Source organism: Notothenia rossii (assembly GCF_949606895.1).
Source record: "Notothenia rossii genome assembly, chromosome: 7".
NCBI lineage: Eukaryota > Metazoa > Chordata > Actinopteri > Perciformes > Nototheniidae > Notothenia > Notothenia rossii.
The window spans coordinates 43,231,923-43,304,011 of NC_136905.1; the positions used below are offsets into that span (position 1 = coordinate 43,231,923).

The following is a 72,089-nucleotide window of genomic DNA, read 5'->3' on the forward strand; positions in this document are numbered from 1 at the left end:
GAGATAAACATTAATTCTACAAGACTTTAACTACATTATCTGAAAATGTATCTGGGACTTCCCCTGTTAATTGCAAGGACTATTGATAATTAACAGAGAGACCCTAGGGGCCTCTTCTTGGTATCTGCTAGGCAGAAGTCACTCAATGCAGAAATCACAAGTTTAACACAAATTCTATATAAGGTGACATTAAAATGAATATACCAGATTGAACTTTCCTGCCATAACACGTTACTTTAATACTTCAAATAACTCAAATAATACTTCAATATATAACTTATACCACCTCTGTTTATAGCCTATGAAAAAAACGATTAGAAAACTAAGGCTAAAGCTAACGTTAGCAGATAGTATGTATGCTAGTTAGCTAGCTCAACGATAATATTGCGACGAATACAAAAATGTTCAGTGCACATCACGCTCTGCCGCTCCGACAGGGAGCTCTTGTTCTTGTGAACACTAATGTTATCCACAGCATACACAGACACCACAAAGTTCTTAAGGAGAAAACTAGTTGCTAAAACAAAACACGTTAGTGTACCTTGTTAGCTAATGTTAGCTAGCTGACATTAACCTTAAACATTGCACTCATATTACTCACTGAAACCTTGTAAAGCCGGTCCCGAATGCTGGCTCTTACATAACCGCTCCTTTCGTGTATGTACAGCTCTCAACATGCCCAGACTTGTAGTGATTTTAACCTCGTTTTATATTTTTTCGCCTCATTCTGAAAGAAACAGGTGAAATTTGCTAACGTGACCGCCATCTTTGTGATGTTGACGCGTATTGTGCGAGACCAGAGACCTGTAGTTCACTGAGCGGTTTCACACAAAAAAAAGTGTAACTTCACAGTTTTAAGACACATTTTTGTTTTTTGACTTGCAAAATGTTCTTTTAATTTGACAAACATCATATGTGTCATTCGTGGCACAATTCAAACGGGATCGAAAGATGACTTTTCTCTCTCCATTGACGTCAATGTATAATTTTCCGCTTCCGGGGTCCCATGGGTCGGAAGTAGATGGGCGGGACTTCGCCTCTCTATTCTCATTGAGTATTTTACAAAGAGTGAAACAGCGCCCCTCTAGATGTTATGGTGAAACAGTAGATTGCACTCTCTTTGGGGGAGGAGGCCAGCCGAAATTTGCTTCCCTTGGTGAAAAAAAATTGAGGGATTGACCAATCAGATGAGGCTCACGTCGTGCCCCTGCCAACCTGTGATTGGTCAGGGCCATGCCAAGGGAAGCCAGAGGCGGCTGGCTTCCCTTGCCTCACAATCCAATCAAATCGCATCAACTTAGTGTTGCAGTGACGCGACCCAAAAAGCGGAAGTAAGCTGCGCTCGGTTTCCCTCGACAAAATAGCAATGGGATTTCTCCATAGGATTTTGGAAAATAACTCGAAAAAAAGTCAGTGGACAAAGAACCTGTTAGGTAAATGCACGTTTTGTGCAGTCGGATAATATCCACATGTCTACCCTACTTTTATAATTTTCGAATCATAAATCTAATCGATAGAAGATAGATAGCGTCACTGCACCACTCTCACCGCCGTTAGAAAGTAGCAAGCAACTGAAGCAAGTGCAATTATGGAGGGTGGAGATTTTGAGTATTTAATCAAAAATAATTGTACTAAACTTCCGCTGCAGCAGCAACAACAAATACAATCTGATGACAGGCCAATGCCCAAACTGGAGCTGTGTACAGCGAGGAACAAAGGAGCGAACCGGACGTAAAACGTTAAAGGTCTCCTGATTTAGTTTGTGAATGAATGCTTATTAGAGTTTCGGCTGGAGAGTCCGTGCGGACCTGTCGGTCAGATAACAGGCGCGTGTAAGTCCTGCATCTGTATGATACAAATGTGTGTAAAATGATTCCGGGCGCTGTAATCACTCATCTGATTACGTTATTACATTGACCACCACACCCCCCCCCCCCAAAAAAAAGAAAGGACGTATTATTGGCTTCCCCTAATTTTTTCCCTACACCACGCTACTGACACGACTTTAAACATTGGAAAATGCGTGCAATAGATACGCTAAAGTCCGATTTTGCGTGCCTATCATACGCGAACTATTCCCATTGAGTTCTGAGTCCGAGTTTTGCGTGCATATGTGACGGATGGATACGGTCGTGTCTGAGAAGACTGGAAGCTGTGTGGTCCATAAAAACATGTTATTACTCAATATCAAGCCACGATTATTGATTTTATTTGTAATCGTATAATGTCTGACTTTTTTTGCCGTCCGTGAGGAAAATAAATGGGGCTCAGAGCCTCAAAATACTGAAATCTGTATTGTTTTTAATCTTTTTTTCCTTCGAATTTGTTATCCTTTTCTAAATAACACACTGTTATTTACTCAACAATAACACACTTTTATCCTTGTTTTTATTTATTCGTTTAATTCTATAATATTGGGCTTTTTAGCCGTCCTTCAGGAACTGATTTTCAAAATAAAGTCACCGGAAACAGACGTAGGCCCGGTTCAAGCTCGATGATTTGGATGTTGTAGCCGCAATGCACGCTGGGATATGGTGTTTCCCACATAGCACGTTTCGTTAAAGGTCTACTGGACGCAGCCAGCGCCGTATAGATAGAAGAGTTACGACAGCGGAAGTCCAAAAACGGTTATCGTCACGTGGTTAATGTAGACGAGAATCGTTCCCCGGAAGTTCATGGCGGGCAATATGAATGCATTGATAACAGGAGATAGAACTACGACTTTTGGTAATTATTAGTGAATAAAGGTTTTGATTTGCAATATTTATAAAACAAATCGATATGTGTATGTATTTACATCAATATGTTTTAAAAAATCAAATAGAATTTGCTAATATTAAGTGATAATATTAGGATTAGTGTGAACAACTAGTTTACATGTTAGGCTAACAGTGCCTTGGTTAAAGAGCCTGTTGCTGTTTATTTATAGCTTTGAATTCTTTCAAACCAATATTATCTTCTTAAACTTGTATGGTAGTCAGGAGCATCACTTTCTAATGTTTATTGATATATTTAGAGGGAGGGTATCTAAAGGAATGCTTCAAAATTCAGATTAGATTAATTTCTACCATTTTCTTAAATTCATGGTAGTTTCAGTAATCCCATGGTAATTGAGGACACAAGTTATCTAAATGACTAATGTCATCTTTATGGCTTTCAGAAAGGACAGGAGACCGACAGGTGACTATCAAAGGACTAGCAGCAGCAGCAGCAGCATGATGATGATGTTAAATGTTTTGTTTTAGGAACATCCATTGCAAATACATGGAATTCAATAAACATTGAATAGCATATCATGCAGTTTGTCTGTGCCTTTTCCTCCGTGTTGTCCTGGTTTGCTGTGCTGCCTCCTAGTCGCCACCATGGTTTGCTGTGCTGCCTGGGGATGCTCAAATCGCTCCGAGAAAGGAGTACGAATGTACGGCTTCCCAACTGACACAGAGCGGAGGAAAAAATGGCTGGCTCAAGTCAGCAGGAGCAATTTCACGACCAATAGCAACAAAATATGTGAGGTAATTATATACAAACACTGCATTTGCACTTTTTCACAAAACGAAAACCACACCATTGGGAAATCTTAATGTTTTGTTTAATGCAAAAAAACAGGGAAAGGCTTGAAAAACACAGAGTTGAGACTCAGGGTGCAGGGTGAGGGTCTCAGTGCAGGTATTCAGGCTCCATTGAATCCCCCTCTGGTTCTTGTGCTGAAAGAGGGAGTAACAGACAGGAGAAAGGGTTATACACACCTATATCGCACACCTATTGGATGGGAAATTGCCTTGGGGAGATAAGGTGTGGTCTTTGTTCCCAACTGAAGTTATGGAACTTTATTATTTGTGACTTTAACCAAGTATGACAAATGGCATCAGTAACAGATGTGATATGAATTTCTATAAAGTTGTCTCACATTCTTGGTCATATTTTATATACAGTATGTAATGAGTATAACATGTCCAGTAAGTATAAAGTGTTTCCTAATACTGTGTATTCAACCACTATGGAATATGTATGTGGGCAGACAAAACTGATTTGTTCTGTGTGTGAAGTAACCTCAAGTCACTCCGCAGGCACATTTAGATGCAGACCAGTTTGTCAAGACAAAAAAGGGCAAGACTAGGCTGAGAGCAGAGGCTATACCCACCATCTTCGTGCATCGCCCTGTGGTCAAAAAGAGAAGGGCCCCTGCACCACGATTCACCCCGGGACCTGTATCTACAAAGCCCATAGCTCATGATCACAGCTATAGTGTGAAAGGTGACACAGGTATAATAAGTATGAACTCTTAGTAACAAAAATAATATTTCTTATTTTTAAGTGGTATAATATTTTAAATGTTCGAAAATGTACAGTGCCATGTCTTCTACTTACATTAGTCTCAAAGATTGAGGGAAGAAGGGATGAGGAGACTGAGAGAAAGGAAAGTGAGGGTGAAGAAAGAGAGGACATGGCTAGTGAGGAGAGACAGGGAGGGCGGACACCACCCACTCAGCCAGCAGCCAGTCAGCATACGAGGGAACCAGCAGCCAGTAAGCATACGAGGGAACCAGCAGCCAGCCAGCATACGAGGGAACCAGCAGCCAGTCAAACAGATCTATTAAAAAAATTAAAGAGAAAATTAAAGAGCCAAGAAGGAATCACCAAAAAAGCAAAGGCTGCACTAAGAAAAATCAGGAAGGAAAATGCAGCTCTCAAGAAAACAATGAAAATTAGGGACAACAAACATAAGAAAACGTTTTCAAAAGACCAACTTAAGGCATTAGGCCTACTCACCAAAAAGGGGATGAAATGGAGCAATGAGACAATTAAGAAGGCTTTAAAAATTCGCTTTGCGTGCGGACCAACGGGTTAAAAAACTCTGCAGGAATTGCAGATTCCCCTTCCAGGAATAAGGACACTGCAAAGAAGGATGCAATGTGTTACGTTTGAGCCTGGTGTGTTGACAGAGGTCTTTGATTTCCTAAAATTGAAGGCAGATAGATTGACAGACCTTGAAAGGGAGTGTTGACCTTGGATGAAATGGCAATCACACCAAGTGTGGAGTTGGACATGATTACAGGCAAACTGTATGGTGATGTGACTTTACCAGGTCACACTGGAGTGGCAACACATGCTTGTGTGTTTATGTTGGCTGGAAACACAACACGGTGGAAGCAAGTAGTGGCATATCATTACACTGGCAATTCTACCAATGGAGCAGAGTACAGGCCAATAATTATTGATATAATACAGAGGGCAGCATCAATAGGGCTACAGGTGCTTGATGTCACCACCGACATGGGTAGCCCTAACCGAGCCATGTGGAAATCCTTTGGGGTGGACCAAAATAAAACATCGGTGCCACATCCAGCAAAACCAGACAGGCAGCTTTATTTCATGCCCGATGTCCCACATCTGGTAAAAAATCTAAAAAGTGCCCTTGTCCGTGGGCAGGTCTTCATAATTCCTGAGGATGTTGTTAACAGAGAGAACCTCCCCTCTAACGAGGTTTCTGTGGTCCCAATTAAGGACTTATTGACCTTTCAGGAAGGGATGGCATTAAAAATAGCTGCCCATCTTTCAGCTGCAGCCATCGAGCCAAGTCACTTTATTAAGATGAAGGTTGGTCTTGCTCTAAATGTGTTCAGTAAGGCTACAAGTGCTGGGCTGAAATACATAGTGCAGCAAGAAAACCGCCCTCTGTCCTACCTGACGACAGCGTGGTTCCTGGAGCAGGTTGATCGTTGGTTTGATCTCATGTCATCTCGCCATCCAATTACAGCCCTGAGCAGGCTCAAGATGGAGGAGTACCAAAAGGCCATCACCGTCCTCCAGAACATCGTCCATCTGTTTCGTGGGATAAAGATAGGTCAAAAGGGAGGTTGGAAGCCTGTTCAAACAGGGGTGATAATGGCAACAACATCAATTTTGGCCATACAAGAGGAGATGCTTACACAAGGACACAGGTTTGTGTTAACGTCAAGGTTCACACAAGACTGCCTTGAAAATACATTCAGCTGTGTGAGGTCTAAAAATCCTGTCCCAACTCCAGTGGAATTCCATCATGCACTGAGAATCATATCTGTGGGGCAGTTCCTCACCATCATCATCTCTGGGAGCTATCAGGAAGACCACAGTAGCTTTTTGGCAGACTTCCTGGACACAGGGGAGCCAAAAATCACTCCATCAGTCAGAGTGGAACAGCTGATGGCGGTGAACAGAGCAGCTGCACCTGACCTCACAAAAACTGAGAAATGTATTCTCTTCCATCTTGCAGGCTACATCGTCCACAAAATCATCAAGTTTGCCAGCATCTGGGAAAAATGCAAAATTGCAACAGAGCACCATGATGAGAGTCCTTCTGGTGACAACAGCTTGTTAGTGGACTTAAAAGACTTCAAGGCAGGTGCTCTTTGTCGTCCCTCCCAATAAGCCTTTGACTTCATTCACCAGATTGAGGAACTATTTAGGACCAAGACTGGTTCCTCCCTTATGCAGCTCCCCAACGCAGTGGGTGTCTTGGAGAAAGAAGCTCAGGCCCTCTCTAGCAGGCTGCCGTCATGCTGTGGAGTACAACAAAAACTCGTAAAAAGATTCATACGGCTGAGGCTGAGAATTGAGCCCAAACAAATCAGAAATGACAGAAAAAATAAATAATTAAAAGATGGCCATTTTGGAAGCAAGAGCCAATCCAAAAAGGTGAAAAGGAACAACAGCAGCCAAGCTACCACATCCAGCAACCCCCAAACAGATCCACAGCTGCAATCATTTCCATTAGTCGTTGCAATGGAAATATTTGGACTAAACATTGCTCTTCCACCTGCCAGCACCCAGCTAACATCACTGCCCCTCCACCCGTAACATCACTGCCCCTCCACCCGTAACATCACTGCCCCTCCACCTGCCAACATCACTGCCCTCCACCTGCCAGCACCCAGCCAGAGGAGCGCAAACAACACAAACAAGCAAGGTGTCCCGTCATGTACCTGGAAGTTTGGGTTGGCAAAATGGAGTGAGAGAGGGACTTGAAAAACCTTGGTGGCTCTCTACTCATGTTGTTACAGTTGTCTTGGTTACACCTCTCAAGTTTTTTTTGTGCGATTTCCACAACTTTAGAAAATGTGAAATAAAAGATTGAAGTGAAATCAACCTCTTCTCTGGAGAACAAACTTTGATTTCTCTGTCTTGTGAGTTTGCAGTCTTGCAGTTTTGCTCCTCCACCTGTAACATCACTGCCCCTCCACCTGCCATACAGTTGGTTACTAACAAGATTACTTATATAATACAGTGATAGAATACATGTTTAGTATGCTTACTTATATAAAACAGTGGTATTAAACTTACCTTGTGTTTTCACTCTCACTTAAGTCCCTCTCCCTTTGCCATCAATCCAAAATCAGCTGAGCTGCAACATTATACAGACAGGTAAGAATCAACATAATCACAAGGACACAATATGGCTCTGCTAAAAACACTCACTCTTACACGCACCAAACTTTATATTCATCTAATATTTAACTCCCTCCACCCCCGCATACAATCCCGTTTAGAAGCCCCTCTTCTCTAATTCAACAACGTTGGACGAAATGACATTAAGAGAACGGAATTTACAATTAAAAGTAGTGATGGGATTTATGGCTCTTTGAAGGGAGCCGGATCTTATGGCTCCGTTCCTTTCAAAGAGCTGTTCAAAAGAGCCGTTCTAAAGAGACGTTTTGTTAAAGGGGGCGGGGTTACTAAATGTATCTGCGAAATAATCACCATAATGATTGACTGTATTGCCAGACCTAATGTCAATAATCTGCATTGTAAACATGACACAAGGTGGCGCCATATCCATGTCAGTGAATGTACTACTTTGAATTTACCCTCTGTATGTGTTAAGTAAAAAAAGTTGCCTTGCCTTGAATGAAATTCACGCAACTCTTAATATTAGAACACTTTTTATTGGCAATATAACAAAACAAGTACAATAAACTTTTGTGCAAAACAGATTTTAGTGCAAATGGAACAACAACACCAAAAACATTTAGGAATAAATAGGAAAACTACTTCTGAACAATATTTAAAGTATTATAAAAACAGAGTAAAATAAAATAGAGAAAAATCTGTGAGCTGCTTTGTCAAAAACAGGAGATGAGCTGCTCCTGGCCTATGGCCTTCTAGCAGCTTGAGCATGCGTTATGCCATAATCTATGGCAAATTTGCATTAAGGAAAGCAAGTTCCCTCACTTTTGAGGGCTTAAGGCGATTTCTCCTCTCTGATACTATTTGTCCAGTCTTGGAGAAAATTCTCTCTGACGGAACTGACGTTGCCACAATGCAAAGCCTTTCAGCCATGAGCTTGGTGAGCCTGGGGTATAGGGTGGCCCGACTTTCCCACCACTTGAGAGGATCTGAGGATTTTGGAAGAAGGGGCTCCTCTAGGTAAGACCGCACCTCCATGATGGCATCTGCTGTGGGATTCCTTGTTGACACTGCACCAGCGACACGGTCATGGAAATACCTCCAAACAACTGATCCTTCTGCAGCACTGCCCGCTCCTTCCTGTTGATCTGGTTGCTGGCCGGGTTCGCTGCTGCTGAGAGTGACTCTTCCTGCTGCAGTTGCTATTCTCTGGAAAGCCTCATCTGCAGCTCTGGCATCCCCGAATGCTACCTTTTTGAATCTTGGGTCAAGTGCCGTAGCATCTCCAAGGGTGTGGTTATATTCCATTCTGAGGAATCTACTTGCCATGTTTGCACATAGTGAGTTCCCCAAATCTGATGCTTGTTGTGTTGTTGCACTTCTCTGATAGCTGACTGTGACTTTCTGCAGTCCCTTTGCCAGCAATATTACCATTGAGGCAGTCACGTAGCTAGTGAGAAAAAAACAGGGAATATTGAGACAATTATTATAAAGTGTTAACAACAATGACACACTATACTATATACACTGGTATCTACATCATTTATATAATACAAATAAAATGGTCTCAAACATTCATAATTCGTTATCTGGTATTTTTGCATGCATGCTATAGAAAGCTACAGCTGACCAACTAATAACACACCTTTCTGCACTGATCTCAACAGTGACTTCTTGAAAGGGCTCCAGGATAGTGCACACCTCCTGCAGTATGCTCCATTCTTCTTGGGACAGAGGGCTGACTGATGCATTTGTGATGGCCAGGGTGGAGATAATGGCATCCTTGGATTTCAGAAAACTCTTCAACATGTCATATGTAGAGTTCCATCTTGTGATGCAGTCCTGTTTGAGTCGTAGCTCTGCCATCCCCATTTGGTTTTGAGTGGCCTTCAGTTCTCATTCATAACACTCCGTTCGATGTCTCACTATGGGATGCGCCTCAACGCATATGCACCAGAAGCATCAATCTCATTACGCCAATCCTGATTGGCTGGTGATCTTGACGCCAACGTCAGGGAATCCACCAACCCTATAAGTAGCTTGCGCCACGACGCAGGCGTCATTCAAACACCTCTTCTCGCTTCGGAGCACATCTCGAGAAAGATCAGTAGCTAGCTAGCTTAACGGTCCACAGACTGATATACGAAGCTAACCTTCGGTCGACGGGCGCTCGCCAGCTACTTTTGCTTCGCACGGGAATTTACTGTATTAACACTCCAGTTAATATCAGAATCTACCCTGCCGTTTTTTTCCAACGGATAACGGTAAGGTTTTTGGATTTTTTCCCGCAAACGGTAACACGCCTGTTGCTCGTTTGTCCTTTCTACGCCGCACCAAGGCTAGCTAAGATGGACTCTTCCCTCCCTCACACCAGAGGAGACGGAGTGTCGGAGGCTCGGCTCTGCGGCTGCGGGCTAAAGATATCGAGTACTGACTCACACCAGGTCTGCTCGTCTTGCCTCGGGCTGCAACATGCCCAGGAGGCTATCGACACCCCCGGCGCGTGCGGGCATTGTTCCCGTTTTACCGCCAAAAGCCGCCGCCGGCGGCTAGCGCGCCAAGCTAGCATGCCGGTCCGAGACCTCCCCATGCCTGTAGACTCGCCGGCCGGCGAGCAGGGCATGGTGGCGACCGCCACGGGTGCCGGGTCCCGCGCTGTGTCAAGCTGGGACTCGGTGGCGGCGACAGCCGCGGGAAGGGGGCCCCGTGCTGTGTCAAGCTGGGGCTCCCAACTGGACCTCACCATGGCCTCACCCGCGGAGGATGTCCTGGAGCTGGACTATGAGGAGGAGGAAGAAGAATACGCCTCGGAGTTTCTTCTTTCCGACTCAGACGAAGGCGAAGATGACATCTTCGTCTCGTCTGCCCAGGCTGCCAAGCCTGAGGCCATGTCTACCTCCCCGGGCGAGGACGAGCCACCGCTCCCCCGCCTCAGCATGGACCTGCAGGCCGTGTGTCAACGCGCTGCATCTAAGCTGGACATCCCCTGGCCTGAAGCGGCCAGAGAGCCCTCCAGGTCTAGATACGAGGGAAAGAACTTGCCCCAAGCCGCAAGGCTGACCAGGCAACTTCTCCCCGTATTTCCGGAGCTGCTGGATGAGGTGTCGGTCTCCTGGAGAGACCGCCCCTTCAGCAGCAAGGCCCCAATCCAGGGAGCCTCCTCTCTGGACTGTGAGGGCATGGAGAAGCTCGGGTTACTCCGCATGCCTCCTATGGAGCCGCTTGTGGCAGCCCACCTCCAACCGCGGGTGTCGGCGGCCCCGAGCAGGAACCCCACACTGCCGACAAAGGCGGACCGGTTCCAGTCCGCAATGACTGAACGGGCCTACAAAGCGGCTGCTTTGTCCGCCAGGGCGCTAAATGTCTCCTCCATGCTAACCGCGTACCAAGCGGAGCTGTGCGCGGACATGACGGTGAAGCCTGAACCGGCCGTGTGGGAGGAGATCATGGCGATCACGGATATTTGCCTCCGCGTGCAGCGCTGTGCAGTACAGGCCACAGGAAAATCGCTGGGGATGATGGTGGTGCAGGAGAGAGCCAGATGGCTGAACCTGACAAACCTCCCCGACCGGGAAAAGGAGGACGTATTGGACATGCCAATCGTCCCTGAGGGCATATTCGGCTCAGCTCTTGCCTCCATGCAACAGCGGTGTGAGGCCAAGAAGAAGGAGGATGAAGCTCTCCAGCTTTGCCTCCCTCGGAAAGCCCAGCCGCCGCCCCCAACGGTCCTGCGACGGACCTTCCCCCAGGCTACCCCGCACTCGGCCCTGTTCAAGGTCCCGAGATGGCAGAAGCCACAGCCCGCCCCCGGTCTCCCACCGAGACGCGAGGCGCGGACGAATTGGCCGAGAAAGTCCCCGGTCCCGGCAGCAGCCACACAGGCACCGCCGACCCAGACTTTCAGTCACCAGGCGAGGAAGAAGAAGAGGGCAGCCTGACAGCCTTCCCTCCCCCCCTCGGGGAAAGGGCTGGAGGTTTCCTGTTCTCTTTCAGCCCTGGATCGTGTTCCACACGTATCCAGCACCCATGTGTTTCCGGGGGACAACCACGCTCCCGCCTTCCCGCCGCCTCGGGTGATGACTGCACGTCATCCTCCAGTTCGCGCCATGAGGGAAGCAGACTTCACAGCACTGGCAGCAGTTCCTGCCAGTCGTTCAAGTCACACAAACACACACAAGGGTCTAAAAATAAAATGTTTGCCACTGTTGCTTCCAGGCTTAAAGCCAAGGGCACAGTCGAAAATATTAAAAAGACAAATAATAATGTCAATAAACAGTCAGGCGACTGCTCCGCTTCTGAGAGTGGCTATGAACGCCTCTCTCGGAATGCGGACGGTGGCCGGGCCTGTGAACGCACCATCACCGCGCGCATGCGCAGTGTCAACCGAGGTTGTCACCCTAGAGCGCCACCGTGTTCAGACACTAGAGGGCGCCATAACACAACCAATGCGGTCACAGGGTGCAGACAACAGAGATATGGTGACATCCCCGCTCGCTCTGAGGAGCGAAAGGTGGAAAATGCTCACATGCTCTGCTTGGGTTTTCAAAACGATATCACGGGGCTACAGACTCCAATTCGCTGTCACCCCCCCTCGCTTCTCGGGCATTGTGCAATCACATGCCCGGGGAGCGTCGGCTCACATTCTAGAGCAGGAGATTCTCTCGCTACTAGAAAAGAAAGCCATATCCATCGTACCCTCCAAACGGAGTCAGAGCGGCTTCTATTCCAAATATTTCCTCGTTCCCAAACGGGGAGGGAATGGAATTCGCCCCATCCTAGATTTAAGGGCTCTGAACGGGTATCTCAGAAAATACAAATTCCGGATGCTCACTCACACATCCCTACTGCGTCTCGTGCGTCAGGACGATTGGTTCACATCAATCGACCTGAAAGACGCGTATTTTCACATCCCAGTATATTATCCACACAGGAAATATCTGAGGTTCGCTTTTCAGGGTGTCTGTTACGAGTACAGAGTGCTTCCCTTCGGTCTGTCTCTCAGCCCACGGGTGTTTGTGCGATGTACGGAGGCAGCGATAGCCCCGTTAAGACAACAGGGGATTCGCCTGGCAACCTATTTAGACGACTGGCTCCTTCTGGCACAGTCGGAGCAGGAGGCTAGTATGCAGACGAATATCCTCATGAAACACCTGCTCGACCTGGGTTTTGTAATAAACACAGAAAAGAGCATGTTGTCCCCAGCCCAGTCGGTGCTCTTCCTGGGCTTACGCCTGAGCTCGGTGCCCTTCACAGCCCGCCTGTCAGCGGAGAGAGTGAGAGCCTTCAGGGCTTGCCTCGCTCGTTTCCAGCCACGCAAATATGTTCTCTTCAGATCGTGTCTGCGGTTACTGGGGCTCATGGCGTCAGCCATCCTAGTAGTACGTCTGGGCCGCTTACACATGAGGGAATTTCAGCGCTGGGTAGCTGCCCTCAGACTAAACCCCACGCGTCATGGCGCGCGGAGAGTGATGGTCACTGTGCACTGCGTAACGGCGCTACGCCACTGGCTGCACCCGACTTTCCTGGTGCGAGGCGTGCCTATGGGTGCTGTCTTATCGCGGAAGGTGGTCACCACGGACGCATGTCTGACGGGCTGGGGGGGCATATACGAAGGTCGACCTGTGAGGGGTCTCTGGAGCAGAGACCTCCAACGGTCACACATAAATTATCTGGAGCTCTTAGCGGTGTTTCTCACCCTAAGACGCTTTCTGCCTTTTCTCAGGGGACATCATGTCCTCGTGAGGACAGACAACACGACCACGATATCGTATATAAACCGCCAAGGGGGTTTGCGTTCTCTACAGTTACACAGGCTGGCACGCAAACTGATCTTATGGAGCTGCGGACGTCTCCTCTCTCTGAGAGCGACACACGTACCGGGAGTGATGAACCTCGGGGCAGATCTGCTGTCCAGAGGTGCACCACTGTACGCAGACTGGACTCTACATCCAACGATTGTGAGTCAGCTGTGGGTGCGTTACGGCCGGGCCGCGGTAGATCTGTTCGCATCAAAAGAAAATGCTCAATGTCAGCTGTTCTTTTCAATGCGCGATCTAAATGCACCGTTAGGCGTGGACGCGCTCGCGCACGTTTGGCCCCCGGTCCTTCTATACGCGTTCCCACCCCTGGCTCTAATTCCTCCAACTCTGGCCAGAGTGAGAGAACAACGCCACACACTGATCCTGATAGCTCCACACTGGCCTGCAATGTACTGGCTGGCGGAGATATATCAGCTGCTGTGCGGGCAGCCATGGCAGCTCCCGCTACACAGGGACATTCTATCTCAGGCGGGGGGAATGATTTTTCACCCTCACCCGGAGCACCTGGCGCTATGGGCCTGGCCCGTGAGTGGTATAACCTGAGTACAGTGGGGCTCCCTCAGAAAGTGATAAACACTATTCAGAGTGCAAGGGCTTCCTCCACCAGGTCTCTCTATGACTGTAAGTGGAGGGTGTTTGAGGAGTGGTGTCTTCAAAAGAAACACATCTCTTTTCAATGCCCTGTCGGTGTGATTCTATCATTTCTACAGGATCTGATTGATAAACACAGAGCTTTCTCCACGATCAAAGTGTACCTGGCTGCTATTGCCGCATGCCATGTGGGCTTTGGGGGAAAGACGGCTAGTCAACATCCCTTGGTCTGCCGTTTTATGAAAGGGGCTCGCCGGCTCCTCCCCGTTTCCAGGTCATTGGTGCCCTTGTGGGACTTGACGGTGGTTTTAGATGGGCTTGCTCGAGCTCCATTTGAACCCCTGGAAGACGCTGACATGAAGCATTTGTCACTGAAGACAGTGTTGTTACTGGCTCTGGCATCTGCCAAACGAGTCAGTGATATTCACGCGCTCTCTGTGCATCCTTCGTGTACTCAGTTTGCCCCGGGGCAAACGAGAGTATTGCTGAAGCCCAACCCGGCCTTTGTGCCTAAGGTGGTTGGCTCATGCACTCCCATTGACCTTGAGGCATTTCCTTCACCGCTAGGTTCCTCTGGGGAACAGCGGCCGAATTTGCTTTGCCCGGTTCGTGCTTTGCGCACTTATATGGACAGGTCGAAAGAGTTTCGGTGCAATGACCAACTCTTTGTATCTTGGGCTAACCCTCATAAGGGCAAGCCCGTTACCAGGCAACGGCTCTCCCACTGGATTGTGGAGACGATTGCTCTGGCTTATACGAGTCAGGGTTTGCAGGCACCAACGGGCCTGCGCGCTCATTCTACTCGTGGATTGGCTACATCCTGGGCTTTGTTCAAGGGTGTTTCCATTCAAGACATTTGTGCAGCAGCGAGCTGGTCCTCGCCGCTCACTTTTGTCCGCTTTTACAGGCTAGATGTTTCTGCTCCAAGTGTGGCCCGCGCAGTGCTGGGCCCCGTATTGGGACAGGGTTCTACCTGTTAAGTTCTGTTTTTGTGTTGGTGATTTTCGAGATAAGCATGTCTGGCAATGCGGGAGTCTCAATATCCCATAGTGAGACATCGAACGGAGTGTTATGAATGAGAACTATAGGTTACTTACGTAACCCCAGTTCTCAGAGTAACATGAAGTGAGATGTCTCACCTGACGGCCCTTCTTGCTGAGGCGAAGCGAGAAGAGGTGCTTATTTTGAATGACGCCTGCGTCGTGGCGCAAGCTACTTATAGGGTTGGTGGATTCCCTGACGTTGGCGTCAAGATCACCAGCCAATCAGGATTGGCGTAATGAGATTGATGCTTCTGGTGCATATGCGTTGAGGCGCATCCCATAGTGAGACATCTCACTTCATGTTACTCTGAGAACTGGGGTTACGTAAGTAACCTATAGTTTTTCTGCACCCACTGTGCTCCTGTGAAAGTATTCCACTGCCTCTTTCACTTTATCCAGAATGGGTTTTAGGCCTTTGAGGGAATCTCTGGCAATCAAATTGATAGTATGTGCCAGGCATGGAAGGTGGGTCCATTTTGCTATTTGTATAGCCTTTGTAATGTTAGCAGCATTGTCAGTTACGCAGCAAACCACTTTACCTTCCACTTTCCAATCTTTTGCAACATTGAGAAGCTTTTTGGCCAGATTGTCTGCTGTGTGCCGTTCACTAAATTCAAAACAGTCCAATAGGCAGGAGGACATCTTGAAATCTGCAATGAAGTGGCATGTTACTGCCATAAATGAGGTTGTAGCCCTTGATGTCCAACAGTCTACGGTTAAGCAAACTGCTGACAGTTTAGACACCTTTTCCTTCAGTGATGCTGCTTCTCTCTGATACATGTTTGCAATTGTCTGGGATACTGTCTTCCTTGATGGAAGACTGTAGGAAGGGTTGAGAGCATTGCTGTATCGCTTGAATCCTTTGTCTTCCACAATACTGAATGGCTGGAAGTCAGTTGCAATCATTTTAACAAGCTCTTCATCTATCTTCCCCTGTCTCATTGGGGTTATGACTGGTGCTACATAACTGTGGAGATGAGTCTGTTTTGTTTTAGGTATTGTGCCAGTGGTTCTATGAGAGCTTGGTGCCTGGCCAGGCACTAATGTAGGCCTAGTGGTAGTTTCAGATGATGACTGACTTGATGTGGTCGGGGTTTCAGCAGAAGCACTGGCGCCGTCTCCGTCATTATTATTGGAACCTTGTTGTCTCAACTCGGCCACTTGCACCGTCGGATGCTGTGTTTTTAAGTGGCGATGAAGATTATTGGTTGACCCTGCTTTAAATGATATTTTTCCTTTACAAATGGTGCACTCCGCTTTATCACTGCCTGGATTTTGTTTGAAGTGCATCCAAATGCTGCTGCGTTTTCGCGTTTGGCTCGTCATTATCCATCCGCAAAACACGTGGGACGTCTATCTGTCCTGTACCACTTGTTATTTCTCTCTCGCGTAATCCTTTAAGACCCACCCCATCTCACTCCTCGTGCTGAAACCTACCAATCAGAGTAGGGGCGGGTCTTCACAGAATACGTTTGGGGAACAAAATCAAGCTTTTTAAAAGGCGAGTGGATTTTGGCAGGCAGTGAGTGCGGACCAACGATTGAACGATAAAAAGAACGGCTCTCACCAAGTACGATTCGGTTCCCCTCGTTCGTACCAAAGAGCCGTTCAAAAGAATCGGCTCGTTCGCGACCGACAAATCACTAATTAAAAGGCTGTTCAACGTGTGTTGCTAACTTGATCCGGTAGCTTTATCTGTTATCTGTAAACGTTCCCTAAATCTACTAATTTAGGGATAACCCACTGACATCCTTTAATACACATGTTAATTTGAATCAGATGTACTGATAATATCCGCAATATAAATCTTTAAACTTCTTCTTACCTTTAAAAGTCCGCCACGAACGGTCTATTATGCTGCAACTCTACTGCGCTGCTAGCCTTGGCGCTAACTTCCGGGGAACGATTGAGAGGCTCCACGATCCGCCATTGCTGTAAAAAAGTGGTCCATTGGAGTGAACGGAGATGACGTAACTCTCAGTCTATACGGCGCTGGACGCAGCGCATTCCAATTGGAGAAGGCGATTCGCCATTAAAAGAAGATGAAGAAGAAGAAGACATTGAACCCTCCTTGACACGAAGTTCCTCGAGGTAAACCCGTTTTCTGTAATGTAATAAAGACATTTACAGTGTTCTTTAAATGATTTCAGCTTTTGCATCACTTTACACAGCACCATGTGTCGACATACAAGCTTACGCGTGCGAATTATTTGCTAGTTAAACCGTGAACTGCTCAGTTAGCATCATTGAGTTAGCCTTAGCTAACATCTGTCGTTTTACGGAGCTGTTGCAGTTTAAAATCAATCGATAGTAACATAGTTGATCATGTTGTAAATATAATGGGGCTTCTTCAGTTTTTTGACAGTATCTTGGGTTTTAAAGCTTAAACTCACTCTTCGAGCCGATCTGAGATCTGCTCAGATATTTGTCCCGTTGATATTTAAACAGACATTACAAGCCGCTAGCCAATACATGATCCAGTATATTCTGTGTATTAACCAAAATTAAAAAACGCATTAGCAGGTACAGGTTACCAAAAAACATATGTTACACATTAGGAATTCATAATAACTGAATTATTGTTAAAACCAGCGGTGGGGTTTCAAAGGAGATCTACATACTCTTGTTCCTCCATTGCTAATAGAATAACATCAATGCCCTATACCAAAACATTTTAATCATACCTTTCCCTCATAATGCTGATGTTGGTCTAAACTTTAATTCACCTAATATTAGGCTAGTTTAAATTACAGCTACATCTATGATCTAACTAACACCTTCTTTTTTTGTTTCAGCACAATGTCGAAAGAAACTGAAAAAACCAACAAACTAGAAGCTCTTCTTCTGCTTGGGGATGCATGTTGAGGACACACAGGCAAGTTTCTTTTTTTTTTATACCCAAAGTTTCATTATTTAAATCCAGTTAGTTAATGCCCATTTTTTCTCCCTCTGTGTTTCATTACATTCCATGTCCATAAAGAAACTCAACAAGGAAACTCAACAAGGAGACTCAACAAGGAGACGCAAAAAGAAGACGCAAAAAGAAGACGAACCACGTCCAAAAGTGACCTGGTGGAAGAGAGACCAAGATGGGCAACGTGTGGCCAGCAGCAAACGAAGGAAAAAAAGTTATTCTAATGGTTAGTCTACATTTTATGAATTTAATCAAAGTCAGTATATGTGATTTAAAGTAGCCACTGGTTTAATAATGCTGTTGATACTTCATATTTCTATATATTTGCACATCGATTTTGTCAGAGGACTTACGGCCCGTCTACACTACAGGCATCGAAAAATGCTTTCAACGCTTTGCCCATTCACTTGAATGGTGTGACGTAGAAGATTTGTAATCTTCGCCGAACTGCATTGTCGGGAGCATGGCATGGCTTTGCAAGCATCACAAGCATCTATCGGCATCAGGCTCGAGGCTTGGCATCAGCCAATCAAATCCCGTTTATGCAAATCCCGCCAGTGCAAGCGCTAGCCAATCAAACCGCGTGCAAGCTGGGAGAGACAGACCGCAGTTCATTTCCTCATATTCCAAACGAGATATTACGGTAGCAAATCACCCGGTTCTTTACGAACATAACTATTTACCGGGATACAAACCGGAGGAACCAGGCATGGAGGGAGGTGGCAGAGACAGTGGGTGAAACTGATAGGTTTTTCGCCTGTTTGGAGAGTTTATATCCAGTTTACTTCGTTTTAACATTGCTATCGCTTTGTGTGTCGGGGGCGGGAGATTAATGTGATTGGTTGTTGGTCGCGTTGCTCGCAAAAAATCGCCAAGCTTCAGAAACGCCCAGCTTCAAGATTTGTTTATGCCTGTAGTGTCGACGGGCCGTAAGGACTAAAACCAATAAGCGGATGTAAATGACATGATAATGCAAAAAAAAATACATTCAGCTTTGATATTTTTCATGTTTGCTGAATGTTGGTGTTTTTGTAAAATTTCTTTAAATCTGTCAATTAGCTAAAATAATCTGTTTAATGGGTTTGAATAATGTCCCCCCCAAACAGATGGTACTCCTCCATGCAGTAGTTCCACCATAACAACATCATGTCTAAGGTACCAAGATCCTGGTGAGAAAAAAGCTACTTTTGAAGACTTTTTTTAGATAAGGTATGTTTCATATGAAATGTTTTCCTCATGGTATGTGTGGCAGCGGGGTGTGGTTTGGGCGCTGGCTGCTGGAGTGAAGGGAGTGGCTCGGCCGGAGGCCAGACAGCTGATCGGAATCAGGTAATCAGTGCAGGAAGAAAAGCATGTCGTAACCTGGTTCTGTTCTGTTATGCAGTAGGCGGGATCCTTGAAGGTCGCCAAAGGACCTGTGAAGTTTCCCACCCGGGCAACGTTTGAGACCCGCGCATATTATTGTTTGGAGTTAATAAACGCCTGTGTTTCACCAACCTGCTCTTTCCGTCCTGATTTGAACCCTGTGTGAGCGGAGAGGCTCACAGTATGTATTTATATTTCTTTATTTAAAGATTTTAATATGCAGAGACTAGAAGACCTTCTAGGGGACTCTGAGACCATTAAGGAGCAAGATCGTGGCGATGTGCCACCATTGTCATCTTGGACTCAAAGGCAAAAAGAGTTTCAACAGTGTTGGCAACAGGCGAGGCCACAGAACGTTGACAACTTATTAATAACTAAGAATATCGTCAAGATGACCTGCAATCACTGTCTCCTGGAAGAAACTGTCATCCGTTGTGAGGAATGTATGCCATCAGAGTGGTTTTGTGCAGAGTGTGATATCTTGGTTCATACAAAACACACTCTGCACAGTAGGCAAACCACCTGTAATGGATTTTACAAGTACATTCCTCCAACAGAGTCTGTGAAACTCCAGGATGGCAAATACATCATTTCTAAACAAGGTTAGTGTCCCATCTTTTTTAATTGATCAGCCTTTTTTCCCCCTCACAAAAAAAATAATTTTTATCTCAAATTGCATTCTGTTATCATAGTGCTTGCTTACAACATTGTTAAATCTCATCCTGATTGTACTTTGACCTTGCAGACCGTTTGCTTCCAACATCCTTTCCTTCAAGGATATGTTCTTGTGAAGTTTTCGATGTTGCAGTCTCTGTGTTGGTAGACCTATCATATTGGTGTGCATAAATGGTAGGTTTTGGTGAAATTGTTTTTTTTAAAGTATTTTTTAACTAATACATTACTCTAATTCATTGTTATTTTTTTTTTCTTTATGTGTTCTTAGGCCGTTACGATCTTAATGTTCCAGAGCTAACATGCACATTGAACTAAGAAATGGGGTCCAGAATTCAATGACTTGGTTAGGAGTGGATACTGGCCAGTTACCATGCAAGCACAGACCCTGTTCCACCAAGATCTGTTCCATTCCTTTGAGGCTATGAAGACGGCAGCTCCAGGAATGTCTAGACAAGCCTTTACTGCAATGTTGGACCAGAAAACAAAGCAGTTTGGAAGAGTAAATACAAATGTGAAGCTGAAAGACAAATACATGTATTATCATAATAAATATATTTATTGCCAAATATGGATGAGCGAGATATGATACAAAATATGATAACATATATAATGTATTTTTATTTCAGACTGGCAAGGTGAATGCAGATGCTTTTCAGAGAAGCTTTCTGCAGTATGTGTACTGCACATTTGAAGAGAATAAACTTCTGGGTAAAGAGCCATTTGTCTGTCCAGCCTGTAGCCCTGAAATGGTGGCTGTTTCAGTAGATGGCAATAGGAAACTTTACAGGTTCCAGAAAACAAACCACTAAGTTTTTTACATTGACACAGCAATTGTCCTTAGTCCTTGTATTTTAATTTGACATTGGGATTGCTATTTTTATTTATTTTTTACATTACATGTCATTTGTTAGACGCTTTTATCCAAAGCGATTTACATACATTCAGTACAGTGGACAATCCCCACAGGAGCAATTAGTAGCTATAGTTCTTTCCTGTTATATAGCTGTTAAAACTACAGCTGTTGAATCTAAAATATTTCTGTTAGACTTTATAACCTTGTTTTGAAATATGTGCTTTAAATATAATTATTATTATTATTATTACTATGTTCAATTTGTAACTAGAGTGGTTATCTATAATTCCTTTTCTTATAGGAGTTAAGAGCCAGGCTTCTTTGACGGAGTGTTTTTAGCCCAAGACTCTGAGATTTCCACTTTTGTGGAGGATGTTCGAGGGGCTGTCAAAAGTGTGAGTTTTGAATTAAGCAGAGAAAAATGTATCTCACCTTTCTTAATAACTAATAGAAGTTAAAATAGTAGTAACACAGTTGCCTTCATATTTTTTTGGAGATGGGATAGAAGTGTTGAGACCAGATGACAGGGTGATGAGGTTAGCAATGCGGTCAAACTGTCACAAACATTATTGCTGTAAAACTGGATTGAAAAAACAGCAAAATTCTAATCCAGAATATATTACACATTTGGAGCCTTCCAATTATCCAAAAACAGGTTTGTTATTATCCAGGGAGTTGCATATCCAGGTGAATCTGGCAGTTGAGCACAAAACACTTGTGTGTAATAGTTTACATGTTTGATAATACCGTCAGTTGGTCCCACTATCCAGTGTTTTGAAATAACTTCTGATAATGATCCTCTAAAAACGATTTACTTTGGTAGACTGCAGGAAAAGCAATGTGTGGGGAATCTCACTGGACAGCAGCAAGGGAGACCTCTAAGCGAGCCAACAAGTTGGATGAAGAAGGTGTTGAAATTGCTGTGTGTAGGCATGGATTTCTTCTCTAAGGTTGGTAGTTGTCTTGATCATTATCAATTCAAATATTTGTAGATAATCTGAAGCCTTACCTTCAATCTGCTTTGTACTCACTATTTTTTTTTTTTTAAAAAGCTTTAAATATGTATAGAGGAGAAATCTTTGCCTATCCGATGTTTCTCCAAAAAGAGTTCCAGAGTGCCTCACTTTTGGCAATGGACGTGACGTGTCGGTATGTACCATATCTTGACAAAGTGTCAGAAGCCTTGCCTCATCTTCAGCCCCTAAAGGAAATGAGACATTGCTTGTCTGTGATGCATGCCAAAGCCCACAACACCAAATGTGAGGTGAGGATTTGAATTACTTAAACAACAATTAATGGTAAATCTGACCAATACACATGAGTCTGAACTTATCCAAGAGAATGTTTTAAGTTATGAGTTGTTGACCTCGAGATTTGCATCAACATTGATCACCTCATGCTTTAGATTATTTGGAATGCACGGAACCAGGAGGGTGCCGGCACCACTCTTGGTGAAGAAGTGGAACAAGTAAACAGCTTCTTATCCAGATGTGGCCTAACAACTAAATAAATGGACAAGTCAGGTTTGTGAACTTGTTTGGGCCCTGCCTTCCTGTAAATGTACACATTTATATTTTATAACATTGTAATGAGATGTATTCTTCTTCACAGCAAGAACTGACATGCTCACAGTCCATGCTATGGGCTGGAATCATCGCAAAGAGAATGGCCTCCACATTGCCATGTCCTCTAGATTCAAAAAAGTATGTGTATTGAAATGGAGATAACTATTTTAAGCTGTAAAATTTGACATTTAAGTCCACCCAATATATATAAAAATTACACCCCCATATAGACATTGCAGTGGTGCAGGAATAGAGCTACGAAATTCATTAAATATGTTATTGTGTTAATTTCCTCCTTAAAATGCATACTTTTGGTTTATTTCATTGAGTTATTTTATAAAATGGCATGATTCTGTTTTGCTATTTTGCAGACAGCAGAAAAGACAAAGGCTGTAACTGAGAGCCTGAAGAAAATGCAGGACCAGTTGAATTGCTCTGATGACATGCTAGAACTGTGGGTTGATGATGTCAAACAGTGGGCCAGTAAAGGTAAGAACAATGCTGTTTTGACGTATACATAGATGGAGTCGGTTCATAAAAACTAAATAATGCTGTCCAAATTAAACTTTGTCCTTTAATGTGCCTGTTAGTGTGCCTGTTAGTGTGCGATGTGCAAATAACAGACCTTGATTGGGTTTTAAACTTGTTTTCTTCTTTTTATCTTATTCATTTAGGAAGTGCATCAGCCAGTCCTGCAGATGCTGGTTGTTTGCAGATCTCAATAGAAGCACTCTTTGTGAGCATTTGCCAGAAAAAGCACTACCTTTACAGACAAAATGGTAAGCATTTTGGGACATTTATTGGTTGTGTTGATTAAATCCCGTCAGCTCTTTTGTAATCTATGTTTTACTCTCATTACAGATCGTAAAAAAAGGCGTCAAAAGATCGTCCAAAAGGTTGCCCAAGAAAAGAAAAGGTTGCTAGAGGACATCCACAAGTACAACCAGCAACCTGATGATGACCCTATTGACACCAACTCGGTTGTGGAGAAACTCTCAACCAAATCTGCAGAGAGCATGATCTGGCCTTGGCAGGAACCCAACAGAGGTGCTGTATAAAGATTTTACTTCTAATCTACAAAACTGTAGTAATAAAATGTGTTCATTAATGTGAAATGTTTATATTCATTCTCAGACGGTGTGGTCATTCTCACTAAGAAGGGGCTGTTTGACCAAAAAATGCTTCTGTCATGACTGACAGAAGAAAAGCAGATCCTTGTGAAGGAGATGATGCAGCACTGTCAGTACCTCAAGGACTCTGTATCAAAGGTCCAGACACTGAGGGCCCCAGTTTCATTGATCACACAGACAAGTGAGTGAACCACATGGATTTATTCACTTTAAAATACATAAGCCAATGTTTTTCAAACCAGCAAAGGCAAACACACTTTAAAGAAGATTTTATCCATCTGTTTGTTTTTATTTGAGTCTGACTGCATTCTAGTCTTTCTTGACCTAAATACGTTTTCTCTGAATAATTTTCACAATTTATATGTTTGCTATATAACTTGTAGGCTATCCGAATGGAATCACAGAGGAGGGGTACAAGGGCCTTATGTGTCTTCAAAGGAGAAATCTGCATGACCTCAGACTCAAACAGCAGACAGTAGCAGGCGCCTACAGAGGAATTCTGGAACCCAGTCCTAGGCTGGTGGAGGAGGAGGACGAGGACATGGAAGAAGAAAAAGACTGGCAAAGTGACAACAGCTCAGATGATGAAGATGAGGCAGAAGAAGGGACTTGACTCGTGGAAAGTTACTTGGTGCCCTTATGCAGTTCTATAGTTAAAGCGGACATATTATGCTTATTTTCAGGTTCATATTGTGTCCATATATCTGCCTTTACTGTTCTTCATTTTCACAGCTCCCTTCAGCCATTCTAACTTAATAATCAGATTTCAGCTAGCTGACTGTTTTAAGTGAATAAAAAGGTAGTAAAGTGACACCAAACACAAAGCAGTCTAACAACTAACCCGTGGTGTTTAGCTAGCTAACAGGCACAACACTAACACAGCGAGCTAACATGTAGATGTTTCCGTCTGGATTTGATTAAGTGTGCAGTTTTTACATTAAAGCGGACATATTAAGCTTATTTGAGTTTGAAATGAGTGCTTCTACTGTGACATGTTTCCATGCTTTAATGTTGAAAAATTACTTTTTTTCTCATATTACCTGTGCTGCAGCACCTCTTTTCTTTACTTTGTAATGTGCATTATCATATATTGTAACCTGTGTTTTGCTACATATGCTCTTTTATCTTACCAAAATAGTAATAAACTTGATTTTGTACATAACTGATGTCTGTAAATATTTACTGATACCCACTTGATATGTTATTACATTATAGAGTTGTCTTCACACATCAAATAATTAGCTTGAACTGAGGTTACAGTCATTTATAACAGAGATTGATATTGGATGTGTAACATAATTCATAACTAACTAGAACCTATGTTGAGGATCGGGAGAGGGACAACAGTTCTTCCAAAAAGCACTGGTAGTGTAAGGGACATCTTAAAGGGTCAGATAATAAAGACAGACATTGGCAGTGTAACGTTGTTGTAATGTGTAAAGCCCTAACAGTGAGTACATCAAAGTAACAATTCAACAATATTAACCACATAGTCACCACTTGTCATAGGCTACTATCGGCTATAAAGTTTAATACAAATATTACCAAAAATGTACCCAATACCCATTAAAACATCCAAGTTGGATCATTATTTTAAAAAGCTTACTAATCTGAGGCCATGCATAGGAAATATCTCCCATAGTAAAAACAGCTTTGGTTCATGTTAATTTACAAACTCTTCAACTACAACCCTAGTTATATTTAAAACATTTTTAGAAGGCCTCGTGAAATACTTTAATGTAAATTAAAATGTGAAGGAATGTGTGTATAACAAAATACATCCGTCATAAACACAATACCGGAAACAGACCTAGTGATGTGACGTGTGATCCTCAGCTGATTGGATGTTCTAGCCGCAAAGCATGTTGGGATATGGTGTTTATGCGATATGAAATCTGAAAACGTGTTTTAAAAATAAAATAATACTTTATTCCGAGTGTGCTTGCTTTTCTCTTTGGAAGTCATCACATAAATGCATTATAATACACGGTTCGGCTGCATTAAATATTAGACATCTGCCGTTGTTCTCTCTTTATAGAGCCCTGATGAGAAGACTTCTGGACAAACTGAAGAACTGCCGCCGAAACATACGTGACGTGAATCATAAATATATCAGCAATTAAACAACATCTTCAATTTATTTTCACACAATGCGTCGTCTTGCAGTATCAACAATAATTCGGCTGACTTTTATATTTGATCCAATCGGTAGATAGGCTGTATTTACACCATAATGGTGCACAGCTGACAGACAGGGACTTGTATTTTTTTTATTTTCTTTGAATATAAGAATGTAATTACTGAGTTGAGAGAATATTCAGGGGTTTTGGGTGATGGGAGACACATCTATGGAATCAGAATTTCAATAGCTTACCTTTAAATGACGGATATACCTTTCTGTCTGCAAATCAGATATTAATGTGAAATATTATAGCAATATCCTGTAAAATTATTTGAAAACTTGAATAAAACTACACATATTCAGATGTTATACATGCATACGTGTCCGACACTAATAATACAAATTATGTTATTATGGCATTGTATGCTGTGTGTATTTATTTCACAATAAAGTTAATAGTAATATTATGTTTGATATTATGTTTTATTAACTAGACCACATTCTGATTAATGATGTGAAATATAAACAACCCTTAAATCAGACTTCAGTTACACCTGAGTAAAATTCAGGGAAGGTGATTGTCAAGTGCCAACAATCAGGAGAGATATTTGATAGTTGGTGCTTGAGAAGACTAAACATTTATCTGCAGATCCCTATAAAGTATATTCATTACTTGTTATTCTCTACTAATAGTTCATTAAAGACTGTATATAATGGCTATTTTGCACATCCCTTTCAGGATTTCGGTTTATTGACATACAGTATCATATACACAACTACATAAAAAACGTTATGCAATGAATGAAAAGCTTGGGTTGCAGGTTCCTCAACAATAAACTGTCATATTCTGCACATTCATTATACTATCTACCTACATAAGAGTAAAATACATATAAATTGCCTTATTAGTTTGCCTGTTTTGCACATCCTCCTATTAATATCTGTGTACATCCGGCACTAAACAGTTTTATTGTAGAGATCACTTACAGCATCTTCTTGATTTTTTCTATTCTTTCTATATTTCTATCATTTCTACTTTCCCCCTAAAATATTCAATAGCGTGCTTCAACCACTAGGTGTCCTTTTCTATCTATCTAGCTGTGCACCATTATGGGGTAAATAAAGCCTATCTACCAAATATATATCAAATATAAAATTCAGCCAAATTAGTATTTATACTGCAAGGAGACGTATTTTGTGAAAATAAATGTAAGATGTTGTTTAATTGTTGATATATTTATGATCCACGTCACGTATTCAGTTTCGGCGGCAGCTATTCAGTTTGTCCAGAAGTCTTCTCGTCAGGGCTCTATAAATAAAGAACTATGGCAGATGTGTAATATGTAATGCAGCCGAACCGAGTATTACAATGCATTTATGTGATTGTAATGGAAACCTCTGTAGCAATGGAGAGTCAGGACTCAGAGAGACATGAGGAGAGCAGGAGCTTTGATGTCAAACACTGATGGTTTATTTAGGAGTATCGTCCGGAGAATTCACATCACATGTCACAGCAGCCAGAGGTTCTGACTTCACGCTAGAGTTGCCACGTCAATTCTGAAGAACTCTACCCTAGACCCATGTATTTAGCTAGTTCAGAGAGAATAATCAACATTGTGCATAACAAGATATAATCATAACTCCTCTATCAACTGATCCAACAGGCAGGAACACTGAGAGCACAGCAGCCAAGGTTACAGGTGCGTGTGCTCAGTCAGGACAGTTTGAACTGGTAAACTGGGTCAAAGTTATGGACCTTGGAAAATATTTCCCAACAGTGATGACTTCCAAAGAGAAAAGCAAGCACACTCGGAATAAAGTATTATTTTATTTGCTTGGCACTTCCGGGTATTTCTCCACTGGTTCTCCATGTTCACAATACTGTGTAACTGTCACGTTTGAAGGGACGAAATCGTAACATCTTCACGTCTCCCAGCATGCTAAATCGTCACATGTTCACGTCTTGCCCTGATACCGGGTTGAATACAGCAGTGTTATCTAATCCTGACCCTCAGTGTATATTTTTGTGTATTTTGTAGTTAAAAAAGGTATAAAGCCCACATCTGAAGGCATACAATGTTTTTATACCTTAAAGATCTCCTACCATCAAACAATCAATTATTCAAAATACTTGAGGCTGGAGTCCCAAATGTTCTCAGAATCTACACCTGAAAGAGGCTTCTGCCGGACAGAGGTGAGCAATAAACTTTGTCCTATAAGATCTGTCGTTTTTGGAAAGTTCCTGACCCTGACCAGCTATGGTTGTCCCTATAAGTTAATTTCTTAATTGATATCAATAGCAATGAGGAAAAAAAGTTGGGTTGTTTTCTTCGGGTCAAATCTGACAGATTTACTAGTTTTACCAATCATAACTTGTATCAATCACGACTGTATTGAACAATATGGTGAGTGCCTTGCTAACACTGTAAATGATGAAACAGATGTTTATAAACAAATACTTTTATTTTGATTTCAAATATATTTATATATGATTTATTTATGAGATTTTTTAAATGAACTAGTTCGTCAACTGAACTTCATAATTTACAACACAACAACAAACATTTAGGACACTGTCATGTTTATATTCATGTGCGGTTCCCAGGATGGTGGCCAGGTCTTTTTGCTGATAGAAAAACAAGGCAAAAAAAAAACAGTGACATCTTTTTTCAATTTCTGAAATATGTTGAGTATACAAAATCCTTTCAAATGTCTTCTCAACCCTAAGAAGGGCCATACACATAACGGTCTGTTTTCAAATCCTGGATGCTAGGCCTGTCGGTCGGGCCTTTAGTGCCTACTCTTGTTCCGACTTTCCAAGGAAACTGAGGGTGATCCTTATGCTGCTAAGCCTCCAACCACCGAAACGTATTCAGTGTGTTTTTTTTTGTAATGTTGTCTGTGGGACAGCAGTTGTTTACCCCAAACCATACTGCATTATTTTAATCCTATGATAAGCAGTTCACCTGATTCCTTCAACAATAATGATGACCATAACTGCATATTGGACATTGTTGATATTCAAGCTGGTCACAATTTAGCATGTCATTTAAGTCTTCGTAACTATTATTATTAAAAACACACTTAACAGTAGATTTAGGTGTTGACAAAGCTACATCTCTCTTTAGGCTATCACCAATGCCACATATTAAAAAGGGTCCAATAGTGCTTTTGGGGGTTTTCCATTTCCAGTAGTGTGTTGATTACGTAATTGTGAATTTAAAGGGACTGCAAAAGCTTAATAGAAAAGTTCCCCCAGAGTTTCTCTCCAACACACCTGACTGAAACTAATTCCTACATTAAACGTAATAGACTAAGGGGCGGGACTTATCCAAGCGGTTGGCTCTGGTTTCAGACAGAGGGTGAAAAGAGGTGCAGCAGCACAAGCAGTATGAGAACAATAAAGAGCTTTTTGAACATTTAAGCAGGAAAAACGTAATACTAATGAACCTGGAAATTAACAGACTATGTTCTCTTTAAGTTCTCTCAGTCTATAATTACAAAGCAACCCTGATTTCTCGGATTTCTGAACTTAAAATGGTGCAGGTGCTTATTACATGACCTTAAATAACTCACAATTCATGGCAAAACTGACTTCTTAAATAGATAGATAGAGATTTATTGTCTCCCTTGGGAGAGATTTGCCTTGGGCAGTCGAGAGAATACACATAAACACAGGTATACATATAAAACAACCAGAGTCACAGATACACTACAAAGATCACATGGCATACATAAGGTATACAAACATACAGGTGTACCCGTTACACTCCATTATTAATTAGGCCGAACTGTCAATTTATTGACAATTGAGTTAAACAAGAAATCTGAACTTACCATGCAGGGCAGGGCAGCCAATGGACCAGCACTTCTTTACAGCCCTTTGAAACAGAAGAGAGGACAAAAACTAAATATTAATTATTTTAATTTATAATTCAATATTTCATTGTATTTCATCCCCCAGGATTTTAAAATAGTAAATGTTTGGATTAATGTAAAACCTCCCAGAGAACAGCTCAACATGTAATTGTTGAATTTCTGACAAAATTCAACAATTTGAAAACTATTATGTTTGTTGTGTTGAAGGTCCATACCTGTTGTGTACTTCATGCAAACAATATAGCTACTAACCTTACTTTCTCGTGTCTTTGACACAGATTGCACTGGAAAGCGTCCAGTTTGCTGTGATATTCAAACACTGTAAAGAAACATGAAATTAAATTGTCCATAAATCCAAAACTTGATATCATGTATTGTCTTGCAAACTTTTAAGTTGGGTTTTCAAATTGAAAAACACCATTTGTAATGCCTCAAACAAATGCATGTCGTAATTTTCCCATACTTTATATGACATAATGCATCTCTTGGGTACCACAAATGACCACATAGTGAACCACAGATTATCTCCATGTGACACAAAGCTTTTTTTAGGAATCCAAATAACTACTATTATGTCAAAAGTTGTATATTTTTTTTATTACAGATCTGTAATGCCTGTATTTTTTTTCATACCTTCCTCCTTGTTTTGTTTTTTCTTGCCTCGCTTCTTTTTTGCTGATATTTTAACAGCTCTCTTTCTATAAAGAGAAACAAAAAACAAGTGTTAATTGCAATAGTCATGTGGTGTGTGCTTTGCAAACCAGGGAAGTACTTGCGAGAACACTTACATTTTAAGAAAAAGTTGGAAAAGCAAAGAGTGAAAAATCTTCTGGCTTAGAGGCCAGTTGGTGGTGCTACTTTATTTTTTACACTGGCACTTTTTTTAACCATTCTGTATCTCATATTGTATAGAGTCAAGATTTCCCTCATTGTTCTACATCATATATTCTATATTGATACCTACCTGTCGATTGCTTTTTTCTCTGCCTCAAACTCTTCTTTCTCCACTTCCACCACCTGTTCTTTCTCCTTGCCTGCCTCCATCTCTCCTGCCACCACCGGTCCAAACTCTTCCTCTGAGTTTTTCTGTCCCTCCAGCTCTCCTCTCTCCAGTCCTTCACTCGCTAATCTGTCTGTCTGTGTCTCTATGTCCCCTTCTGTCTCCATCTCCTGCATCTCAGTAGTTCCCTCAGTCTCATCCATTTCACCTCCCTCCCCCTGTTCTGTCTGGTCCTCTTCTTCTTCAGTCCTTTCATGCTGCCCTAGGCCCTCTGTCTCAGGATCCCATGCTTTGAAGTTAAACAAAGCAGACAAACAAGACATTAAAGATGTAGCTCAGGGTTGAAAATATGATTAACCAAAAAATATTAAAGTTTAACAAAGAAAAAGGAATAAATGAATTGCCCAAAACCAATTTAGGTTGTCTAAAATATTATCTGACTGACATTTATATCTGATCCATCTGGATAGGTAAACAATACAGGATTAAACTTAATAAAGAATCATGAATGTACTGTGAACTACCTTCTAAAAAGCCTTCAAAAAGACAAACTATTTTTTACAGGACCGCATGGGCTACCAGTGGCAGCTCGAAGGGGCACTGGAGCTGGGCCGTCCACTTCTTATTTTTATTGTGGTACTTCCCCCAGAAGAGGAGAGGAAATTATCCAAGGGCCTTCAGTTTTTCGACCTTAAAAACAAAGAAAAACATATAGCCAAACATCACACAAATAGATACAGACAGAGATAGATTTTCCAGGCAGTGTTAAAAAGGCAAGACTTTAAAAAAAGAGAGTTGGCAGTCCACTCTCTATAGTGTGTCTTAATCAGAGAGAACCATCAGAGCAACACCACTACTATTTTCTAAAGAGACAATTGTGTTCCTGTTCTGTTTTGCCATTCATTAGCATCTGCCATGAAGTTATATTCACTCTACCACATTACAAGTGAACCAAAGGAGACACCTCTTAACCACACCGCATTGGCCGTCGGCCCTGTTTTTGTGGTGTGTCCCGCATCATTGGCATGTTTTTCCATTCCCAACAACCTTTGTTGATGATTCAACATGTTGAATTGGCAGCAGAGCTGTCTGCAAAATAAGCTAGCTTAAGGAAATCTGTGCACAAGAAGAAAAACGGACTTGAGGAAAACTAACTACTACTGTCCAAAGGCTCACACAAAGTCTTTTAATTTGTTATCTCATCTGGTCGTTCTATTACTCATATATTCCCAACATGAAGCTGAGTGGAGAGTGTTGTGAAAATGTTTTAAAGAGTGTATCACAAACATTGCCTTTATTTCTAGAGCCTTATGTATTTTGTTGTCCCTTTTGAAATGAGGAAGACATACTTCTGCCTAATGCTGTTATGGAGAGTAAAATCCTCTTATGCAGGTGCAGAATGTAAGCGAGAGTTGGCAGTAGGTCTTAATCTGTGTGGTGTTTGACCTTCTGGCTTAAACGTAGGCAACGTGAGGATACCATACGTTGCTACTAGTTCTTTGATGTTGGTTGGTGAGTCAGAACATTTAGTCTAAAATTGCTTTGGGGGGTGGGGATGAATGGCAAACAATGTTGACAGGGCTAAAGTCAATGTATCGTTTTTTATATTTATACTAGCTAATTATTGAAATATTGCAAATGCATTTGGGTTAATGAAATCTTGACACATAATTGAATGACATTTCAAAAGTTGTTCCTTCCCTGTAAAATATAGATTCAATTAATATTTCTTTAATGTTGTGGGACAGTAACCTTCAATGGCTGACCAAAATAAAATAAAATGTTTATTACCACCAGGGCAAAATTATCGAATATCTTCGATTGATTTCTCGACCGGTGTACTTTTTGGGTCCAGTCTTTTGTTTTCTGCCGGAAATCCTTCATAGGGGCCGTGTGCCTTGAATTCAGCTCCAACATCTTCCCACACTGAGGAAGAGGGAAAGAGGGAGTAGGAAGGACATACTTTCTTTTTTTGATAGAAAGACAGTTATAAACAGTTGGGAAACAAAGTATTGCTTATTTCTTTCTTTTAACCATATATATTATAATATAATACTTCTCAAAAAAATGAATCGGAAAATCAATTAAATTCAACTGATTGTACAGACTGACAAAATATGCTACCGAGTAAATGTACCGGATCATTTATTCAGCAGGCTAACCAAGTTAGGATATCTAATTAACAGTATACAGAGGGGCCACATTCACTTTATCTAACTATTTTTAGCAATTCATATATTAATTGACACTATGAATGTCCATTATATGGCCTCTTATAAAACGGACAAGTCAAATCAAGCAATCTGATTGGTTCTTAGCCGTGATATACTGAGCGTATACCACGGGTAGAATTGTAAGTTACTTTTCACAACAAGTCAGTATCCCTCCGCGTCTGAGAAAAACAGTATACCTTTGGGTTGAAAAGCAAACTGCAGGCAGTTTGCTTTTCATACTGGAACAAGAAAGCAGCGGAGAAGCAACGGGGCAGAAGCCCTCATTTTTGACGCAGCGGTCCAGACATAGACATCAAACGGCAAAACATATTCAGTGTGCAGTTCCTTTGGCATTAGGGCAGGGATATCTAGATGCTTTTGAAGGTTTAACATAATGAATTGTGCTACTTTTAAAGCAAGCAACGATGTTTTCAAATCTGTAATCAAAGAGGTCCGCAAAAACGCTATCGACCAATCAGATTGCTTGATTTGACTTGTCAGTTTTATAAATATATTAACATTTCTTCCGTTACGAAACAAATTTACAAAGCATAAAATGGAAACATTTAAGATTAACTTCGACCTCCGGGGGGGGTCTTACTATAGTATTGAGGAGTGGATTGAGCAGTGCCGATCTCCAGAAAAAAAGCACCTAAACTACGACATACAGAGCTACGTGAAGAGCAGGTAGACCAACTGGAAAAGTAGCACCATTCAAAAGCTTTCTGATGCGGGTCTTGAAACAAAGCAGAGACATTTTGACCGTAGTGGCCACAGGTGCGAAAGCTCTCTCCAGAGCTACTGGAAGCCCAATCTCGGGGACCGGAGAAAGTGGAGCAATATTCTCGCCACGCCAAGCAACAGCCTCGAACAACCTCAACCTATACAAGTGACCACGTAAGCCATGCTACTGATGCTGGACAGTTTTTCAGTGGATGCACAATAAATATGGAATCAAATTAGGGTCAATAATATTCACAAATTATTTCACAGTCTGCAGTTGTATATCACCTGTTGTGCGCATGTGAAAAGATTGTGTGCATGTGTAAAAAAGTTTTGTGCACACAGATATAATTTGCTCGTGTAAAAACATGTTGCAGCTGTAGAAATATTTTGTGCGTGTGTGAAAAGTTTTTGCAGATATAATTTGCACGTGTAAAAAAGTTTTGCAGGTGTAGAAATATTTTGTGCAAGGATATTTACAACAGTGAGGTTTCACAAAGTCTGAGATACGGACACACAAATGTCCTATCTGTGTGTGCGAACCTGAAGTTACAAGCTACAAGCTGCTATTTACGAGTACGAATTTTGACCCTGTTTTTACGCCTGAGTATGCTAGCCAATCAGCACGTTGCCCACTGACTAGCCAATCGGGACGTAGCCCACTGACCATCCAATCATAGGACACAAGGTTCTAACGCGTTCGTTTTGCTGACCTGCGCCACTTGGAGCGTGCTTGCGGGAGTCAACATGGAGGAGCCCGAGGCGAACTCTTGTGGGACACAGGTGGGTTAATTACATGCTACCACGGAACATGCCACTACAGTTTTAATTAACTGACGTTACATCGTAATTAACTAAATATATCAAGACAGCTGTGCGTGCATCCCGGAGTTACTTAAATTGTATATTTAACACTAGCTAGTTGATGTGGTCTTTGCTAATACTACTTTGTGCCACCCTCCTTTTTTGGGCTCAGTACTATCCCAACAAAGTATTTCCATTTACCTATATATAAAACAACATGGTAAAGCAGTAAAATACAGCTCATCTTTAAAAACGCAAATGTCATTTATTTGATGTATTTCCACAACCTCTTGTTGTCTTTGAATGCAGCCTCTCCATCCCAACTCGAACAGCTGACAAAATTCTGGGTAGGGTGGGAAATCCCTACAGACACCTTGAAGGTCCGAGTTGTGAAGGGGGCGTCCCTGAAGTCTTCCACATGTTTTGGCACATTGCATGTACCTGGGCACTTCCAAAACTATGAGGACTTTTCCAAGCATGTGGAGAGCTGCATTGCAACCTATGTTACAGGCTTTGGTCTAGTTTAGATACTGCTCATCAGTATGATTCTGTTGCAAAAAAAACATTGTTTCAGTGTTATGGAGCTTCTGCTTTTGTTCATTGGTGTAAAAAGGGATTTTGTCTTTGGTATTCTTTCACCTGAAAAGAGATCTCAATTTTAAGAATATCGACTCACAGAAACGAAACCTTTTGAGATTATTACTACTTCATTTGTTCCAGTGGTCAGCTCAAAATTGAACTTGAACATGACATTTTGTGACAGATACTATAACCTTTGCCTGGTACTCTTTTTGTACTGCATTTTGTTGGAAGGGCTGTTTGGATTGTGCCATATGTAGTTCTGGCACCTGGTTCAGGTAGTTGTAACCAATGGCATCATTCATTCTGTTAATAGAGTCAATATTTAGAAAATGGTCTATTACAGTACTTGTTATTGCTGATGTATTTACTTGAATCCTACAGCTCTTGTATCCAAAGATTCTAAGAAATAAACCATTGACCAGTGACTTTGGATGTTTGCTTCATTTCAATTTACCCACATTTTACATTTTTCACAAAAATCAAAATTTGAATTATTATATTATATACCTTAAAATGTTCTGCGGCTAAAAAAGTAATTTCCATTCATAAACCACAGAACTGATCATTTGCTGTGTAAACATTTCCCCGGGGACTATTTTGAATGCAGGTTGAAGTCTCTGAAAATGATTTTTTCAAGTCGTAGCGGAATGAACAGAAGTCAATGTCAGGATGAAAGGTAGGGACATTATTGTGAGTTCTAAAATAGAACATTATACTACTACTGTAGTATCTTTCATGTAACAAGGAACTGCATTAGCTAGTGGAAAGCCATGTTATTCTAACAGTAACATTTCAGGTTACTACAAATAAAGTAGGCCTCTAAAATTGAAATACATTTATTTTCCCTTTTCAAAATGAGAATATAACAGTCATGCCCTATATATATATAAATATATATAAAAAAATCATAAGCATAAGAAATGATATCTCAGAGGATATCCAGTCTTTTAGGTGCTCTTCAGTATCATCATCATATATATATATATATATATATATATATATATTCCATCATCCTCTACCCAACCACCCCCACAAAAGTACCACGTATCTCCAGATGTGTTGGTGTTGAATGTTTGTGATCAACTGAAGGATGAAGTGTTACTTAAATTCTTAAATTCTTCTTCAGCTAAATAAACTCTTTAAAAAGCCTCTTGGATCAGCTTGAAAAGTAGTCGTCACAAAGCTGAAAACAGGCTGTTTTTCTGACTTTGTAGAGATACGTGGTTTTCACAGGACAGAGACAAAGATACAAACACATGATGATCTTATAGAATATGATGCATTGATGGAGATTAAACTAGCCAACAGGATATAAAGGATTTATATGCAACTAATTACTGAATACTTCTTCCACTGCTGAAAGTTAGTATGCATTGTGCCTTATGCTTCCTGACTTGATTCAAGGACACCCTCTATGTAGTGAACTACAGCACTATAGATGTCTGCCCCAAAACACAATGAAGGAGGATTGAAGGATTGAAAAGTTGATTCAGTCCTTCCAGTTCTTCGATGCCCAGGGGAGATGCCAGTTCAGGAACTTGTACTCCAATTTGATCCATGTCTGCAATTTCCACATCTGGAAAATGGATCCCCTGAAATAAAAAAGTAATCGGGTTTGTTAAAATAATTACATGGGATGACACCCTAAAACAGTGGTCAGGAACCTTTTCTAGAAATCATTTGGCTCCCAACAAATACAAATTCTAAATGACTAATACAGTCCATTATTTATTATTAAATGATTTCCACCCCACTGATTCAATTGTTGTTTTGTCAATCTTGACATGAACACTAAACTAGATTTCAATCACTTGACATGCACTGAACTGTAACTGAACTGAACTGTAATTTATTAAGCCATTTATTTAGTTTTAAATGTTATCCTTGTACAGACTAAATAGACTAGTGCACTGCATATTCATTGCAGTTTTCAGGTGTTAATTTACCAGTGAAAGAAGTCAGCATCTTTTTTTCCTGCAATATTCTTTTTGAGGCCTACAAATTCAAAGAAAAATAAAATGAAAACAACTACAACAGTAGTTGTTTTCATTAGTTTTACATTTTTCGGATTGTGGCCTATGTCTTTGTATATCAACAAAACTATTCTATGCAACTGAAACTCAATGTTACATTGTGTTGCATAGCCCATTGTTGGCTTTGACACAAATTGTAATTCTGCTGTAGCCTGATTATGCAGATGGTTATTGCTGTGTACTATTGGAAGATGCCTGGTAAAGTGAAACACAGTGGTCCTGGTAGGCTAAATTCCAGTTCCCGTGTGTTGCATTTTCATTATAATATTAAGAACAGTGTAAGGATTTTGTCAAATAAACATATAACCAAATACTAACATTGTTATGACTTCTAAAAGAAAGCAAGGTGTGCTAACATTGGCTTCCTCCACAATGGTGAATAAAACACAGAACTACAAAACAGTTTTTCCCCTTTACCTCGAAGTTGTCAGGAGGGCTGAAAGGGCTCTGACTCTTCCCGATTTCCCACAGCTGGTTAGGAGTGAGGTTACGTTCTGTTCGGAGTGAATGGTTATTCCAGCCATCTGTGAATGTGTCAAGATCTTCCTGAATTCGGGGCAGAAAGACATACTGAGCACAGAAAAGGTGTGTGCAATTTGCTGGGTCGAGCAGGCCATCCTCCTCTAGGCTGTGGAGCAGATCGTAATAAATACTTGACACGACATTCCACACGTCACGCCACAGGCGCTCTATCCTGAAAGACAGTTGACAAAAATAAATGAATAAATGCAGTCCGTAAACAATTATCACACCTTTACGTTGCAAAAAATGCAAATAGTAACTCAATGGATTTTCCCCCATCCCTAATAACACTAATATGTACATTAATCTCAGCAACAACTTTTAGAACCATAATTAATGGCAGCACGTCACTATTAAGCGATACACTAGCAAAATATATTTTGACCAAAGAAAGCTTTATGACAGAAGCTACAACCATACACTGATATTACCTTTGATTATGAACACTTTTCCCTGAGATGATGCTTCCCCTGCCGCACCCACGAACGTCAAACATATGTCTGGCAATGTCCACATTTTCCACACCTTGGTCTCCTCTGACCCTTGACATGTACAACCATACAGATACCATGTTAAGTAATTTGACAATGTGAAATTTGAATCTCTGTACTCTTAGAGCTGGCTGTATCTCCAGTTTTCTAAGTACAGCTATAGCCATTTAACAAGCTTCACTATTGGCTCCTGGCTAATCCCCCAGGGAACCAGCAGTTTTAAAGATTTTGTTACCACAGAAACAAGAGGTTTTAGTATGAGACTGAAACATTCTTTATGGGCACATCACTGGAAAGACCTACACATAATATTGGGAATATGTCATGAGGTCATGTAAAATAATATAAACAAGGAATGAATAATCCAATCTCATTCTAAGGCCATACCCATAAGTGTCATCACTGGTAAAGTGTTGTTTCAGAAATGACATATAGGGGGTACTAGGGCTTCCTGGGCCTTTGCTTAATAGGCACTATATCCCCAACTATCGATTTACAACTTTTCTTGTAAAACTTAGTGAAAAATCTGTTGATCATGTAGGCCTATAGACCTTTTTGAAAAGCAGCCATTTTGACATAAAATAGTAGGGTAAACACAGGTGTTACCAGTGATACTAATTAATGTTCTGTTCCATTCAGATCAAACAGTCAGGGTGCTGCTATTGTGCATGTTGGCTCACTGGAAAGGCTCTACTGCACTAAATAGAATGGAACCTTAATCAACTTAATTAATTTAACCTGTATTTACCTGCTAGTTCATGTCAATACGGCTGCCGTGACAAAAGTCTACCTTATTTTTATAAAATGGCCTAGACTGATACAAATCAGTGTTCTTTTAACTGTATCAAGTGCACCTGACATTTTTCTTCATATTCAGTATTTCCAATAATCGAATGTTTACATGTAAAAAAAAACACACACAAAACAAGAAATAGCCTGTTACCTGGATGGAAATCCGTGTTTGTCAACAGCCTCAAGGAAGAACTGCAGAGCTGTTGAAGCCTTGTTGTTATTGGCTACTTGTAGGTACATGATCTATGAGAGCATTTATAGAAAGGAAAAAGTAAGCACCACAGAAACACAGTACTCAAATAACCTATTAATGAATTAAATACTGACCCCATACTGTATGTGCGTGATAATTAACTTTAAAAAATGGCATTTAATATCAATTCACTTTTGGTCAATTGTAAAATAAACTCCAGGAAGCACTAACCTTTCTTGAAAATCCATCAATTCCACCAAATATTACCATACCATATCTGCAAAATAAAAAGGTATTAATTGCTTGATGTATCCACACCACATCTTGTCCCACCAAGTCCTTTGATGATTGAAATAATCTTCGTGTCCATCGCCAGACCCCTTTTTGTGGTGTTGTGCTGAATAACATGATGTGATCGGCGCCTACATAAGATGACCCGCACAATGTATAGTGAAATGTTTATCTTTGGCTACAATACTGCTTGTGTTTACATTATATAAAACATAGCTGAGGAAGAGCATTTATTGTTATAAATATGTTATTTGTGTCCTAAATATTGCTGATTGGTCTTTTAAATGAATGAAGTAAGGCTAATTTTGGCCTGAACTCGAGCAGTGAGGCATGTGTTTCAGGTTAAAGCTTTTGAAGTTCTGCCCTTTTCATGCAAAAAAGTATAATGCATGGACTGTAGAGTATATGAAAAAAATATAGAATTATATTTAAACAAATAAAATAATTAATACATAAATCAATCATATAGCCTACTGTAGAGTATATGATTGATTGATTTTTAAGAAAACATGAATCGCTCATCGTCTATTGCAGCGGGTTGTAAGGAGCATTTGTGTTGAGTAGGCCATACAGTTATTTATTATTGATTATGAAGATCGTATGGTTAGCCCACTTTACCGTTCCTTTTCTGTTCACTTGCTTTATTTTCCAGCTGACGTGAACACAAATCGGATTGGAAACTGAACCTTTTCGACCTTTGGCTAACTAACGTTACGTTACCTTCCTCTCCATATTAAATGCCCGGGGCATTATGTCAGGAAGCACCCGACAAAAGTGTTGCATTAATTTCTTTAACATTAACGTTACTCATTCAAACGGCACAACAACAACAAACGTTAATTTAGCCAACAGACTGTAGCTAGCTAAGACAATAGCAAAGACCACATCAACTAGCTAGCGTTAAATATAAAATATAAGTAACTCAGGGATGCACGCACAGCTGTCTTGATATATTTAGTTAATTACGATGTAACGTTAGTTAATTAAAACTGTAGTGGCATGTTCCGTGGTAGCATGTAATTAACCCACCTGTATCCCACAAGAGTTCGCCTCGGGCTCCTCCATGTTGACTCCCGCAAGCACGCTCCAAGTGGCGCAGGTCAGCAAAACGAACGCGTTAGAACCTTGTGTCCTATGATTGGATGGTCAGTGGGCTACGTCCCGATTGGCTAGTCAGTGGGCAACGTGCTGATTGGCTAGCATACTCAGGCGTAAAAACAGGGTCAAAATTCGTACTCGTAAATAGCAGCTTGTAGCTTGTAACTTCAGGTTCGCACACACAGATAGGAAATTTGTGTGTCCGTATCTCAGACTTTGTGAAACCTCACTGTTGTAAATATCCTTGCACAAAATATTTCTACACCTGCAAAACTTTTTTACACGTGCAAATTATATCTGCAAAAACTTTTCACACACGCACAAAATATTTCTACAGCTGCAAAATGTTTTTACACGAGCAAATTATATCTGTGTGCACAAAACTTTTTTACACATGCACAAAATCTTTTCACATGCGCACAACAGGTGATATACAACTGCAGACTGTGAAATAATTTGTGAATATTATTGACCCTAATTTGATTTCATAAATAAACAGCAACATACACATTAATGTAAATAAACAGCAAAATAATGGATCAACGCTCTCTGTCTAATATGTTCGCTTGCTGTTAGTGTTGTTGCATAGCAACCACCTTGCACTATGTTTTGTGCAGAAGGCAACGGAGGGACTATTTTATTTTGAACATCATTATTTACTAATAAAAACTATTTAAATTAGACATGTATTGGCATGACACAAAACAAAAATTCTTCCATATAACCGTATGATTACTAAAGTCAAATGATATTATCCAAATGATGTTGATTGAATTCAACTTCAAAATAATGTTAAATGTGATATCAAAGTTCAATTAGTAGCACTTTAAAATTCACAAATTCCAGTGTAACATCATAAATAACTTTCCATTTCTGGTAATAGTCAGTACGTATTGTGTAATCTTTTTTTGGCATGATAAGATGTTTTCTATTAGCTATCATCATAAACCTCAAATCATGTTTGTCCATAAAATGTATCTGTTATTGCGTGATATAATGCATGTTTTTTTAGATAGAGACTTTAATGTAGTCAAACTAGTACTTAATATTAAATTGCTCTTATGTTCCGGAAGTAAATATTCATATATTCAGTTTTATTCATAATTTTCTTTTCGATTTTTATTATAGAGTAATACACATTTTTTTATATTTCTATTATTCAGATACTCTTTCGAGCTACTGTTGATATGAATATATTTGATGTTTATGCTAATTATTTGTATTGTATTTTGTATTTTATATTCCTCCTACATATTTTTAATTAATTTGTAATGTCCAATAACACTGGGCTGCAACGAAATAATTTCCCAATTTGGGAGGAATAAAGTATTTATCTATATACTATTCGTTTAGGTTAAAAGCACAACATGTACATATGATTTAAATGATAAATTACATATCCATATAGGCCTACTCCTAAACTCACAGTTTATGTGGACCGGATCGTGTATCGGCTAGTAATGTCTGTTTAAATATCAATGGGACAAATATCTGAGCAGACCTCAGATTGGCTCGAAGAGTGAATATAAGCTTAAAAACCCGAAATACTGATCTGGATTGAGTAAAGTATTATGTACGATAATCACCTTAAACAGGGATACCAAGTGACATATAAAACTTACAGATGTATGCATTAACATGCCTTTTCCCAAACATGATTTATAAGAAGTAAATCGCCACTCATTTGGGATTAAATCAGGTTGACAAATGCTTTTAAAGCGGGTTCAGTCGGCTACCATTACTTAATAACACTAACACAGTCTGTTCGTGTGTGGTGCTGTCACAGGCTAAGTAAAAAAAAACTGAAGAACCATGTCATAACATGATCAACTATGTTACTATCGATTGATTTTAAACTGCAACAGCTCCGTAAAACGACAGACGTTAGCTAAGGCTAACTCAATGATGCTAACTGAGCAGTTCACGGTTTAACTAGCAAATAATTTGCACGCGTAAGCTTTTATGTCGACACATGGTGCTGTGTAAAGTGATGCAAAAGCTGAAATCATTTTTTTAAAAAACACTGTAAATGTCTTTATTACATTACAGAAAACGGGTTTACCTCGAGGAGCTCCGTGTCAAGGAGGGTTCAATGTCTTCGTCGTCTTCGTCATCTTCTTCTTCTTCTTCTTCTTCTTTTAATGGCGAATCACCTTCTCGAATTGGACTGCACTGCTTCCAGTGGACCTTTAACGAAACGTGCTATGTGGGAAACACCATATCCCAGCGTGCATTGCGGCTACAACATCCAAATTATCGAGCTTGAACCGGGCCTACGTCTGTTTCCGGTGACTTTATTTTGAAAATCAGTTCCTGACGGACGGCTAAAAAGCCCAATATTATAGAATCTAAACACTCAGAGTCCTTTACCTCACTGAGCTGTAGTTATCAGCCTCTCAGTCTGACTGGAGAGGACTCTCCCTCCACATTATTGTAGACACATCTTCTTCTTATATCCGTTAGAGCAGCTAGCACCAGATTCTAATAACAACAGAGCCGGTACCGGTGCACCCTCCCTCTCTCCCTCGCTCACCCGCACTTTGGCTGTGAGCTGCGGGCGCCAGATAAGCCAACATCCCCCATTTTCATCACTTACAGGCAGCACCCATCATACAGGGCAAATGAAACGTGTAACCGGGGTGAAAAGGGTGTTACATTTACTAGGGGACCTATCATGCAAAATGCACCTTTGTACGTCTTTTATACATGAATATGTGTCCCCGGTGTTCCAGGGAACTCACCAAGTGTCAGAAAACACAACCCTCTCTATTTTCCTCCTTAGCCAAATCTATAAAAAAGGGGCTGCACCGGATGTGAAAAAAACGGATCCAGATTTCAACACTTTTCTACGTCACAAAGAGGTGCTCCGCTTATTGGTCAACTCTCCACCTATCAGGGGAATGAGCCACGGCCACGTGCAGGACGGATTTCCGTCCATTTGGCTATTCAAATGTTAATGAAACAGACAGACTTCCGTGCACATCAGCGGCTGTCGGATTAAAACAGTTTAATGCACTTTTAACACTCACGTACCCAGGATTCCTGCTCCTTTCCTGGGTTACAAAGTGAGGTGACGCAGCCTGTCCTCTGGGTGCGCTCTGTGGGAGGGGGGTATCGCAGCCTGCTCCTCTCTGCCTGCCTGCCGCTGCGCTCTGCCTCTATCCACACAACTTTTCCCCGCCTTTCAGAGACTTATTGCTGGGTCAAACTGTACACATTGCATTCTTGCTAATTAGCCAAAATATGAACGGAATAAGTAGCAAGCATCGTAACAAACAGAGTAAAATAAATAGGGACAACAGCTTGTCAACCATACTTGCCAACCTTTAGACCTCAGAAATCGGGAGCATTTCAAAATGCGAAATGGGGGGGGGGGGGGTGCTATCGTGGGGGGGGGGGGTGGATCGCCGGAGCTGTTAGATTAACATTAACATGCTTATTGTAGTTGTAAGTGCACTGCCTTGCGGCCTGTAGCACCGTCCTTGATGGAGCATATGTGTGGGCTGGAAAGGAGTGAGCAGAGAGTAGAGTAGTTTTCGATTCTTGTTCTGTTTTCTGTGAATATCTGCCTTACCTTCTCAGACTTTGAGTTGCGCGCACTACTAAAAAGACGTGTTACCATGGCAACCAAACAATGGTGTGGCTGTATTAAAGTCAGAGTGGAAACAGTTGTGTGTAAATCTGATTTTGTCAGAAATCGGGAGAAATATGACCCCGGGAGGAAACCGGGAGAGGGCAATGAAATCGGGAGTTTCCCGCGAAAATCGGGAGGGTTGACAAGTATGTTGTCAACTAACCATTCAGAAACATCCTGCTGCAACCAAGATATTTGCACCTCCACCAAAACCTCCGCTGCTTCAGGGTCAGTTTCTGGATCAAATTGATAATATTGTAGCGACCCTGATAGGATGCTGAGGGTGTCACTCAGGCATCCCCCGTCTCTTTGCCAATCACAGAGCTGCACAGTGATGCTGGTCTAGGTGCGGTCCTGTGGTTGGGGGAGCAGACGGGGTAGGGCAGGGAAGTTGTGACGTAGATACTGTTATATATATGGGTATGTGTGGGAGTTAGCGTGAGAGTGTGTAAGGTGGAAACCCCAAACTGTACCTGCACCTGTACCTGTACCTGTACCTGTATTCCTCTAAGCTAAGAAGAGTTATTAAAGCCTGATAACTTGAAGCCTGTTTCTGACTCCATCTGTTAACGTTGCATTGGTGTCAGAAGTGACTTTTCGAACGGAGGACGTCTATCCGGACGGGTGTTCGTAACTGCATCACGGAGCTAGCATGTAAGCTAGCAGAGATGGAAAAGTTCAGCAAGATGGGAGTGAAGCAGGAAAGTAGGGATGGAGAGGAAGAAGGAGCATCGAGTGTTCGAAGGACATGAGGGGGGAGTTTGTGAAGGCACGGGAGGCGAGAGAGCGCCTGAGGGAGTCGGCGGTGATGATGGCTAGAGACGCGGGAATGTCGCCATCTTCAGCTGCGTTTCGCGCCAAAACCGAGCGGGATGTAAACAACAATGGCGACGCCCATCAACCGGTAGCAGCCGCCGCGTCCGTGAAGACACCCAAGTACTCGGGTAAGGCTGACTGGGAGGCTTTCCATGCCCAATTTGAACTGCTTGCACATGCCGGGGGGTGGTCAGTAGAGACTAAAGCACTACAGCTTGCTTTGTGCCTCACGGATGAGGCTCTGTCATGTCTGCTGCTGCTTAGCCCTGAGGATAGACTCAGCTACGGGCGTTAGCGGGGGCTTTGAAGAGGCGGTTTGGACAGTGTTTCCCGCCAGAGCTGCTCCGGAACAAATTGAGTAACCGCTGTCGGAAGTCTGGAGAGACGCTGCGGGCGTTGGCTAATGACGTGGAGAGCCTGACGCGGCGGGCATATGCACACATGCCACCCGGAGTGCAGAGTGAGCTGGCACGTGATCAATTCATCAGGGCTCTCCTCCCTGCGGACTTGAGGGTTGGGGTACAGCTGCAGCATCCACAGTCCTTGCAGGCGGCCTTGGAGATCGCTGTGGAGAGAGAGATTGTGTGGAGTGTGGCAGCGAGGAGCAGCGGAGGGCCAGTACCACCGGCTGTGAGGAGCTGCAGAGAGGAGGAGAAGCCTGTATGGGTTACCAAGGTGACTGAAAGTGTTCCAGTTTTATTAGAGGAGAAAATGAGGGAGATGGAAGCAGCTGTCAATAAAGAGAGGGAACTGTGGCAGCAACAGGAGGCTAGACTCAAAGCGGAGCTGGCCTCTCTTGAGCGAGATCTCCAGGAGAGTAAAGAGAAGGAGAGCCTTGTGGCCTCTCTGGAGAAGTGCCTCCAAGAGGGCAAAGAGAGAGAAAGGAGCATGGTGGAGGAGGGTGCCAAGAGGGAGGCGCAGTCCAAAGAGCTGCTCAGGAGCCTGGAAGCCGAGAAGGACCACCTGGAGGAGCGTCTGATGAACTAGCTGGCCCAGCTCAACGGCAGCATCGCAGACTACCAGCAGGAGGCGGCGGACAACCGGGAGCATTTGACCGAGCTGCAGCAGGAGGTGGAGCGGTTGACGAGGGAGCGGGCCGAGTTGGAGGCCGAGGCGCAGAGCGAGAGCGACCGGGCCGCCAGGCTGGAGGAGGACATGAGGCAAGCACAGAGAGAGAGAGCCGAAGCAGAGTCTGGTAAGCAGAGGGAGCTGGAGCAGCAGCTGAGGTCCGCTCAGAGGGTCAGGGAAGGCAGTCAGAACAGAGAGCGGCAGCTGGAGGAGCTGCTGAGGGAGAAGCAGCTGGAGGTCCGGCAGCTGCAGAGGGACTGCATCAAGTACCAGGAGAGGATCAGCGAGATGGGTAGAGGCGCTAAGGCGCTGCAGCAAGGTTACAACGAGCTCCAGAATAAGCTGGAACAATCCCAACTGGAGACTTTGAAAACTTTAGAAGACCTGAAAAGGACAGAAGCAGAGTTGGATACCGGTAAATCTCAGCTGGAGGAGGCCCATAAGCAGGCAAGCGTAGCTATAGCGGAGATGAGTACCATGGAGCAGAACGCCTCGAGGAAGGCACAGGCAGAGCAGAACCGGGACTCTATGAGGTTCAGACGCGGAGGCGAACTGAAGGAGATGGAGCTGAGACCGGACGAGGTAGACAGAAGCGGAACTATGACACCAGGACAAGAGGGCAGCATTTCCAGGCCGGGGAGTGAAGTATTATTTGAATTATTTGAAGTATTAAAGTAACGTGTTATGGCAGGAAAGTTCAATCTGGTATATTCATTTTAATGTCATCTGATATAGAATGTGTGTTAAACTTGTGATTTCTGCATTGAGTGACTTCTGCCTAGCAGATACCAAGAAGAGGCCCCTAGGGTCTCTCTGTTAATTATCAATAGTCCTTGCAATTAACAGGGGAATTCCCAGATACATTTTCAGATATAAGGCAGTTAAAGTCTTGTAGAATTAATGATTTATCTCCTACAGACCCCAAAAGAGGCCTTGGGACTTGGGTCACCCAGCAGTAAACGAGATAAACGTCCTTTTGAGCTTATCAATAAAATGTATTCATTCCTATTAAGCTGACTTTGGGGTGAAGGGAAGTTCAGGGAAGCCATTAAGCCACAAAAACAATTAACTTATGTTGGTTGACTGATGCGGTGACTGTCATGGGACGATGGCGTTTGGATATTTACAAATATGGCTTTCATAGAGAAAAACAGGTGACTATTGTGTGATAAGATACATGATAGGATGTGTGTGTGTGTTGAAGATGTTTAGGGGGAATGAGTATGTGTCCTGTCAAAGAGTCCTCTGTCATGACTCCACATCATTGATTGGGGGATCTGCCTAAGGGCAGAGGGACAAACACACACACACGCGCGAAACTCCTCCCCACCTGTGTATAAATGTAGTGATCATTTTGAAGATCGGCGCTCTTGTTTTTGACTTGCCGTTCCTGAGACGTGTCTCACACGGTGGTAGAACCTGAGCCCGGAGTACTCTGCAGAGTGCTACATGATTAGATGATGTATTTGTATGTTTCCACCATTAAAGCAGATTATTGTTTAACCCTTATCCTGGCTGCTTTGAATGTTTCCTTCTTTTGAGAACCTGCTCATATAGGAATGGCGCGGAGCAGAGATTCTGCCCCAACAGGAGCTGGTCTGGGTCTACAGCCAACAACGGAAGGAATGCCGGTGCCCAAAACTGGACACCCAGTGTGTTGGTCCCTGCAGAGTACTGGAGAGGGTGGGGGTAGTGGTGTTTGTGCTGTTTTGTTTGTTCCTCGTGGGCGAGGAACTTTGTAGTGGGGGGGTAGTGTAGCGACCATGATAGGATTCTGAGGGTGTCACTCAGGCATCCCCTGTCTCTTTGCCAATCACAGAGCTGCACAGTGATGCTGTTCTAGGTGCGGTCCTGTGGTTGGGGGAGCAGACGGGGGAGGGCGGGGAAGTTGTGACGTAGACACTGTTATATATATGGGTATGTGCGGGAGTTAGCGTGAGAGTGTGTAAGGTGGAAACCCCAAGCTGTACCTGTACCTGTATTCCTCTAAGCTAAGAAGAGTTATTAAAGCCTGATAACTTGAAGCCTGTTTCCGACTCCATCTGTGAACGTTACAATATGCTTGAACACATGCATTGCTCTGAGATGACATGTTTATTCCACACTCGTAATCACAGCAAACATGGTAACGTGACTCTCGCCGGCTCATGCCCCCCCTCTTCTGCAGAGGGGCGTGGTCAGCTGCTGCTCAGAATTTTCAAAGACAGGCTTGGAATAGAGCGAAAATTAGCGAAACGAGGCATGGCTAAAAAATGATCTGTTTGGTATTTTGAAAAATAAAATGTATAAATATACCTTATATAGGTATGGTCATACACTATATCATTTAAATATAGCATGATAGGTCTCCTTTAATTATGAATATTGTTACGTCAAGGGCGAAAATTAGGATGAGCACCAACGGTCAAAAATGTGTTTTCCCTCCCAGAGCTGCCAGCGCAGCGCCTCCCCAGATCTGGCGCCCTAGGCGAAAAGTTATAACGCCAGTGCTACGGGCCGGCCCTGAGTTCCTATGCAACTTGCAAATATCTTTCTCTCTCTCCTCTCTTCTCTCTCCTCTCTTCTCTCTCTCCTCTCTTCTCTCTCCTCTCTTTTCTCTTCTCCCTTCTCTCTCTCTCCCTCTCTCTCTCTCAATGTTGGTACGCAAATGCGCACCAGTTATGTGCAGCCCTGCTCATACCCCTCTATTTCAATCCTGTTACTAAGGTGCTGATTCTGGGTCAGCAGCTACAGGGCCACGCCCCCTTTGGAACGCACATGCAGCAGAGCTGCAGAGAGAGAGAGAAGCAGATTCCCAGCTAAATGCTGCCGTGATTAAACTCCATATTAGGTTGCAAACCACATTAGCATTATTTCTGAAACAGTATGGAGCTCTAACGCTTTCTCTCTTGCAGGTTTACCACAAGGACAGAACCTTTTATATCCGGCTTCTTTACACATACTCTCTCCATTACAGCGTTAGCTCTGAGTGTTAGCAATGCTTGCTAATGTAAACAAAGAGCATATTACTTCCAAAACACGTCACGCATTATTTCTGATACGGCAACATTTCTGATAGGGCCGTAGCCATAAAGCCAACCCACATTTCCGATATTACGTCACATCGGACGAAAATCTGGATCAGCTCCGTTGTGGGCAGGGGTTCAATTGGGCCGTGGCTGACCGGCGAAGTCCCTCCCCTTCCGGTGGTCCATGGGACCTTATTTCGGACAAAATATGTATTGAAGTCAACGGAGAGAGAAAGATTATCTTTCGATCCCGTTTGAATTGTGCCACGAATTACACATATGATGTTTGTCAATTTTGAAGATAATTTTGCAAGTCAAAAAAAAAAAATGTGTCGTAAAACTGTGAAGTAACACATTTGTTTGTGTGAAACGCTGAATTAACTACATCTCCGGTCTAGCAGAACAACACACGTCACCAAGATGGCCGTCACTACTGTCTTGTCAACAAAACTGTTGACTAACCTCACTATCACCACAATGAAACACGTCCAGAAGAATGTCATGCAAAGCTGCCTGCCTTCCTTTGATTCTCTCTGAACTGCCTGATCTTTTTAATGTTTAATGTCAACCATTTGTGCAGATAGCATGAAGTAGAAAAGATTGCAGATGCTAATGTAGCGCTCGCATTTCTCCCCCGGGCTTAAATTGTGTATTATAGAATGCTCACAATGGTGTGACAGTACTCTTCAAAGGGTTCACAAAATATGACTACTACTCTTACTGTTTAACATGTTGGGTTACTTGATGTTACTTCATATTAAGGCTAATAAAAATGAAAGGCTGTAATGCTAACTAACGTGCTAGCCACTAGCTAGGTAGCTAACTTGATCCAGCCACTCCTGGTCCTTTCATCAGACGGGAAGCAAAAGAACGAGCAAGACCCATTGCTGATGTATGATAACAACCTGGTACTAAGCACACAGGCATCTTGTTAAAGTTATCTTATCTTAGCCAGCGCCATATAGATAGATTATATCTATATTATGCTGATTTTATCTCTTAGTGGAGGAAAACAGTAATGACATCACTTACTCTGGGATTTGTAGTCTTTCTAGTTGCGTATTTTTCATAGTCTTATATTTCAACAGTTTTACGAAAAACTGTGACTTTTTTTAAAATGATTTTTTAAGATTGACAAACATTGTTCTGCCCTCCAGGCAACTTATCTTGTGTTTTGTGTTGTTTAGCACCCCCTATGTTGAAACGTGGTACTGCACCGTAGACCAGTATTTAAAAGTATATCAGGCCACATGTTCAGTTATATGTGAGAGCCCGGCAGAGCCACATGGTGTTCTCTATCCAGTGCAATCCTTTGATTTGGCTTATCGTACGCATTGCTTGTGAGTAATTATTTGTTGTTTAAAACTATATCTTCTAGTTTTAAAGCTTATTTTAGTTGTTTGGATGTTTTAGCATGGCATCCGTTCTGTGAAACTAATTCAATGTATATTAGGGCTCTCGACTAACTTTTTTCACCATCCTCCCGGAACCGTCCCGAAATACAATCTAAGCCGTCCCGAAATTAATGTGGACCGTCCCGAAATGTAAAATATTAGTTTTTCTACATTATCATTAGCTAGACTCATTCAAAGTGACCTTTAACATAAATAAAACATCATACAAATCATTAGATGATAATTCATCAACCTTTTTATTTGAGTAAATCAGTCAATCACATAAACAAAGGCCAAATATATTTAAACAAACACACAAACGAGAAAATTACTCGAATATTGAATCAAATCAAGTCCCATCCAATTAACAAAAAAATCCAACACTCTGTCCTGAAGACAGAACCCAGAGTAACCACTAACCAGGATGACAGTCTGTAACACAGTCAGGAGGCCTTTACAAACTGCCCCGCCCCCTCGCACACAGACTGGAGAGAGAGAGATCTCGTCTGGATTAGAAAGCTCGAAATTACATCATAGACGCATGTTGTAGTCTTATTGCATATTAGAAACGGAGTTGGCGAAACTAAAACTGCGATATAATGTTTATGTAGCAATAATACATATGACATATTTTTTAAATGTCTCCAGTACAGATAAAAAGTCCGATAACTTCGGAGCTTAACGTTACCACTGTCTTTAATAATTCCGGCCCGGGGCCCGTTTAATACCGGGGTTCGGTACCCATCCCTACATGGGGAGAGGCGCAGCATATTGCTAAGAACTAAATACGATGGAGGGTTCTCATCTCAGCCTTGTTATTACCCATAGGGGATGAAGAGGAGTAAGTAAATAAAGAGATCGGCGCTCCAGGGTCTGGTTCTGCTGTGCGTTTTTGTGATGTAACGGTAAAACATTTCAGAATTCCTCCACGGGATGCCATTGTCATTGTACATCACTCAACCCGCGAAATACACACACTCAGAGCCATATAATAGATAAATGGCGCTCCACACACTCTGTACATAGCTAGACCCGCGAATTTGCCGCCCAGGAATTCGCGCAGGGCTCGACATTAACGACTGCCCGATGGCCCGGGGCCATTTAGTATTTAGCTCGGGCAATGAAGCCTCACCTGCTGGTTGCCCGATCGGGCAATCTATTATGCCAGTATCATGCAGCTCGTCGATCCAGTAATGAGTGACCCGACAGTAAAACTAAACATATCTATAACTAGTTTAGGTAGTTTGAAAGGTAATTAAAATAGCTACGTGTGATATTCTAACCTGAAGTGTGTGTTTTGTCCGCTCACCGCAGCATGTGATCATGCAGAGCTGCGTGTCGACTCGTCAGCAGCAGCTGATCTCTCTCCCCCGTCAAATTAGACTTCACTCGCGGATATGTCCATATCGATTAGATCCAGCTAGTTCTAGCTAATGATATGACTACCTGCTTATTAAAAGACGCCTAAACAATAAGTGTTGCTATGCAACTGGGTGAGGCCACAAAGTATAGCAAAGCATTATGCATTTGTATACATGCCCACCGGAACCCCGAGGCATTATCAACAGATCAACGCACAATCAACCCATACAGGACATCTCTTTCTCCACATTAAGTGTTAGACCTTACAATTGACTATTCTTGCCTGTCACATACTCTTCTTTTCTGTCACATAAGTGGCGCAACAGAAGCGGTATTGCGCTAAAGGGAAATTATTTTGACCGGACATTTTGACCGAAGAGATTTAGATTTGCCGGCTAACGGGACCTCTGACGTCGCCATTTTGTGTGCTTCGCGGATGTGCTCGGTTCCTCTCGACTGCTGCACGGGGCTGCTCGTTCCGCTTCCGGATGAGGAGGCATTCGTTCGACCAACTTACAGTAGATAATTACAAACATTTTTAACAGGGGCCATAATATTGTAAATAATGTTTGTTTTGGCAGTTATAACTGAATGTAATGTTTTCTACTTTTTTATATCTGGGAAGGCATTTGCCTTCATCAGATGGAAAGTGTCTTGACCAACAACTGAAGTATTTCTTATAGCTATGCAGGGCATGCAAGTGAGCAAATACAAGCAAGAACAAACAAACAAGTGAAATGAAGAATAATATTGAAATTGTACAATATAATATTGTGCTGGTTCATCTTATAATTCAGTCTAGAGAATGCACCAGACAGCATCTAAGACCTGCAAAAATGTAAATGTTCTAGGGGGAGGCCCCCCAAACCCTTCGTGCGTCATTTCGTCCGCAGGCATTTTTCAGGCCAATCTCTATTGGGCTCAGGGCCATATGTAAATTAGCTTAGACGACCCACAGGGCCATCTCCCAAAATCCTTAATGTCATGCACTGAATTCGCGGGCACAGCTACGTACTGTGTGTGTGTGTGTGTGTGTGTGTGTGTGTGTGTGTGTGTATTTCGCGGGTTGCTAAATGTTTTGTGCGTTGACAAGGAGGTTTAATAACTGTGCTACACAAAACGTGCAGTCAGTTTCATTTTCATCGCCGTTTGTAGTAGAGGTAGCAGGGTATTTTTATTTTAACTCTCTTCCCAAAATATTTTTTTATCCTCCCTGACACTATTTTTTTCGGCCCGGGACGACGGGAGGCCCTTAAGCTCGAGCCCTGGTATATGTCTGTTTTATTTTATTTGTACTCCTTTGCTGTAACGGCATGTCCATTGAGTCCATAGTAAAGCTGGAGCTTAACTGACTCTCGTGTCCATTATTTGGGAGTTTGGCTGACTGCCTACTTTTGATTAGAAACGTCATCAGGAGGACAGTACAACCATCATATGGGAGGCGTGTGGCGCAGTGGATTGAGCGTTGGTGATCAGATCAGGGGGTCACAGGTTCAAACCCCACTGCAGTCAACATGTCGTTGTGTCCCTGGGCAAGACACTTCACCCCAAAATTGCTCCTGTGGGGATTGTCCACAGTATTGAGTATGTAAGTCTCTTTGGATAAAAGCGTCTAACAAGTGACATGTAATGTAATATGTGTAATTCATGGCACAATTCAAACGGGTTTGAAGGATAAGTTCTCTCTCTTCATTGACTTCAATGCATAATCTTTCCGAAATAAGGTCCCATGGACCGGAAGTAGATGGGCGAGACTTCGCCACTCTGTAGGACGATGCTTTGACGTCATCACCCTCGCACATTTGTCATATGTTTACAAACAACAATATATATGTAAAACCTTTTCTTGTTCTTAATATAGACTATATTTAGGGGATCTCTGTGACCGGATATAGTTTGGCTTAGTGAACGTGTGTCTCTTCCTTGGAGGAGCAGCATCGGCCGGACACCGCTCCTCCGTGCAGAGAGTCTGCAGCGGTGAGTGTCAGCAACGTGCAGTCAGGGGAGGCACGGATTGGCCATTGGGAGAGTCGGGACTTAAACGCCGCGGCTTTCTGGCTAACACTTAGCATGTGGGACAGCTTTGATCGCCATCGATAGTGGCGATTCTAGAGTCTATGGGGGGCCCTCGAATCAGCTTTCATCACCATCAGTGGCGCCCCAACACCCCCCCCCGCCACTCCACAGAGCGGAGCAAGGCAACGAAACTTAAAATAAGAATAAAGCAGCATTTTACGGCACGCTATGCATGTGGCCGCCTTGAGGGGGTTTCCCGACATATCGTTTCAGTAAATTAAGGGTGTTTCATCATGTTGTCGTTGCGGTGGACCTTCTTAATACCTTGGGAAATGCCGTTTAACACTTTCTAACCGAAGTGCATAGCAGGAGGCAAAATGTCTAAGCGCATTCAATCTTGCTACAGAGCGTAGGAATGGCCTGCTCTGATATTTTAAAACGGAATTGCAGTTTTATTGCTTATAGATTATCGGAACATTTCAAAGGGGACACAGTCACATTGGATATTAACCTATGGATTAACTACAGCATCGCTTTTATCGTTTTAATGCCATTGAAGACCAGTTTTGACCAGACAAAACCAAGGTAAGCCATGTTAGCCTTTTAGGCTACCTAGCGCCACTTGTTTTGATGTATGTTTTTGTTGATAACGTCGCGAGTTTGTATCTTTCAGTGTTGAGGTGGGCACCGTTAGATTCTGTGTCTTTACGATCATAAACGATCTGTTGGATTTGCAGCTAGGATAAGTAATAAGGGAGCTAGGAGTGATTTTCGGTGCAGTAATAGGATAGCATTTTTCGCTCTGGGCTAATTCAGAGGGTCATTGTTAGCATTGTGTGTTTTAAAAAAAATGAAAAAGATCAGTTAAATTAGTTTTTTCCCGTGATATGGATATAAAAATATTAACAGTTTATTCAATATTAAAGATGGGGTAGGTAAGTTTCAGAAACCGGCTCGAGTGTAGGGCTGCAACAAACGACTAATTTGATAATCGATTAATCTATCGATTAATGAAACGATTAATCGATTATTCGGATCGTTAAGGTTTTAACTGTACTACTACTTATATCAATACTGCTTATCGATCCGGTCCTTTTAACGATAGTATTAACGGTTCTTTTGACAAGAAATAAGGTAAACTAACTAAACAAATTGTGAACAAAACTAACATTGCTTTTTATTTTAATTAAATGCATAATATTTCACATCAAAAGAAACAACAATGTTTTAACAAATCATATTAAATAATGTGATGACAGAACTGTAAACCGAATAGCTGAAACTTTAACAAAATAACTCAGTTACCTCTAATCATTAACCTATGTTTTTATAACTGAGTTAACTCTGTGTGTTGCTGCTAGCATACATAACACCTGACGTGGAAACGTTACTCGTGGACGGGGCTACAGAGCTACTAGAAAGACAGTCGAACCCGGTGCATTCCTCCGTCTGAATGTGGAGCACTTTTGCTAAGTGTTTAGACAAATTGCTCGTTTTACCGCCTTTATATGATAAACTGTTATTGCACTTTTGGTAACGAGCATTGTCCACATCGAGACGGCTAAAGTTTAACCACACCTCGGAGCGCGTTCTCTCCGCCATCTCCTGCTTGTGTGTGTAAACTGCCCCGCCCCCTCGCAAGCAGGCGGGGGAGAGATCTCTCGTCTGAATTGGGAAGATCGAAAATACATTATAGACGCATTTTGTAGTCATATTGCATATTAGAAACTGAGTTGGCGACACTAAGACTGCGATATAATGTTTATGTAGCAATAATACATATGACATATGTTTTAAATGTCTCCTGTACCGATAAAAAAGAGCGATAACGTTGGAGCTTAACGGGGTGTAGAACACATGTGATGACGTCACCAACGAATCGACGACTGAATTAGTTGCCAACTAATTTGGTAATCGATTTTAATCGATTAAGTCGATTAGTTGTTACACCCCTACTCGAGTGCAATACAATTTGAAAGTACACAGCCAAAAAGAATCCGCCCCTTCCTTCAGACTTCCTTACAGAGCACCTCCTCCGTGAGAGCAGGCTGCAGTAACGTTACATATCAGGCAAAGCTAAACACATCTAGGTTAGCAATACTACACAGCCAAAGCAACTCCACTATTGACTCTGGTTTGACTTCTCCTAGTTTCCACTTTCTTTTTGTTCTTAATTTGCTCCGTTACATTTTTTCAAAGCACTTAAGATATTCATTGCTATCGGGATGTTAAGAGCATTCCATGGAATATAACAAAAAGTGTATCTCGAGCCGGTTTCTGAAACTTACCTACCCCACCTTTAAGGTTCCTTAAACGTTGTTTCCTGCAAATGACGCGATTTCGGCGCCGGAACCGGGTCCGTGGGGCTTGCCATAATTTTCATTGAATTGATTTATCAACTTTTAATACTTTTTAAGACCCAGCGGACACCCTGTCATGTGTAGTCTATTTTTTCGCGCAAATGGTGTTGGGCAAAGTTTGCATCAAGTGCTTACCTACACAATTCTGTTAAAAGTGGTTAGGTTAAGACTAGTATTAAGAATCAACTCCGCAAACTGTTCCCCTGTGCCGCTGTGAGCGTTGGCTGGGCTCCGTCATGCGGCCGGGGGCACAGATGCTCTGCTGCCGAGCATGTTGTGCAGTAAAATACCTCCGTTAAAACTATTCCCTACTACTTTATAACCCAGCGGTTATGTAAGAGTAAAATCGGGGTATCTACCGTCCAATTGTTTTTCTTTATTAAACACGTAAACGGAAGAGCGTCTGAGAGGCCTTTTTGCTTTTTGCTTTTTGGGTCATTCCAGAATTGGAGGACAATTTAGACATCGACACTTTTGAAAAATGAACCTTTTATTTTATATATTTTTGTTATGTAATTGAGAAAAACAGGTATTAAACCATCAGAAAAAGTGATTGGCCCAGCTCAGGCATCAAAGGTATAGTTTTTATTAGATGTTTTATTGGTTGTGTGCCATGCATTGTTCAACCCTGTTACCAATACTCATTAAACTGAAAAAAGTACATTTCAAAATATTGTTAAATAAAATCCTTTTCTATTATGTAAAGAAAGTGACATTCAAGTTAAATACTCATAAAACTTGTTAATTTATTAATTTAAGTAGCTTTTTAAATCTGTCTTGCCCAACTTTTCAATAGTCACACGTTTCTTTTTACACATTTCTGTATTTAATTAAAAAATATTTGCTCAAATACATTATATATACAATTACTCAAACTATTAAAAAGGACAATAGTTGTAACCCTTGGGAGCTGAGAAAATAATTTAAGGTTATTTTAATAGAAAATCATATAGTAACAGGGTTGAAATTAGAGTAAAAGGGTTGAAAGTAACAGGGTTGAATGGCTACATTACTTTTGATGTATAGATCATGACATAAATGTGACAAATATGTACTCAGGATCACAGAAATGTTGTTTGATCATATTTTGTAGATATTTTTTAATAAAAGATGAACAGGATGAGTATCAATGATAAACATCAAACATGTCAACACAACAACAAACTTGTTAAAATATTCAGTGGCAAATGTATAAACGGGCTGTTTTTCAAGTTTTAAACAGATTAGATTGTTCTCACTCATCTTGTTGCCTGGGAACTGATTTACTATGTAACACTGATTAATTTAATTCATTTATTAATGTTCAGGGCTAAAATGTGTCATTTCAATTCTTTAGACGTTTAATTGATGCAGTTTTACTGATTAATGTTACATTGTCTAGTGTAAACAGATAATTAACATTGGCTGATAACATTGTTGCTTCTTAAGATATTATTATATTATTTCATTTAATTTAGCTGCTGCTTTTATCCAAAACTGTCACGGTTTGTGAAACAAGCAGGACCCAAATGCAGATACAAACTGAAACTTCCTTTATTTCAAGGCGATGATATATATGTACAATGACAAACAGAACACTCACCGCAGAACTAGTCAGGGAACAAGACGAACCGACCAAGACAGACAGACAACCCAGAACTTAAATACACACAAGTCTCAATCACACAACAAGACACAGGAGAGGAGGGAGGAGAAAACACAGGGGCCCAGGTGAACATAATCAGACAATTAGACACACCACGCAAACTAATGACAAGACAATAACCCAAAGGAAAACATGACATGGAAAACAGCAAAAACACCCAAACCTACAAAACTATAAACGTGACATAACATGAGAATCGTGACATAACCCCCCCCCTCAAGGGACGGATTCCAGACGTCCCAAAAAAACAAAAGTCCAGCAGGGTGGGTGGAGGGGGTCTGGAGGACGGGTCTCGGGCGGACGGCCCGGGGGCAAGGCAGAGTTCAAAGAAGGGGAATTCGGGCGGACGGCCCGGGGGCAAGGCAGAGTTCAAAAAGGGGAATTCGGGCGGACGGCCCGGGGGCAAGGCAGAGTCCATGGAGGGAATCTCGGGCGGACGGCCCGGGGGCAAGGCAGAGTCCGAGGAGGGGTGAACCCCAGACAGCTCCGGAGGCCGGTCAGGAGCCGGTGTCTGGAAGATCCCCCATGGAAGAGGACACAGGACCGGCAGGACCCCCGGCAGGAGAGCAGTCGGCGGAATCCCCAACGCGACAGGACATGGGGTTGGCAGGACCCCCGGCAGAAGAGTAGTCTGCGGGACCTCCAACGGCACAGGACATGGGGTTGGCAGGACCCCCGGCAGTAGAGCAGTCTGCGGGACCTCCAACGGCTCAGGACATGGGGTTGGCAGGACCCCCGGCAGAAAAGTATTCTGCGGGACCTTCAACGGGACAAGACATGGAGTTGGCAGGACCCCCGGCAGAAGAGTAGTCTGCGGGACCTCCAACGGCACAGGACATGGGGTTGGCAGGACCCCCGGCAGAAGAGCAGTCTGCGGGACCTCCAACGGCTCAGGACATGGGGTTGGCAGGACCCCAAGCAGAAGAGTAGTCTGCGGGACCTCCAACAGGACAAGACATGGAGTTGGCAGGACCCCCGGCAGAAAGGCAGTCTGCGGGACCTCCAACGACACTTGAGTGGGTTGGTTCGCCAACAGAATACGGGGAGCTGGCGTCGGACGGACAGCCAACAGGAGACGAGGTGCTGGAGTCGGCCGGTATGCCGACAGGACTCGGGGAGCTGGCGTCGGACGGACAGCCATCAGGACACAGGGAGCTGGCGTCGGACGGACAGCCAACCGGAGACGAGGTGCTGGAGTCGGCCGGTATGCTGACAGGACATGGGGAGCTGGCGTCGGACGGACAGCCAACAGGAGACGAGGTGCTGGAGTCGGCCGGTACGCCGAAAGGACTCGAGGAGCTGGCGTCGGCCGATGAATCAGCAGGTGACGAGGAGCCGGAGTCGGGACCATGGTTACTGGAGCCGGCACTGAAGCCGGGACCATGGCTGTAAGGTCCGGTTCTGGAGCCGGAAACATGGCTGTAAGGTCCGGTTCTGGAGCCGGAAACATGGCTGTGTGGGCCCGCACTGGACCCGGAAACATGGCTGTAAGGTCCGGTTCTGGAGCCGGCAACATGGCTGTAAGGTCCGGTTCTGGGGCCGGAACCATGGCTCTTGGGGCTTGAGCTGCTAGCTTGGCCTTGCGACTCCTCCTCTTAGCAGCCGCCTGAATACTCCGTGGACCTCCATAAGCCAGACGAGTTCCAGAATATGACTCCTGGACAGGAGCAGGAACTGGGGCAGAAGCACGGGTTGACTTCAGACGGAACCCACCAAGGCGTATGGTGCCAGGTTGGGAATTGGGAGACATGGAGCTAGCATGCCTGGGGCTAGCAGGCCGGGAATCACACACTGAGAGGAAGTCCAAAATCCAGCCAGGTAAGAATTTAACTAAACCTGGTTTCTCCATTGCCCTTTGGTGTGCCTCAGCCCGAACAGCCTCTCACTGCTGACCCCTGGACGCTCCCAACCATCGACTAGAGCAGACAGCCAAAGCAACGGTTAACTCCAATATCTCCTGCTCGAAAGGATCTGCTGGGCCCATATTTCAGGTCGGTTCGTACTGTCACGGTTTGTGAAACAAGCAGGACCCAAATGCAGATTTAAACTGAAACTTCCTTTATTTCAAGGCTATGATATATATGTACAATGACAAACAGAACACTCACCGCAGAACTAGTCAGGGAACAAGACGAACCGACCAAGACAGACAGACAACCCAGAACTTAAATACACACAAGACTCAATCACACAACAAGACACAGGTGAGGAGGGAGGAGAAAACACAGGGGCCCAGGTGAACATAATCAGACAATTAGACACACCAGGCAAACTAATGACAAGACAATAACCCAAAGGAAAACATGACATGGAAAACAGCAAAAACACCCAAACCTACAAAACTATAAACGTGACATAACATGAGAATCGTGACAAGAACAACCTACAATAAGTAAAATACATTCTCTAATCACAGCATTGGAATAAAAACATTTTTTGTCCACTTGTCAAAAAAAAAAAAGAGTCAGGAACTGACCAATCTTTTAAACTAAACATGAACTAATCAAGAATTTGATGGGTCCCCCCCTGCTGTAGTACACATTTTCACTTTTCGTGGCTGGCCAGAGTATCCCATACCTCCCTTGCAATGGCCATGTGGCGTGACGTTCTCTGGTGAAGGAATAAGGGTCAGTACATCCTGTAAGCAGGGATGCCGGAAGCAGGGGGGCCAAGGGGCCATTGGCCCCCCCACTTTTATGGATCAATTCAAAAATATACGTGTATTTGTGTAAAAAAATATTTTTCCGGGGTTCGAGTTTTTTGTTTGATTTTAAATAAGCAAAGTCTTGGCTTTCAGAATATGAAACTTTTATTTCCAAAAACAAACGATAAATACAGTTTTGAAGCTTGTAAAGGGAAGAAGACAGGCAGCTCGCTCTCACTCGGCTCCCCCTCAGCGCAGCAGCAGCAGCAGCTCCCCTCCCCCTCCCTCTCACTGAAATTATTAATGTAAACCGTATAGTAATCTAGATAACACGGCAGGGTCCGTGACAGTTTCATCTGATTTCAAATAAACAAAGTATTGGCTTTCAGAATATTAAACTTGTTTCGGCAAATCCAGATGATAAATACAACTTTGAAAGCTTGTAACGGCATAATTACAAGAGGAGAACGGAGTAATTTAACGTCACAGGGCATAACAACAGCCGGTGTTTCTCGTCTGTGTGTTTAACACAGACACACTTGCGAGTTTACCCCAGACAAGTAATCCAAACGAAAATATTTTCCCTCCATAGCTACTCTGGTCATTTGCCCCGCTAATAATCAATCAGATCGATGGATTCCAGAGAAGAGGAAACTTTGAACGTCTTTTTCTCAAAATTATGACTCGGTGGCAATCATTATATAATGTGACATTTTGCTTAATATTTGGAGTACAACAACAATCCTGATATCATTAGAAAGCTAGGAATCTCCTCTTTCCAACAGTGTATACAACTCAAAATGTGTCTTTGGGTCAATACGAGCAGTTCAAATATTGCACTAGGTAAAATAAAGCAGGCAAACATAACAGGAAGAATATGTACATTTTAATCCAATCAAAGAGGACTTTGTCACACCATTCAAATGTATCAAGTAGCCTACATTACAACCAATAAAAAAGCTGAGATTTGTTTATTTGTTACGTTGTTCTGTGTGTGGCAGCCGTTAACCTAGAAAGATAAACTTAGCTCGCAAACATGTCAGAAGAACCAGCGCATAAGAAAATGAAATACAGTCAAACTAAACTTAAATTCAACCACTTCAATGTCACATCCCTGACATCAACCACAATTCCGGAGCCTGGACCTTCAACTATAGAACCAGCGCAGCCAGATAAACCCAAAAGCAGCAGCTCTGCGGCCGCAGAGACTGTCAAAACCGCAGGCCTCGTTGAACCGAAACAGGCTGGTTCCGACTGCGTGGAGGCTTGTTGTCGCGACATCGAGACGGGTAAAGCTGCACAGCTAATTGTTGATAAAAAGGAGACCGCTAGATCGTTTGGACAAAGAGAAAGGTACTTTAATGCAGAATGGTACAAAAACCGAGAGTGGCTAATTCTTTGTAAAACCACTAAACGGGCCTTCTGTGAAATTTGCAGATTTGCTGCTGTCAAACGGCTGGTAACTTTCTCAAAATGTGGAGATGACAGTTTTGTAAATACCGGATGTAATAACTGGAAAAAGTGCCCAAGCCTCCTGGACAGCCACGAAAAGTCCAATGTTCACAGAGAGTGTGTTCAAAAAAAGTGTGCTTTCTTCAGTCAAACACCAGTCAACATCCAGCTTGTCCAACAGGAGCGTATTGAGCAGGAAAAAAGAAGAGATGGGATGATGGAGCAGCTGCGCTGTCTGCAGTTTCTAACCCGACAGGGCCTAGCAATCAGGGGGCATGAGGATAAGGAGAGCAATTTCAAAAGGCTAGTAGAACTCGTAGCTGATAAAAACCCCACTCTGAGAAGCTTCATGCTCACCGGGAAATATGCATCACACGAGACAATCAATGAACTCATAAACCAAATGTATCGGGAATCTCTCACCACTTTATTAACAGAAATTAAAAACAATGCAGAACATTATGCAGTTATTGTGGATGAAACTCGCGATTGCTCCGGGCATGAACAATTGTCTCTGACTGTACGATGGGTATCAGCTGATTATGTTGTCCATGAAGACTTCATAGGAATGTATGACTGTCCTAAGACTGACGCATTATCAATAACGCTTACTATTAAGGACATGTTACTGAGATGCGGCCTGGACATTGGTGACATGAGAGGGCAAACCTACGATGGCGCATCTGTTCTACAGGGACAAATGTCAGGTGTGGCCAAACGTTTTAAAGACATCAATCCCAAAGCAATCTCAATGCATTGCACTAATCACAGCTTAAACCTCATACTCCAGGAAGCTGCTTCAAAGTGCAACATGGTACGTGGTGCCTTCAGTTTAGTTCACGACATACATGAGGTCATCAACAACTCACCAAAACGACTTACCATCTTTAATACCATTGGGGATGCTGCAGCTGCTGCCACTCCTACTGTCAGTGGCCTCACACCGCTCTGCCCCACTCGCTGGACAGCCAGAGGCAGTGCAATAAAATCCCTGCTTGCGAATTATGAAGCCGTCTACGACACGTTGGATGAAATAATCCGAATGGGGGGGAACACAGAAGCAAGCAAGAAGGCACCAGGGCTGCAGGCATTGATGACTCAATTTAGTGTGTTCTTCGGATTGAAAGTGTGTCTTACACTGTTTTCTTCTGCGGAAGAGGTGGCTCGGGTGCTCCAGTCCAAAGACCTCTCAGCAGAGACAGTTAAGTCAGCAGTGCAGATGCTCCAGACACACTACACAAACTTGAGGTCCACAGAGGCATTCCACAGCATCTTTGAAGAGGCCCAAAGAACGAACATGAGCGACCTGGTCCAGGCCCCGGCTCTTCCTCCAAGGCGGCGCGCTCCACGCCGTTATGATGATGGGGATGCGTCTCATCAGTGGGAAAATCCAGAGGACTACTTCAGGAGCCAGTTTTTTGAGGTAGTTGACCTGCTCACTTCTGAGCTGACTCGTAGGTTTAACCAACCCACTCTGCAGCTGCTGATGAGTATGCAGGTACTCCTCACAGCAGTAAACAGTCCCCCTGGTTTCGGCAGCATCAACATCCCCCAAAATCTGGTCGACATGTACACAGGTGATATTGACATGGAACGGCTGTCCACCCAGTTGTCACTGTTTCCAGCAGTTTTGCAGGCACACAACAGTAGTTCCGCCGCTGAAAGACCCATCATGCAGGTGACAAAGGTGTCCACAATCACCGACATGCTGGCGGCACAGGGACGAGGCACGCAATCCCTCTTCAGTGAAGTGGATAAACTTCTACGGCTGTATTTGACTGTGCCAATGTCAAATGCAACAGCTGAGCGGAGCTTCTCCAGCCTCCGTCGGTTGAAGACGTTCCTCCGTTCAACAATGTCCGAGCGCCGCTTAAATCACCTTCTCTTCCTCCACATCCACAAAGATTTGACCGACGGCCTGGACCTCAAAAAAGTGCTCCGGAGCTTCTGCTTTGCCAGTGAGCGAAGGGAGGTTTACTTCGGCAAAATCTAGGAAGATTGTGTAGATTTAGCCACGTGGAAATGTTCTTTAGCTTTAGCCTAATGTCGGACATTTGTTTGAAGGGTGCTCCGCCTCCACCCTTACCTTTGATTGGACATTTGAGTCATGTGATTTTGATTACATGACATCACAGCTTGTGTTAGGTGTTATTAACCAATAGTTTAATTGGAAGACCTATTTTATTATACAGTTAATATTACGCCCCAGCCAGGCCAGTTCGAGTGGCTCTTCGTCCTTTTCGTAACTGTATTACAACTATTGTTCATCGGTTGAATAAATAATTTATGTCAATTTCTTGAATTTCTTTAAATAAGTTTCATGAATTGCATTACCTCCTGTAGCCAGAGAGGCGGAGTGATTACCACTCCGCCCTGGCGGAGGCACTGGCGGACTGATTACCACTGTAGATTTAGCATTTCTTTCACATACACACACACACACTTTTTGGCCCCCCCACTTCTGAAATGAATCCGGCGCCGCTGCTAAGGGATACCAATGAAGATCTTCCTTCAGAAAAAACGGTTTGACCCCACTTTGTGCACACATTTTACCTGGCAGTGGGTCTCATTAACCTCTTGGATGATCCCTGGGTAGATGATGTGGTCGTACACCAGGACACACCATTTCCCCACAACCTCTGGGCTGTGCCACTGCACCACTTCTGGTGTTATGTGGTTGGGGTCTTCAGTTGGGTCATCTGTGGCATTGAATGTGAATGACTTGGTTTTTTGGCAATCACATTCAAGATTCCCATTTGAGGAACACATGCAACTGACGTCGCGGTAGCGAATCTTACCAGGAGAAAGAGTGACAACCTGATGGATCCTCATTGTGGTTGGTACGGCTGGGATGTCAGATGGCATTTGTTTTATTGCATCCTCTACAGCTTGCTCTGGAATGTAAAACAACTTTATCTTAGATTTCCCCTCACTCAGAGCTTGGTATAGGGACAATGCCGTTGGGATATCAAATCCTTGACTGACAACCTTGTCTGCCCTTCTCTTTAATGCTCCACCCACACCATCTGGGGCACCTTTCCCATGACTGGCTTCAAAGTAGTTCCATGTTCCTCTTGTGAACCCTTTCTTGTAGATCTCGGTGCAAAAGAGGTAAAAATTGCCACGCTGCTTGTACTGTGTGCAGGGACCGTTGCTAAAAAAATGGATGGTTGACACATGGGGCCAATTGTCTCGAATTTCCAAATGGATGGGCTCCAGGTGTTGCCAGATGGCAGGCCCTTCCCTCTGGATTCCGATATAGTGCAGAAGGTGGTAGGGGCAGACCCCCCCCCCCCCCCCCCCACATAGTAAACCCCAGTGTGCAAAGTGGCCTGTTGGTGTGATGCACCAAAATGGACAGCTTGCACTTCAGCGCTGTATTTGCATCCGTAGTTCTCAAAGAAGTCAACATGGACTACACAATCATTTACAGGGAGGTTCAGCTTCAGGGCACGTAAGAAAGCATATTGCTGCCTGAGATTGAAGAGATGGCGCCTGAAATTCTGAAGAAGAATGGCAAATTTTTCAACCAGCTCTTCTTGGGAGCATTCAAATTCTTTTTTTAGAGTTATTTTAGAGGATACTCCAGGATTGTCATTATGGTCTTTGTCCACAGTGGCCCACTGAATATAGGAGACACGATCAGTTGCTCGGTAGTGGCTTGTGAGTTCGTATTCTTTTTTGCTGCATTTTTCACACTCCCCATACATGCAATGCTTGTCTGTTGTGTCACATGTGTATATATATTATATATATATAATATAATATACTTCTGTAAGGCTCTCCAGATTATATGTATCAATTATGTGCATCTGATGAAGTTTTTTGGCAATGAAGCCTAGATTTTCATGTTGTTTACACATGCAAGTTTCACGATCCGCTAATGTTGGATGCACAATCCAGTAGGGGCGAAGTGTGCAGAACAGAGAGTATGACAGACGGTGGTTGGAGTGCTCAGCCAGGAACTTCAAATGGAGGTTCTTCATTGAATCCGTAAGCAATCTTTATTGCATTTTCTTCATTTTTTTTGTCACTGTTTGTTTTCTTCCAGTTGTGACCCTGCTGACATCGTCACGTGAAAAGAACAACCTCACTGTTGATCTCAGCATGGCAGCTTTCCCCTTGTGTTTTTTCCGTTGGTACAAGGGACATTTTCATTTGCCAGTTTCGTCCACCTCCTTCTTGAAAAACCAAAAACTTGCTGCGCCAATCTCTGCAGCCTGTATTTCTTTAAGATTTTGTTGGTGACAATTCCTGCAATGACTTGTCTGTCACTCTCTCTTCTTGAATGTGCGTACTTGTTACGTACTTCCTCAGCTACTGCTGTATGGAACAACAAGGTTCTCCTTAGTGATGCGCCCGAAATATTCTGAATTAACTTGTTGACTTTGGATCTTGGAGATGGATGGTCATTTTTCAGTCTTTGGAGGCGTTTCTTGTATTTTTCTGCCTTCTGTTTGGCTTTTTTCAACTTGTCCTGTAGTTCCTGAAATTCTCTGTTTATTTTTGCTTTGGTAGCCTTCCTATTCTTTCTTCCAAGATCACGTTGCCTAAAAGAAACATAATACATAAACATACGTGTATTGTCACTTGACCATTTCACCTGCATGGACCTTTTCACAGTAAAACTTGCATTCCTCAATAACCTCAACTTATAAATATCCTAACCTTAAGGTCCCAGGTTGAGGGTCGACTGAAGGATCAGGGCTGACTAGGGGGGTGTTAATTCCCTCAAGTACCTTTTCCATGGCATTACTCTTCTGCTCTCTCCATTTCTTTCGCTGGGCACGCTGCTCTCTCTTACTTCTGTCTTTTTGCCTTTTCTTCTTTCCTGTCTCTACATCTTTCCTCCACTTCTCTCTCTCTTTTCCTAAGTACTCCTGTCTCTGCTGATCATTAGCATCACGCCTGGCACAATAGCGCCTTTGCTTTTCAGCAGCACTCAATGGTGTGCTAGAACTCTGTAGAAATCAATTAAAAAAAATTCTATTAACCTCTTGATCTAACCATGATTTAAACACATTTAAGTTGATTTTGAGTTAATAATTCCAACTACTAAATGGTTAGTAGTTGGGGTTAGAGTTAGGTTGGGTGAGGGTTAGGTAACCCTAGGGTTAGGGTTATGGTTAGGCTAGGGTTAACTAACCTTAACCCTAACCCTAGGCTATCCAGTGGCAATACATAAAAAGTTAATTTATAGCCTGTGAAAATACAGTAATACATTTAAAACATGCTAAAATATACAAACACATGTAATGTTACAGTAGATTATAGAGTGAACGGAAGGAAATGCAACCCTGTTACTGTAAAGCAACCCTGTTACTCTAATTAAAGTAACAGGGTTGAAAGTAACAGGGTTGAAAATCAATGCTAATGTTAGCTTTAACCTCAGGAATTATTGCTAGATGTAGCATGTAATGCTACTTTCAAGGCAAGGACAAACTTGGATATTTAATTAAAGAAAGATAACTTTGAAATGAATATGCTTTATTATGATAATATGAGTAACAGGGTGGAGTGGGTTAGAGTGCCACACTCTTTTAAGACTGAAAAGATTGTAAAAATATGAAAAGTAAAAGAGAGGACTTACCTTTGGTCTACCCATGGCACTAGCACATGGCTTGCTGATGTCACTTCCTGTGTGTCATTTGACTTACAGTTTTTTCACTTCCTCTGCCAAGCTAAAAAGGTTTCGGTAACAGGGTTGAGCGCATGTTGAGGGACACACCTTCTGTGCAAAATTACTATTATTTACAATATGTTTATGATTTAACAAATTGATTTGACCATTACAAGAGACATATATCAATAGAATGATACCAAAAGAAGTAAATAAAATCCCTATTTTAAATGTTATATTTGACATGCAAGTTGGTCACCAAGAAGCGGGGACAAGAGAAAAAAGCAATTTTAGGGGGTGTTCGAGAGCTATTTGATAATTTAAATAATATTTTGAAACCACTTTTTCTACAACTTGATATACATCTTGTCTCAAGACAAGTATGTTTAACACAACAAGTGCATGTTTTAGCTTTTTGGACATGGATTATTTGATTTTTTATATGGGGGACATGAATTGTCCTCCAATTCTGGAATGACCCTTTTACCTTACTAAATGGTCAAATGGTCATGGACTACTCTACTCTCTGCTCACTCCTTTCCTGCCCGCACATATGCTCCATCAAGGATGGTGCTACAGGCTGCACTTAGAACTACAATAAGCATGTTAATGTTAATCTAACAGCTCCGGCGATAAACTATAAACTAGCACCCCGCCCCCCCATTGCCATTGACTTCTGTTATGGTGCATTCAGGTGCAATTCAGTAAAAGTGTGTATTGGGCAAAGATGCATTTATAACGTCAGCAGGATGTGTTCAATGTAGTCCAGTCAAATGCAGTATTTAGGGAGAAATATCAATAAGTAAAGTTGTATTAAGGAGATGTTTTACTACAACGTAAAGTAGATATTAGACAGTATGCAAACAAGATAAAGGAGTGTATATTGAAGTAATTAAGATCTGCTGTTTAGAGAATCATGGAATTTGACTGGTATCTAACAATACCATCCTTAATAAATGCCATCCTTATAAATGTATATATAAATACAATACCGTTTTAAATTATACTTGTATTTTAATTATGTTTGATTCCATTAATTGAATTAAAGATGTTTTAATGAATTCTACTGAAATGATTGTTACATTTTCATCATATAACTATTTTGTTATTTTATTTGCCTCCCCAGAAAACAGTCGCACCTCCTCTTGAAGACATTTTGCCTCCTGCTATGGACTTCAGGTTCACATCAGGTAAGCCCTTGAGTGTGTCAGACTACTGTAGTTGTTGTTTCAGAGGTTAATTAAAGACGTGTTATGTTTACATTCTAATATAATGAGCATCAGGTACACGTACCCATTTCTATTTTTTGAATCACAGATGTGATGGAGATGTAAACTATGCAGCACTAGTGTCACCACTCAAAGTGATATTTTAAAACATTATCGACTCCATCATGGAACCTTTGGACAGAAACGTGCCTTGCCCTGCATTCATGTAGACTGGCCTACACTCTCACATATCATGACCATGTGGTCCATTTTCTTGCAAACCAGCCTTTTCTTTGACGCCCTATATGAGAAAGGCCAGAGTCGCCTGTATTTCCTGAGGAGACTCAGGTCCTTTAACGTCTGCAGCACTATGTTGCAGATTTTTTATGACTCGGTGGTCTCCAGTGTGATCTTCTTTAATGTAGTGTGTTGGGGCAGCGGGGTGAAGACAGCTGATGCCAACAGACTCAACAAGCTCATCTGGAGAGCAGGCTCTGTCCTGGGAGTGGATCAGGAGTCGTTGGCAGTGGTATCGGAGGGGAGAATGCTGAGGAAACTTCTCGGCATTCTGGACAACGGGTCTCACCCCCTACATGCCACACTGGTTTCCTACCGGAGCACTTTCAGCCACAGACTGAGATCACCGATAACCACCACACAGCGCCACAGGAGGTCTTTCCTCCCAGTGGCAATCAAACTCTTTAACTCTTCACCCCTAAGTAAAGGGCACTTAGAACTTCCACACCAACACTATGTGCAATATACATATCAATATAATTAACATCATTGCAATACACTCGCTGCTATATATATAACTATGTGCAATATTATATTATATTATTATTATTAGTATTATTAATAATGCTATGATAACGTGCAATTACGTAACTGCCACTACGTTTTATTTTTTGCACTACTAACTACTGCTAATAATCATTGCATTGATTGTGTGACCATCTATGTTTCTATGTTTCAACGTTTCATGTTGTATGTGGATGTTTAATTGCTCTTTTTGCTGCACTTTTAGTGTACAGTTTTGCTGCTGTGTTTATTGTATTTATTGTATGTTACTCTGGCACAACAATTTCCTTCGGGATGAATAAAGTCTTATCTTATCTTATCTTAAACCCCTTGTAATGCATGTGAATAGCACCTCTGTTAGCGTCTGTTAACAGCTCATGTAAACTGACTGGTTATAATTTCAAGACGGATGTGATTTTTGTTGTTGAGGAAAACACATGGTTGGTGTGTCCTGATTTGTACTCAATTTAGTGTTTTGTTAGTATATACAGGGAACAGCAGAGGTCTAAGGGCAACAAGCTCGTGAAGCACAGCATGAAGTGATACGTTGCCCACGAGCCAGATGCAGTTGGAATAACCATCAAGTAATAACCATGTGTCTCCATGTATGTTAATGTATTGTGCTTAACTTGTTACTGTTTTATGAAAACTGTTTTGAAATAATCAAATTTTAATGAAATGTATTAACATGTCTATAGGGTTCCCTTTTTTAAATCTATTTGTTTAATCTGCAATGTTTCAATGCTATCAAATATTTAAAGGGTTGGATTGAAATCAGGAAGAGTTTTTCGTACTGTATATAGGTTCCGGCAACTCAATTGTGTTTTACAATTTAATTATTCATTCTTGTCTTATGTATGTTGTTCTTAGCAGATTGTTATTGGCATTGGTTACACTTAATATCTTGGCTTTTAATTGTAGGCTCAACTCATCTTTTCACCTGCAGAGAAAATCACATTAGTGAGATTACCCAACTCCTATAATTGCTTGGAAACTGTTGACACATTGTTTTTAAGTTTTAGCAAAGTAACACATTCTTGAATAGAGGAAAACAACAAAAAAGTACATTTCGCCAACTCAAAAAATGCAAAAGTTGACTAAACTCTTAAAATTGCTTGGAAACAGTTGACACATTATTTTTAATTTTTACCAAAGCAACCATTTTTACAGTGTACTTCTCAAGCCTTATACTTTTCTCCAGAGTGCCGTGCTTCATTGTTTATTAATGTGGTTCAGCAGCATTTACCGACCGGTGCAGTGCTGCTCTTCCACAGGAGTTTAGTTTACCGCTAACTCACCGCAGAGTTTAGTCTACCGTTAACTCTGACCAGTGCCTAAAGAACTTGGATACTGTGTACCATTGTGCCTTACGTTTTATTACTGGATGTGGATTTCGAGTACACCATTGCACTTTATATGCTGCTGCTAATTGGCCATCTTTGTCTGCTCACAGACTTTCCAATTGGTTGGGTTTTATTTATAAATCTCTGCTTGGGCTGGTTCCCTCCTACATTTGCAGATATATTAGTGAAAGAGAAAGTCTATGGTCTGCGCTCCCAAGATTTGATTCAGATGCTGGTTCCTACAGTGAGAACCAAACTGGGTAAGACAGCTTTTAAGTATGCTGCCCCCACAGCTTGGAACAGAAGGAGCTGAAACTCTCAGATGTAATCACTATGGGGGAATTCAGGTCCATCTTAACGGACAGAGAACACGACACCACTGGTAGATGTGAGCGCTCGTATATCCTAAAACCGTTTTACATTTTGCCAGTTTTTAATTATTTTTAATAGTTTGTTTTATTTCGCATATTGACTGGCTAATGTGCCATTTCATTTGTGTTTTACAGCTGTATTTGTCTGCCTATCTTGTCTGTGTTTTATATGTTGTAACTTCGTTCATGCTGCCCTTATTGGCCAGGTCACTCTTGGAAAAGAGATTTTAATCTCAATTAGTCTTTTTTACCTGGTTAGGAGGGGGGCGAGATTAACCTGAGCAAGAACAGTTCATGGCGAAACAGAGTTTAAATCAGGCTCTAGCCCGGAACCGGCCCTGGAACCGGTTTGGTAGAAAAGGGGCATAACAGGGCTGAAATAGAGGGGTATGAGGCATGCTACAATGGGTGATCTGTTTGGCATTTTAACACTTTTGTATAGATATGCCCCAATGATATATTGTTCGAATATAGCATAATAGGTGAGCTTTAACGTTATTAATTTTTTCTGACAATAAGTGTAAATGCATTTAATTTAAGAGTGAGTTATAAAAGTGATTTTTAGCTAGTGGGTTAAATATGATTACAGAGGGTTTAACACAAGAAAAGATGTAGGTGAATCATCACAGATGAGGGAGGGGGTCTCACAGACAAATGGATGGTTTCAGACAAAGTGGGATACAGGTGTACGAATCAAAGACATGAGCATGATATGTTCCCTATAAAGATCGGACATGATTGTTTCAACATCTTAAGTTTGGCGCCATCTAGTGCTCAGCAGACGCAGGAAGTAAGCAATGCCCCCCAGAAGAACACACATTTCTTACATACAATGTCATTATTGATGAAGAAGCCCAGCGTTTATGCTAGACCTTTCCCTGAAGAGTGTCCCACGGAAACCATTCCTATTCTATTAATTAAAAACAGCCAACAGTCCATTTCCCCATTTTATTGTAAATACTTTTTTATCTCATGTAAAACTGAGGGTGAGTGTAAAAAATAATGAAATGCTTACAAACAGTATGGTATAATGTACAGATACATATAATAGATTCCTTTTAGAATAATAAAAAAAACACAATGATCACACAGTTTGAAGAATGGTCCCATGACACCCAGCACCCGTTCAACAGTTAAAAGCCCTTATTCTGCTGTTTACTCAACGACACAATGATCTCATCCACATGAAGTCATTCACTGAAAATGGCATATCCAGAAACAGACAGCAGAACTGGACACATGAGTTATTAAACATTAATATAAAAT

General features: G+C 42.3%; 2 protein-coding genes and 1 long non-coding RNA gene across 25 annotated transcripts; 2 read left to right on the forward strand and 1 right to left on the reverse strand.

The window, feature by feature from the left end:
* Positions 1-3,572: 3,572 nt before the first annotated feature.
* On the reverse strand, positions 3,573-42,550 carry LOC307046229 (E3 SUMO-protein ligase ZBED1-like; the record flags this gene model as incomplete). Of its 23 annotated transcripts, none has more annotated exons than XR_013810101.1 (15): positions 3,573-3,704; positions 4,142-4,591; positions 4,771-4,894; positions 5,686-5,823; positions 6,078-6,290; positions 6,427-6,539; positions 7,321-7,381; positions 16,662-16,768; positions 29,298-29,341; positions 29,597-29,658; positions 29,973-30,037; positions 30,304-30,628; positions 30,864-31,029; positions 32,131-32,265; positions 42,144-42,550. XR_013810101.1 is itself a non-coding variant. In XM_079692509.1 (9 exons), 5 exons carry the CDS (start codon positions 30,540-30,542, stop codon positions 16,702-16,704), a joined length of 477 nt encoding a protein of 158 aa, XP_079548635.1. In that variant the 3' UTR covers positions 3,669-3,704; positions 16,662-16,701. The 23 variants fall into 23 exon arrangements, 12 of the variants coding, with proteins under 12 accessions (XP_079548635.1, XP_079548634.1, XP_079548633.1 ...); XR_013810103.1 differs by having other exon boundaries at positions 4,142-4,212; positions 4,369-4,591; positions 6,078-6,539; XR_013810104.1 differs by having other exon boundaries at positions 4,142-4,240; positions 4,369-4,591; positions 6,078-6,539.
* On the forward strand, positions 17,443-20,587 carry LOC307046233. Its single transcript, XR_013810111.1, has 4 exons — positions 17,443-17,976; positions 18,857-19,717; positions 19,861-20,289; positions 20,417-20,587. It is a non-coding gene; the product is annotated as an uncharacterized lncRNA (long non-coding RNA).
* LOC307046232 (uncharacterized protein) lies at positions 22,258-25,063 on the forward strand. The gene is made up of 6 exons (XM_079692520.1): positions 22,258-22,346; positions 22,580-22,697; positions 22,883-22,987; positions 23,070-23,255; positions 23,343-23,519; positions 23,722-25,063. Exons 1-5 carry the CDS (start codon positions 22,266-22,268, stop codon positions 23,399-23,401), a joined length of 549 nt encoding a protein of 182 aa, XP_079548646.1. The 5' UTR covers positions 22,258-22,265; the 3' UTR covers positions 23,402-23,519; positions 23,722-25,063.
* Positions 42,551-72,089: the final 29,539 nt, after the last annotated feature.

What these genes read in the sequence shown, in the direction of transcription:
- LOC307046232 (XM_079692520.1), top strand. Translation starts at nt 22,266, where the DNA reads ATGCTCACAGTCCATGCTATGGGCTGGAATCATCGCAAAGAGAATGGC. An exon ending in CAAACAGTGGGCCAGTAAAG is followed by an intron (nt 22,698 to 22,882) that starts GTAAGAACAATG and finishes TTATTCATTTAG; the next exon opens with GAAGTGCATCAGCCAGTCCT. An exon ending in TTGGCAGGAACCCAACAGAG is followed by an intron (nt 23,256 to 23,342) that starts GTGCTGTATAAA and finishes ATTCATTCTCAG; the next exon opens with ACGGTGTGGTCATTCTCACT.